The sequence below is a fragment of the Marmota flaviventris genome, chromosome 5 (assembly GCF_047511675.1).
Source record: "Marmota flaviventris isolate mMarFla1 chromosome 5, mMarFla1.hap1, whole genome shotgun sequence".
Lineage (NCBI taxonomy): Eukaryota > Metazoa > Chordata > Mammalia > Rodentia > Sciuridae > Marmota > Marmota flaviventris.
The window spans coordinates 1,151,009-1,221,603 of NC_092502.1; the positions used below are offsets into that span (position 1 = coordinate 1,151,009).

A 70,595-nucleotide genomic window follows, 5' to 3' on the forward strand; every position below is an offset into this window, starting at 1 on the left:
CATTTGCAGTCTTTTGTTTTGAAAAGCACCAGGCGCTGCATTGAGACCAAAGGAAGGAAGCTCCTCGCTGCCCCTCCCCAGATTCCCAAAGACTCTCTTCCCAAGCCCAGCCACTTTCCATCCCAACCCTCCCCAATGCTGACTGTTCTCCGGTACTTGGTTTCTGAGCACCTGTTTTGAGCCTCTGAGACCCTGCGCCCTGGGTGCTCCACCACCACGAGAGACACTTTGGGTTGGGTGGGTGATGTGACCACGTAATATAGTGTGGGGATTTGGGGTCCCACCATCCAGAACCAATGCACTGAGACTTAAGCCATCCCAAGAGACAGAGTCCACAAACACTTGACAGCGCTTCTCTCTGTGTCCCCATGGCACCTGACACCTGTTAGGACTGCCAATTAAATGCACCACCCTTGGAAAACAAGGAACTCATAATGAATAATTGTCTTTGCCCCAACCGTCTAGCTGAAAGCATTCCGACCTCTATTTGTCTTTCTGTCACACGGGGTGGTGTTCAGCTTTCTGTTACTCCAACACACACCTGGGATCATCAGCCTATGAAAAAGTGGATCTGGTTCTGCTCATGGTTTTGGATATTTCAGCCCATGCTTGGGGGTGGAACTGCTCTGGGCTGTGGTGTCCACCATGGTGGGAGCACATGGAGCAAAGCCGTTGATCTCATCACCTGGCAGCCAAAGCAAGAGACAAAGGAGAGGATGGCACTGCCCATGCCCTTGTTCTGGGACCACCTAGTCCTGGTTTATGATGACTGGCTCCAGGTGCCATGAGACCAAAGGAAGAGAGGCAGAGAGATCTCAGCTTGCACAGGGTAGGACTTACTCAGGGGCTTACTGACACAAAATGGGTCCTGGGTGGCAGCAAGACCAGTTGGATTCCTGCAATTTGGGTCAGAAAGAGGGGAGTATTAGTGGATTAGGACAAAAGTGACTTCCTCCTGGCTGGACTAGGCCTGGTTTGTTGGGATAATAATGAAGAGCCAGGCACACCCCTAGAGCCAGGGTCCAGTGGCAAAGGCCACATGTGACTAATGGTTTTGTCTCCTTAGGGCTTGCTGGGAAACCAGGCGGGAAACCCAGCTAGGGTTCCCCACGACCCAGGATGGCTGCCTTCGAGCCAGTCTGCTTCCATGCACAGCTTCATGGGCACAGCCCAGTGGTCCAGAGACCTCCCCTCAGCCCCATCTCCCAGGCTGGAGCTCTGCGCTGGGGGCCAAGCCTTCAGCGTCCAAACCTTTGGGGACATTTCAGGTCCAGTCACAGTATTCCACCACGGCCCACAAGGGCCCTCACAACGTGCCATGCATGCACTTCATCCCAGAGAACCAACATCTTAACTGCTGCATGACCCAAAGTCCACGTCCGTCTCCTCCAAGACTCAGCTACCAGCCCTGTAAAAATCAAAATGAGAGTTACTTATTTCTGAGATTCAATAGTGGGACAGCTACAGGGTAAGCATTTCCACTCCAAAAGGCAGAAAGAAGGGAACAAAAAGGAGAGCTCAGATCAAAGCAAGACCAAAACCCAGCAGGGTGAACATTAAATCCTCAGGTCCAAGCCCATCCTTCTGGACACGCTGTGCTCAGACATGAGCTCCCAAGGGCTTGATTCTCGTGATGGTGGCCCGCACGGCCCACTCTTTGGACCGCTGTGCACATTGCCTGCAGATCCCCTGGCCAGCACTTCTCCCTCCCTGGGGTCTCAGTGAAGCTTCACCTCAGAGCCCCGTGCATCATCCTGTCAGGGGCAGCTGGTGGGGAATCCAACCCCCAACACCCTGTCTGGCCCCTGGGCCTTGCTTTGAACCCTTGGTGAAGCCTCCACCATGTCCTGCACCCTGCATCCTGCAGAAGGAGTGTCACATGGAGACACCCACGTGAGCAGTGCTGGGCAGCCCGATCCACAGCTGCAGGACCTCGGAGCTGCTTGTTGGCCAAATGGGGTCGCCTTGGGCTTAGGGCTCCCTGGGCCTCTAGTCTCCACCAGTCCTGAAGCAGGCTTGCATTTTCATTTGTCTGAGCCTGTGATGGCTGCAGCCTGGTTGGTTCCTGGGATGCCCTCAAGGTGCCTTTCCTCTTGTTCTGGTGCTGAGCATGTGCAGCCTCCTGGGCCAAAATTGCACACCCTCTTCTATAAGGGAACTGTAACAGCGATGTGTTCAACAGGGTGGAATCGAGTTCTGGAGTTATGCCATGATGGGATCAGGTGCCTGTCTCTCTCTCTCTCTCTCATCTACCTCTGTATCTCTACTTATTAACTACGTTGTTTCTGTGAATAAAATGCACTTCACATGCCAATCCATCACAGTAACTGCGGAACACTAACTTTGGGGATGGCAATAAGTTGCCCCATGTCCACATTCAGTATGCAGAGCTGAGACCGACCAGCGCTCCAGCTTCACCCATCGGCACCCTCACTGCACTGAGAGGACGAGCCAACCCTGACTGCAGCTGCAAGGTTCGTCATCACCCTTTACAACCCTTTGGGGACAGAGCACACTCCAATGACCCAGCCAGAAGGAAGTCTGACTGTGAAGCGGTTTGAACTTGTTGGAGTTCCCACTCCGTCAGGAATTGTATCATATAACATTTCCTTAGCTTCGTTATTTTGTGTCCCGCCAACTCTTGACCCACGGGATGAGTGGCTTTGAAACAACCCTGTTTGAGTTCGTGTCTTGCACGAGCATTTCCCCCTACCCCAGGGAGCTACTGAGTGGTCATGAGGATGTAGAGAGAAGGAGGAACTCCAGTGTCACCCGGCAACCTTAAACAAGTGTCGTTCACCTAGCCGTTGGTCTGGGGGTGCCAGTGTCCCGGTTGGCAATGAGCTGAGGAACTGCTGACCTCTGGGGGTCACCCAGGAACAACGAGTCACACTCTCTCCCAGTGCGGAGGGCTCTCTTCTTCCTTTGACACCTCTGGGGCTCGTTACTTTATAGAGGAAATACATCATTTAACATAGTTTCTGAGCTAATAAAAATAGCATTGTATTTTTCTAATATTTTCTTTTTATTTTTAAACTAATTTTCTTTTCTGAACTGACACACACACAAAAAAAAAACAATACAAAAATGGTACATGGCAATGGGTACTGTGATCCACCAGTAACACAAACCGGGAAAGCAGAGTGAGCCTCCTGCTCCCGGGCCTCTGTGGCTTCTCTCTGGCTAAGACACGGACAACCCTTCTTCCTTCTTGTTTTGTTATTTTTTCTTTTATTTATGATTATGTTAATTTAGCATCATTTCAAAATAATTTGTAATAATCAACAGATGTTTTCTAAGCCTCGTAGTAACCACAAAGCAAGAATCTATAATACACAAAAAAAGTAAAAATCAAGGAATCAAAACACACTTAAGTAAGAAAACCAAGTTCCAGAAATGGATCCTAAGTCCATGGAGCTTGTGACTCGACTCTGAAAGGATTCAGAGGAACCCTCTAAGGACATTCAGGGAGTTGTACAAATGGGGATGTAAAACTACAAGAGCCTTTAGACCCGAGGCACCCTCCTGCGTGTTCTAGTTGAATGGGAGGCAGCCGTCCGTCCGTGTACCTGTGTGATTGCTGTCTGGGGAAAAAGCCTCATTCACATCTTTTCTTTTCAGTTTCCTTGGCTGAACTCAGCATGTGGAAAGTTGACCAAATCCTGTGAGATGAGTCAGTGGCTTATGCTCAGACTCCACTCTCCTTTATCATGGAGATGATGGGAGGAAAGGTCACCAGCACCTGCCACTTGCAACTCCTCAGGCTCAACCCCAAAACGCACTCCCCTAGTGTGAAGAGTTGGGGAGCCCAGTGCCACATTTCTTCAGGGACCAGAGGGCAGGTCTGGGGAAGGACCTACAGCACAGACATAACCTCCTGGGGCTCCCCGCTCCCATTTCGAGCTCACACTGGCCTTCATGGCCAGCGCCTCCCGCCCAGGTTTCTCCTGCTCCTCTCACTTCTGAACCTTTATTCCAGCCGAGCCACATCTTGTTTAGTTCCAGAAGATGCTCACAGGTTTCTGCACATCACTGTGGCTAAGCCAACTGTCGAGGGACAAGAACTCCCACACGCAGGGCCAGTGTGGTCTTCCTCATCTCACCTCTGAGACTATAAATGGCCCTCCTCCTTGACCTCGGTCCTGTCCTGCAGTGGTCAGCACAATGCAGGACACTCCCCGCACATTCTTGCTTGTCTCGCTGAACCGTTGGTTTACTTTGAGGGAGGTTTAAACGTGAGCATTCTTTCCTGCCGTGGACGGCCTAATGCCTGCTTCAGTAAAATGAAATGAAAAGGCAACATTGAGCTCACAAATTTTCCAAGGGTCAAGATCCAAGATTCTTCGTTTCTAGAACAAGAATGGTCCAGGCCACGGGCATTCAGAGTGAACCCATGTGAAACGAAAGTCAGTGGTTAGTGGAGATGTTTGGATCACTTTGATGATGCTTTTCCCTGAAAGATAAACCTTGAAATTATGTAAGCTGTGTTTTGTGATGGAAATGTAGCCATCCAGCAGCAATGGGTGCCCTCTTCATACCTCTGTGGACGCCAGAGAAGAGCACACAACTGCGTATTTCTTAGGAGGCAGACGCCAGTCTCACTTGACAGCTAGAAACTTGACGCTCATCAGATCTGAGCACAGCCAGAGCCGGCCCTGCTGCCCGCTGTCTGTCACCTGGAAGGAGGTCCTGGTCCCTGTGCAGTGTCACCCCTCTCCCATCTCTTCCCTGCCTTCAGCAGGTGAGCTGCTGGGGCAGTGAAGGACTGGCCGCAGGACAGCTCACCAACACCTCCACACACCCATACACACCACTTTTACCCTGCAGCCATCTCAGCGGCATCCTGGTAAGCACATGGGCCCCACATCCCTCTGCAACTGTGGGAAGGCACATACAGAAGCTATGTCTTCACCAAGGGGCTGGCTGCTCTAGACATCCCCAACATGCCCCTGCTCACCTCAGTCTGGAAAAGCACAGATTTACAGTGAGCCTCATAAGTGCTTCACAAATAATGCACTTCACAGAAAGTCCCCGGAGCCTAGGGCACCGAGGGTCCACGCAGCACTACTACTGAGTGGCGGCCAAGTTGGGAATATGCATGAATTCCAGGGAATTTAGAGAGAAAATGACACAAAAGTGTTCTGTTTTCAGATGATAAATGTGTTTTATATCACAAAAGATGCTCTTCACAGTGTTGCATGTACACCTTTTTGACAATCATGTACAACTTACTCCCAGGACCTTCTCTAGGACCCTCTTCAGTGCCCCTTTAACCTCCTCATTCCTCAGAGTGTAAATCAGAGGGTTGAGCACGGGCGTCACCACCGTGTAGAACAGGGAGACAAACTTGCCCTGGTCCTTGGATCGGCTCCGGGCCGGCTGCAGGTACATGAAGATGATGGTCCCGTAGAAGATGGTGACCACCAGCAGGTGGGAGGAGCAGGTCCCGAAGGCCTTCCTCCTGCCAGCAGCCGACCTGATCCTCAGCACGGCCTGGGCAATGTGGCCGTAGGACACCAGGATGAGCGACAGGGGCAGCACCAGGAACAGGACGCTGGCCACAAAGAGCTCAGCCTCGTTGAAGGAGGTGTCCACACAGGCCAGCTTGATGAGCACGGGGACCTCACAGAAGAAGTGGTCCACGTGGCGATGCCCACAGAAGGGCAGCCGCAGGGTGAGGGTGGACTGTACCAGGGTGGTGGCCACTCCGCTGAGCCACGCGGCAGCCGCCAGGGAGTGACAGAGGCGGGGGTGCATCAAGACAGTGTAATGGAGGGGACGGCAGACGGCAACATAGCGATCGTAGGACATGACAGCCAGGAGGACACACTCGGTGGACCCCAGCGCGAGGGAGACGCAGAGCTGAGCCACGCAGCCGCCGTAGGAGATGGTTTTGAAGGGATCCCACAAGTTGACCAGGAGCTGGGGCACGACACTGCTGCTGAAGCTGAGGTCCAGGAGGGACAGGTGGGAGAGGAAGAAGTACATGGGCGTGTGCAGCCGGGGCTCCAGGCGGGACACCAGGATGATGGCAGAGTTCCCCAAGGCGGTGAGCAGGTACAAGGCCAAGATGGTCACAAACAGAACCCTCTGCAGCCGAGGGTGGTCCGAGAACCCCACCAGGATGAAGCCTGCCGGGCCGCTCTCGTTGACACCCCTCTGCATCCACATCCCCACGGGTGCTCCCAAGGCCGAGGCGCACCTGGGAAAGACGGCAGGCCCCACCAGGTCCCCGTGGCCTGCCACCTCCCAGGAGGGCACTCATGGGCGGCTCCCTCGCAGCGGGCAGCAGGCGGCCGGGCTCTGTGTCCTGGTGTCTGCCTCTGATGGTGTGGGGTCGACCTCTCCAGGTCTTGCCATCCAAAGCAGAGCAGAGGGCAACTCGAAGGTTTTACAAGTCTGGAATAAACTAGATCACCTTTCCAATTTATCTAAGCCTACTCCTGTCCGTCACTGTCTTCCTGGTTACAGAAAGGTAGAGACTGAGATATTCCAATTAAAGAGAGAACCTCAGGTCTTACTTTAGCACTTTTCAATTAAGGGGAATAAAGTCTGTTTTTCGTCATGCTTAAGTCTGGACACTAGTTATACAGGTTTACATGGGTGAGAAATGCTGGGTTTGATTTCACTAAGTAAAAGCCAGCTCCTGAGACTTGGGTGACCTGGCAAAGACACCGTCTGGGGTGGTGGAAGCCATCAGGAAGCTCTCTCCTGGCCTCACACCACTCCTGCCTCCTGCTTCCCTCAGTCCTTGCTTCTTGGTGGTGTGTTCTCACATTTTGTGGCCTCCCTTTAGAGACCAAGGGAGGGACCAGGTGCCTCTGGCCCCCCACACTAGTTTTCCTGAGGACATGTCATCTCTGTGATCTTGACTCCCTTCTTTGGGGACCTTCGTACTGTAGGCGCTATCTCAGGGCACAGGAGCAGAACGATATTCCTATCACCAGAAGCAGCTGGGATGAGGACGCTACTGACCACGGCCAGTCCTTCCTGCAGGCCACAGCTACCAGAAGGACTCCTCTTAGCAGAGAAGTTGGAGTTCAGTGGTGGAGCACTGCCCAGCATGCACCAGGCTTCTGTCCCCAGTGCGGCAAAATCAGAAACAGAGAAAAGAATTCTTTACTGGTATATACACCTGAACCTTTGTTCTTATGAAATCTTTGGCAAAGGAGAGTTTTGGTTTTTAATGCTTTTTTTAAATTTTATCTTGTTGCCTTCAACAAGGGGCATGTGGCTCTTCAGAATTGTTTGTGAGATTCACAGAGCCAGGCGGGCCACACACAACAAAAGTGCCCAGCAGAGGGATGACTGAAAAGTCACCCCCACCCTGCGGTGTGTGTCTCTGGGCTTCCCAAGCAAGGACACTGAGGTGTGGTCAACTGGTGTGCGGGTCACGTGACTCTCAAGGGAAGAGGGCACAAAGGCCCCGCCCCTGGTAGAAGAGGCCCTGCTGCTCCAGTCACACCTCAGAGACACTGTGACTGTGCCACCCGACTGAGCTGCGCTAACCCTGTGCACATCAGCAGGGCTCCCCAGCATGATAGCTGGGCAACGTGGCAACCCCGGGCATCAGGCCACACGACCCCCTTCTAGCTGCTGCACCACAATCTCACCATCACAACGTAGAAATGCCCGTGGCCTCCTTATTGTCTGATCCTGCTCCCACACCTCCCCACCCGAGGAAGTGCACGCACTGCATCGGCTGTAGTGAGAGGGGTGTTGGGCCCTAATAAAAGTCCACTCATGGGCAGCACCGGAGTGCGGACCGTGTTTTCTCTAGCTTGTGTTCATAAAACCAGATCACTAAAAACAAAGTTCCATACCCAAATTTGAAGAGAGTATTAAAATATATAATTCAAAAGAAACCTATCCAACAGCCAGAGTATTCACAGTTTGGGACTCCTGCTAAACAAAGTAAGATAATTAAGAAAAATTAATTGGAAAACTATCAGAAAAGAATACTTGGATAAAAACATCTAAAATTAAAAATTTACAAGAGCCCACATAAATTATGGTTTGTGAAATCCCTAATTAAATATGGGGAGGGTATCTAATAGCACATTAGAAATGATAACACAGAATTAGCAATTGCAGTAGTAATTTTGAGGATGTTTCAGGAACATTTTTAGGCTCCTGCCTCAGACCGAGGCTGGCATACAAGACCAACAGCGTACTGGTAACACTCTGTGCTTTGGTTGCAAAGCTAAGAAACCTGGGCTGCAACACGTCATCATTACATTCCTTATAGTAAACTTCATGGCCCGGGTATAAACCAGACCCGTAGGCCAGAAGACCCAGAGACCAGCCACTTAGACCCCATGAGATGTGGAAAGTGACAACCCCAACATAGTAAGGCCTGGGGAAAGGCAGGGAAAGGAAGCCACTCGCTGGGGGCATCGATCCTCTCCAGTACATCTCCCAGGGACAAGATGAGCCCTGGGGAGGACAGAGCCTTCCAGGCCTAGACCACAGTCTCTAGGAAGAAGCCCAAGTATCGACCCTTCCGCACGTAAGTCCTTCTCAGTGACAGTACAGTGAGTCCCCAGGGGAAAGAGATAATACTGGCCTTTGATGCCAGACCCTCCATCTGGGCCACTGACCACTGACTCCAGACCCTCCATGAGACACGCTCTGGCATTAATTAAGTCACCTATACAAGCCCAGTCCCCTTTCTCTAATCAGTGGCTCATTTTCCACCAGGAGAGTGGGTCCATCAGGACCATGAATAAAGAACCATAAATAAAGTGGGTCCATTAGAACCGTTTCTGAATAAAGGCTTTTGGCTGATGTGTGAAGTTTTTGTTCATCCAGGTCTTTTTTTGCGCTAACAGATACCGTCAACCTATCCTTGACAAAGTGCCCAAACATGCCCTGGAGAAAAGACAGCCCCTGTGCCCACTGGTGCTGGGGATCTGGTTACCCACGTGTAGAAGGATGGGACTCGACCTCACCTCCCATCCTGCACTTTGATCCTGAAAATGGATCGAAGACCTGGGAATCAGACCAGAAGCTAGAAACTCCTAGGAGAAAATGTAGGGTCAGCACTCAGCTTTGAGGCAACGGCTTTGTCAGTAGGACCCCCAAGCTCGGGAACTTGGGATGGCCTTGGGTTACAAAGCCTCTTCCCAGCAGACCATTATGAGTGAAGAGAGAGCACACAGGGGAAAGTCTTGGCTAGCTGTTCTCCTGACAAAGGATGGATCTCTAGGATATACAAAGAGCTTAAAGTAGAAAGTTTTAATAAAATTAAATTTTAAAATTCAAAAGAAACACTTTGGGAGTCAAAGTTCGGTGTCCCTAACATACAGAGAGGTCTTGGAAAGGACTGCCTCACCTGGCTGAGCCCGGTGAATCCTGCAGTCAACTGCCCCTCCTCCAGTGCAGGCAGTCTCGGCCAAGGTCCAACAGGTTCCCCACCAGCCTCCACGGAGGCCACCTCCCTGAACTTCTGCCTCTCCTTCTGCTCAACCTGCTCTCCTTGGACCTCACACACGCAGCCTGGGCCAGACACCACTGGGCATAGACCTTCTAAACTGGCAGCTGGAGGGAACTTTTGCCCTGGAGGAGTTCACAGAGTCTGGGCAGCCCACAGAGGGGATCTTCCAGAACTCTTCTAGAAGATGCAGTTCTCTGAATCCCATGGCTGATTATTTCCCACCCTCAGAAATGAGATGGTGATGACAAGGTGGGGGTGGGGTCTGTCCTGAAACCCTGCCAGCATCACTGTCCTGCCTGACTGGAGCACACCACGGACAGCCCTCACTTGAAGGGCTGGATGAACCAGCTCCTCACACCACCCCTGCTCCTGGCCCCTCCAGCTGCTCAGACGGGCCCTTCCTGACACTCAGGCTGCAATGACATGCCCATCGTCCCTCTCAGCTGTCACCACCAGAGAGGCCATGTGAGTCAACACCAGACACGAGCTCCCATACCCTACCTGGTTCACGAGGCTGGTCTTGTTCCTGCCGAGCACCCTGCACATCACTGCGGCTGCAGGGTGGGTGCTGGGTGCAGCCCACATGGAGCTCGCAGATTCTCTTGAGATGCCAACCCTGCCCTGAGCCATTCACCCATCACTCTTCTCTGCTTGACTCTTTTCACTTCCAGAATCCAACAACAGAACCCAAATATGAAGGCTTCTTCAAAGAAAAGAAATCCTGAACACAACTGTCTCTTCCAAGCCAAAGAGAGAGAACTCTAGGCCAAAGGCTAACTAACTAGTTTTGCCTTTAACCAGAAAGCTCTTCAACTGAACTCAATGCCTTTTCCCTCAGAGGGCAATTCTGGGCTGCAGCATGAGGGGGCATGGGATGGGGAAATGTCAGGAGGGGGCAAAGCAAGCCTTTTAATTGCCTTGAAGGTGATCAGCACGGGGAGGGGGGGCGGGGGGTGACACCGTCATTCCTGAGGAAGAGCATTGGGAAACAGTTCGCTGCTTGCATCTGCTAAATCACACCTGGCCGCTGTGGCTGGCCCTGGCTGCCAACCTCTGGCTCAGGAGCTACCACTCTGGCAGTGTCTCCAGCCACCTGCAAGGAGTGGGTATAAACAGACCTTCCCAGGTGGTGCCCGGGTCATGGGAACTGCTGGAGAGGACAGAGGGGGAAGCAGACCAGGTGTTCCCAGAAGGCAGCAGCGAGCGTGCTCTCCAAGGAGCCAGGCTCCAGTGCTGGCCCCTGGAGACCATGTGGGGACTGAGGCCTTCTCCCAAGAGTCCGGGAGTCGGACCCCCAGGTGGAGCATGGCCCCTAGTTAGGAGTAAGAGGTGTTGCTCTGGCTAGAAGCTGCTTCTCAGGCTGACTCTCTGCAGTAGCTCAGAGAGGGGACCCTGCTGAGCTGCAGGAAGAGGCTTGTTCCAAGAAAGAGGAAGAGTGGTGGGGGGGGACATCAGGAGAAATTGAGCAGCAGAGTGGCTGCGTCAGGGAGGCACAGCTCACCTGGGATGGAGAAGGAGCGCCTGTTAACACAGCAGGGGTCCCTGGAAGGCTTAGACAATCACTGTCTTTCTTCTACAGAAACTCAAACAAAGCTGGGCATGGCAGTGCCCAAGAGAAGAGAGGGCTGGGGATGAAGTCCGTGGTACGGCAGTGCCAAGTGTGCGCAAGGCACACCAACACAGTCCAAACCAGAGACTCCAGGTCACCGTTCTGGAAAAATACCCTCAGTCACTGTCTCTGCCATCACTTAGGGGTCTGTGTGAGACATCAGCAAACTGGGCGTGTTCCAAGGATCGCACACAGCCGTGGAACACCACGACGGGGTCCTCGGGGAGATGGCCACTCGGGCAAAGCCCCCAGAAAGCGGCCCATGGCTGCAGTCGGCTATGACTGAGGTCGGTCGGGCACAGCAACGTGGGGGGCTGTGGCACTGCGCACCCTCCAGGGCCAACTGCCCCTGCACAGGGCTGGGCTGAGAATCCACACCCCTGCCCCTAGTCCTCCATCCACTCTGATGACACTTCAGCTGGCTCAGAGCTAATGTTTCCTGGAACACCACGTGCTGCCCATTAGCACCTAGGATTATTGTAGTGTCAGGGAAAATGTGAATTTAACTTAAAGCTTTTAAATAGCTATGGATTTTTGCTTTATGATATTCAGAACAGGGGCACCTACTTTCCCTTGAATAACCACTGACCTGACCCCCTCATCAGAGAGGTCCAAGATCTCCGTCCTGCCTAGTTAGCCCACGGTCCTCACTGTCTCACTGTGGCCACCAGTCCAGAGCACGGATCCCACTTTGCTTGAAGGGGGGAGGTTCAGGTGCCCTCGTCAGCACAGCAGAAGGTGCCCCACCTGTCCTGCTACCCAGGTGGACCCCTCCTGTCCCTTGCACTAGCTGGACAGGAAGTGTGCCTCTGCTTCGAAGGTGCATGGGGACTATTTCAAGGCCATCACAGATGTCAGGCCCTTGAAAACTCAGCCACAGATTCCTTCATTTTTATACACTTGTTAATGTATAATTGTTTAATGTGTAAATTAGAAAATAATGAACACTCTTTCCTTCTCCTTCAGGGTGAAGAGTTACTGCTCAGATAACGTTCCTTTGTCGACACGTCAATTTAATAACAAAAATCCAAGTGAAAGAAAAATGTAGCTATTTATCTTGTAGTCTGGTTGACATGGATTTAATTTTACAAATAACTTGCTAATGATGAGAATTTTCTCTAATATTTTTTTTCTATTGTTTTGATACTGTCACATAGTGAAAAATATACCACAAATTGAGTTGGACCATTAGCGTAAAAACTCTGTGAAGCCATAGGTTGTTTTCTTTTTAAATTTATGCCCTCAGAGCCTCAATAACTGTTGAATAAATGAATCAAATTCTTAAAAGAAATGGCAGTTCCAAGATGTATGAAGACATGCACACACAATGTAATGTGGAACAGAGAGTGTAAGAGGTGACCATGTCACTAACTCATGGCATCCTGAGGGCAGAGGCCCCTTCCTGTGAGAGGAAGGAAGGACCGAGGCTTGGGGACAGCTCTTCACTCTCTAATACTGAGAAAAGAGGGCAAAGCACCCCCACGGGGCTTGAAGTTAGTCAACAGGTGCTGAATGCCAGATCACCTTTGATGCCCGGGGCCAAGCAGTCGAATGCAGTGTGGTTGAGCAGGAGGACACAGGTGGAAAGGTCTGCACTGAAATGGACATCCAGGAGGCACCTGTACCGAGATTACATGGGAAACAGGGACTAAGTCACAGCACAGTGGGTGTCTCAAAACAGGGACGAGAGGAATTAAAAAGTTTGATGTCCAGTAGAGGAAAGGACAGTAGTGGAGAGGGGCTCGGAGCTCCCAGCACTCGTGCGAGGACCCACACAAGCAGGCTCGGAGCTCAATGGGACTCACTCAGGGACCCGCTAGGGGGCCTCAGAGCTCATAGGACTCATGGGGTGGGGGATGCACCTAAGAGAACTCAGGGACCCTTGGCCACCTGAGGGTCCAGCAATCCATGGTCAGTCAGATATAGTCACTGAGCTTTAGAGTTTGTACTTTCTGTTCTGAGCAACTGACCCAAATTCTTCAGTATCTGAGAGAGACCCATCACAGGTCTCTCTCTCTCTAGCACGTGGCTAAGACAGTTACACAGAAGAAGCTCTCACGCAGCACAGTGCTTGGAGCACAGTCGCGTTCTCATCTGGTTGCCTAACATCGGCAACGCCGTGATGAGGACACAGATCTGCAATGTGGGCCTCTCTCAGTCTGTCCTGCTCTGAAATTCAAAGTAGCCTCGCTTTCTACCAAAGCCCAGGGTTGGGTCATCGCCATTTCCAAGTCATCCTCTAGGGGAGCAACCGCGTCAACTAAGTGTCACCTGGCAGTCACCAGGTCCCCTCAATCATAAGGTCTTCCCCAGAGTTTCCTCAGTGCCATCTTCACCTCCTGGTTCCTCAGAGTGTAAATCAGAGGGTTGAGCACGGGCGTCACCACCGTGTAGAACAGGGAGACAAACTTGCCCTGGTCCTTGGATCGGCTCCGGGCCGGCTGCAGGTACATGAAGATGATGGTCCCGTAGAAGATGGTGACCACCAGCAGGTGGGAGGAACAGGTCCCGAAGGCCTTCCTCCTGCCAGCAGCCGACCTGATCCTCAGCACGGCCTGGGCAATGTGGCCGTAGGACACCAGGATGAGCGACAGGGGCAGCACCAGGAACAGGACGCTGGCCACAAAGAGCTCAGCCTCGTTGAAGGAGGTGTCCACACAGGCCAGCTTGATGAGCACGGGGACCTCACAGAAGAAGTGGTCCACGTGGCGATGCCCACAGAAGGGCAGCCGCAGGGTGAGGGTGGACTGTACCAGGGTGGTGGCCACTCCGCTGAGCCACGCTGTGGCCACCAGGGAGTGACAGAGGCGGGGGTGCATGAGAAGAGTGTAGTGTAGCGGGCGGCAGACGGCAACATAGCGATCGTAGGACATGACGGCCAGGAGGACACATTCAGTGGACCCCAGTGCGAGGGAGACGCAGAGCTGAGCCACGCAGCCGCCATAGGAGATGGACTTGTCTGAGCCCCCCAGGTGGACTAGGAGCTGAGGAAGGATACCAGTGGTGAAGCAGAGGTCCAGGAAGGACAGGTGGGAGAGGAAGAAGTACATGGACGTGTGGAGCTTGGGGTCCAGGAAGGACACCAGGATGATGGCGGAGTTGCCAAGAAGAGTCATGAGGTAAAGGAGCAGGACGACCCCAAAGAGGGCCCGCTCCAACTGAGGCTGGTCTGAGAACCCCAGCAGAAGGAACCCAGAGAGGAGGCTGTCGTTGGCACCCCCCATTATCTCGCTCCACCCACTCACGTCAGGCAGAGCCTCGGATCCTGTGCCAAGTCCTTGAAAATTAAAAGTTACGTTCTGGGAACTAAGACTTTGGACACATATAGCCGGCAGAGAACACCAGAGTGGGAGACTCTTATTAGGCCCCGAAGGTGGAACCTGGTCTGAGACCCACAGGTGTCCCACGTAGCTCGAGGATCACATGAAAGTCAGCATCACTTGAGATCGAGTTTGCCCCAGTTTTTTAACAACATGGATTTTTTAGTGTAAACATATTAGAATTTTATAGGAACTGTGGGAACTGCAAGCACTCTAGAAATATGGTTATTCCCAAGGTACCAAAGGCACAGAAGAGCCGGCAGGTGCCCAGGAGATCCCCAAGCACGGTGGGAATGCAGCGGGGACGCTCAGGATGAATCCAGGTGTGGTCACATGCTGCTCCCGAGGAGTCCGGAAGGAGGGCAGCCCAGCCTGAGAATGGAAATGGAGAGGGCACATGGTCAGAGCCAGAGGGGGAAGGAGCCAAATGTGGGGAGAAGCTACTGCACATGCCGCCTATGCTACAGAACACAGCACGTCCAGGGTGAACTAAATCAGTTCTTCCAGGACCACAGACATCAGTACACATTATCTGGATAGCATAGCCCTTGTTGAGGGGTTTTAGCTCAGTTCAAATTTCCCTTCTTAAGATAAATGTTTGCACAATGTAAGAGAATTTAAAACTTCAAGTACCCTGACCCAGAATCGATGTGTGGGGCTCATGGGACAGTGGACAATGTCGATGTCACACACTTGGAAGGGAGTGAGTGCAGTATGACCAGAAGGGAGGGAACTCGGCAGAGGCTGACTCATGAAGGCTCGCCTGCCGGCAGTGCACTTGACCAACTAACAGAAGAAACCAAGAGACTGAACAGTTAAAAACAGCCTCTGTCTTTTTAATCTCAACCAGGGATGCTGAGGACCGCGCTGACCATGTCTGAAAACTCCAAGAAGAGAGTCCACATGGTTGACGCTCTTCTTGTAATAGGGACCTGGCTCCTGTCTCCTGGCACCCACCTTAACGCCAGCCACTGGCTGCGCATGCCTGGCTGAGCGCCCTGTGAACACGTGAAGCACAGGGAACCTGGATGACAGGCAGTTCAACAGCACCCCGGGCGGGGGGTGGGGGGGGAGCCTACTGACTGTGGCCACTGCCCTTCGCAGGCGCCGAGGCCCGGACATCTGCAGACTCCTGGACAACCTGATCTTGCTCTTCTCCAGATGCAGCTGAGGGGTGACTCCCCGAGACCTGTGTCCTCCCTGAAGTTGCTCACTCACACCATCCTGCTCAGGATGAAAGACTGGCTGACTGTGTCTTTCCCTGAATGAGCAGGTTTGCTATCTCAGCTCAGGTTTTCAAAGTTTCTCTTTCATGCTATTTATTAGAATGGGCCTGCACCTGGTGTCCTCCCACCAGGATGCCACTGAAGTCACCTCCTCATCCCTTACTGCCTACAAGGACGTCTCGAGAGCATGGTGGACAATCTGGTAAGAGAACAGGCTCCAGGTACAACCCGCTTTCTGCATTTTAGTTGTGTTCCTGAACATGTCACTGCATGAGGTGCCCTGGCTGGCTCAGCTGGGACCTGGAGAGGAGCAGAGCTGTCGCATGGGGACGAGGTGCATGATACCAGCCCTGTGGAGGGACAAATGTGTGCCAGTGAACAGTGATCGCTGTGCCTGTGGGCACTACTGCCAGCTCACACGGCCTTCGCAGGCTCACAGGCACCTTACTGTCCCCCGGAGCCTCACCTGCTCCCCAAACCTTCAGTGTGGCTCCATTGCCCCTCCCACCACGGCTGCATGGTGTCCCCTCACTGAACCCACCTAGGCATCTCCATAAGTCCTCTAAGACTTGACCCAAAAGACAGGAAATCTTTAGAGAGATGTCACATTTCCAACCAGTTCTACGATATTTTATATTCATGCATTGCTAGTATCAGAGTGCCACGAATCTAATGACTTATTTATCTTTATGCTATTAACGTCTACCACATTCTCCAAAAGCATTTGCTAAGTCAAAGTGCTTGTGGAGCACCGCGCTGTTTCACTGGGCAGATGTGGTGACCACGCTGTAACACATGCAGCGAGCAGCTGGACAGATGTGCAAAACGTGCACCCCGAGAGCTCCCTGAGCACCACGTGGAAGCCCTGCTGTTTCACAGAAGGAATGCGTGCCCCTCCTAAAATAGGCAAGGCAGGCTTAAAGGCTTATGCACAAAGGCACTTCTTGGACTGCTAGCCAACCACGTTGAACACAGTGCTACTGCAGAGGACAGACATGACAGTGACCTCTGTCTTAAGCATAAAGACAACTAAGTGTGTGTCTGCACACACTCCAACGAGAACAGAAAGGACATCTCAGCACTCACCTCATGGTTCCCATCCCATAGACGTGAATAGAGAGCTCTTTAGTCCCATGTGCTGCTCCAACCACAAACGCCTGGAAGACAGGTTTCCCTATGTTCAACAGCACACTCTGAAGTCGGATGAAGACAGACAGATTGGATGAAACACTGGCGTTTGTCTCTCACTAGACATTATTTCAGCTAATTCATCCATCAACCTCTGCTGGAGGCACGCCGTGGTCATCCCTCAAGCTGGACATAATGGGTGTCTTAATGAGTTGGCCACTGACGCTCTGTTCATCACGAGTGGTGTGGGGTACTGAGCCAGAGCTCCATACATGCCAGGGAAGCACTCTACCAGCAGAGCCCAGCCCAGCCAGGAATAGGAAATAGAAAGCTGTGTGTGTTGCTGTCAAGAATCTTGTCAGAGTAAAGTAAAATTTTTAAAAACCCTTGTCAGTTGCCTGCTCATGTTGCATGGATGGGGAGAGAGCAGCAGCACTAACCCTAGCCCAGGGACCCACAAGGTGAATAGTGAGGTATAAAGAACCTGCCCTCAGGGTGTCACAGGCCCACTCATCTAGCTTGTGAAAAGACATCAGGTCCTTGGAAGTCAGTATCTATAGATAAGCCCTGCACGGTGGCACACGCCTATTATCCCAGCCACTGGGGAGGTGAGGAAGGAGGATCACAAGTTTGAACCAGCCTTAGCAACTTAACAAGGCCCTGGGCAAGTTAATGAGAGTCTGTCTCACAGTAAAAAATAAAAAAGGGCTGGGAATGTGACATACTGGCAAAGCATCCCTGGGTGAAATCCCCAGGACCAAAAACATAAAAGCAGGTAAATGAAGACAGCATTCTCTGTTTTCTGTGCATCCAAGGTTTGCTGGCAAGAGGAGTAAAAGGTTTGCTATCGATGTCAGAGCATCTGAACACCAAGCCAGCAGAGCCAGGAGCTGCCAGGGACCTGAGGGGACACTCACGGAGGACTCCCTGGGCGCCAAGCTGCCCTGGAGGACACGACTTACACACCTGTCTGTCTCCACAGGGAGATCCTGCGGTCACAGAGGAGGAGGCCTCAGGGTGGAGGCTGCCCGCCCAGGGAGGCTCTGAGGCAGAGTGGAGTTGGGGCCCAGGGCTGGCATTCCAAAGTGCTCCTCGCCACACAGGCCTCCTGGCTCCTGGTGAAGGGAAGAAGTGGGCGCTCGGTAGCCGGGGGACGCACTTCTCATCCTCTCATGTCACCCTTGTGCTCTCATGTCACATGCTGCTCTGCTTCCCCTAAGCCATCTGTCCCACTTTGAGCTGTAGCTCTGCGCTCCCAAGGCTGCATTGTTCCCAGGGTGCCCCGATATCTATCTGAACAGGGGCTTTGCTCATGGTTCAGGGGGTACTCAGCGTCGCCGGGCACCGCAGCAAGTCCTGCTTCAGGGGGGAGCTTCTGGACCCTCTGCCTTGGAGGAAGAAGGGGAGGGAGGCTGAGTGAGAAGGCACAGACAGGCCAGCCACAGGCTCCAATAAGGAGGACTGCAGTGGCACTGAGAAAGGGCATGAGGGATAAAATGCCACCATGGGAAGAGCAGCAGACCCTCCCTGCCCCTCTGGGGTCCGGGGATGTGGCCTCCTGCGGGGTTGAGAAAGCCTGCTCCAGGCTGTTTCCCAGGAGTGCAGCGCGGAGGGCAGGGTGGGCGCAGGACCCAGGTAGGAAGCACTCCTCTCCCTCGCGAGACAGACCCTGGGTGTGGAGCTGAGCAGGTGCAATCCTTGAGCTCTCTGGCTATACATCTACGTGTTGCCATGGAAACACCTCCTAACTCACCCTGAAACTGCTGACACGTACATGAATTGTACCTAATACGCAAAAACATGAAAGTCGTACGTGCTGTTTTGATGCATGGACACTCTGTGTGTTTAAGTCTGATTAAACGTAACTACCTCCTCAAACATCCATCACTTATTTATGGCGAGCATTCTAAACCCTTCCTCCTGGGTTTTTAAGTGTCCGCTGCATGTTTGCTCTCTGGGCACCTGTGGCAGTAGCTCACCAGAACTCACCCCCATCTCCCTGCAACCTGGTGGGTGTTGACCAGCCTGCCCCACCCTCCCTGCCCCTACTGCCCCCAGTAGCCACCACCCTGACCTCACAACTTACCTATTATCATTGAATGTACGGCTCACGTGGGAAGCTGCTCCTTACCATAAAGGAGTCCTGTGGTCAGAAAGCCGGGGACATAATGAGGCAGGTTCCAGCCGACTCCCTCACCTCCACCAGCCCTGAGCAGGAAGGCACCCGGGAAACACAGCCCAGATGTCTCCTTCCAGACTCTGCAGTGGCTTCTCAATCTTGAAGTCATTCTGTCCATGAAAAATGCAGCCCTGATGGGCCCTGCGCCTGAGGCTCATCTGTGGCAAGTAGGGGGTTGTTCCTCTCCTGGTCCCAGAGCAGCCCTGCCTCACTAGGGAGCTGGCACCCTAACTAAGGCATGGAGGCTCCACTCCAGAGAGCTTGGTGGCCCCTGAGTGCCCTGCCCCACCAGGAAACACTCCCTAAGCATAGGACAGCCAGAGAGCCGTGGCAGTGGTCCCTGAGCTCCTGGTGTCCTCCTGGGCAGCCCTCTCCAGCCCCAAGAGCTCCCCCAGCAGCGCCCCAACCCAGGGCCTCACTGAGCCTGGCCAGCCTCGTGGCCAGCCTCACGGCTTCCCCAGCAGACCCAGCCAGTTCAGGTCGCCTGCCGCGGGGGAACCTGGCCGTGCTCCAGGACTCATCCCTCCTGCCACCTGGGCTATGCTGAACGGGGGTTTTGGGCATTCACTTCTGCTGCTCTACATTCCCCTGGTACCAGGACAAACCTCCTGCTCTTCCTGTGCCAGACAGTCTTCTCACCCTCCTGTGTTCACACCTCGTTCCTAAGAGTTTTGCCCAGCTGTCCATCTGAAGCAAATCCCTCTGACCATGCCTTTTATTTTAATTTCTAGCACATCTTCAGACCCGATGTCTCTCCAAATCGTGTGCATTAGAAACAGGCAGTACCTCTCCTGACCAGACCAAGGAGGCTCACACCAGTTCCTGGGTGCCCAGGAAACGGCAGATACGGGAGGAGACCCTGTGAAATGAAGGGGAGAATGAAGGAGAGAGCCAAGTGAGGTCCACAGAAATGCACTGGAGTCAAATGAATGCAGCAACAAGAAACAGGGAAAAGCCCAGGCCAACAGGAAACGGCCTTAAAGTAAAGACTCACATTCTCAAATGGACAGTCAGCAACCATGCATGCATAAAATAGACCAAGCACACCCTCAGGATGGAAAGAGCTATTCTAAAAAGCTCTACCTAGGCAAAAAGGGTAAATGAAAGGTTCAATACAAGGGTCTACAGACTAGTGGAATAACTGCCCTAAGAGGAGAAGAAATTCATAAAAATGGGAAAGATAAGCTAATTTAAAATCAGTGAATGTGGCCAAGAACATATAACCCACAGGTGTTCCAACAGGCAACTCATTTCATGCTCCTCTTGCAGAGCAAATTTCTCTGTTGTTACGGGGGCAGCCAGGTCAGCACAAGGCTCAACGAACTCAACCCAATAAAAGTTTCTTCCTCACCCCATCCAGACTGAGCCTGTTAGGTAGTAGCTATCCATGAGGCAGGAAATGCAAGCAAGGTCACAAGTGTCCTTTAAATCACTTTAGGGTCTTCTTTAAACTACTTCCAAAGTAGATGAGAAAGCAAAGGGTGGTAGTTCACAGAAGGTAGAAACAGGGGAGCTAATTGGAAATCACATCAAGAGAAAAGGATTAATGGGACTAACTCTTAACAAGGCCACTGAGGTTGATGGGAAGCTAGGAATTATGGCTGCAAGCATCTCCAGCTATCTGGGATTGAAGATTCCTTTAGAGGTGCAGGCACACTTGTTAGAGTCTGTAAACAAGTCAAAATAACACCTGGCATTTTGCCAGGGGAATGTTAGAGTTCGTAAACAAGTCTGGATGGTGCCTGGCAAAATGCCAGAGGGAGTGGTTTGAGAAGTAACAAAAGCGAGCCATTAAGTGTGGAGATTCCTTATTGGTTGACTGCTGTATCTAGTTTATGCTAATTAGATAAGCTGTGTGGAATGTATAAATACTGCTCCTGTCCTGCAATAAACGGCTCCTACTCCTGCTGTATCAACGTACACAAGTTGTTCGTCACCCCCCCGGTTATTTTGCCCAGCCAGCCGGGCTGCGGCACACACTAAGGTAACTCTGACCAGCTGCTGACCCTAGTGCCCACCTTATCATGGGATTGACTTGTAGGTGAAGCCCCCCTCCCCTAAATAGGATGGCCATCAAGTTCCAGAGAGGTACCAAGTAAGGTCAAAAACCACCTCCCGACGTGAAGAAGTTGAACTCCTGATTGGCAACGAGTGCAGAAGGGGGTCCTCAGCTCTCCTAGTAAACATAACAGTAGTAAAATTGGGGACAGCATCGTCTCCCTTGATGTCCTCTGCCTGGAGATCTCTCTCTCTCTCTCTCTCTCTCTCTCTCTCTCTCTCTCCTCCCCAGGCTTTCTCCAGCCTCAATTTGCTTGTACTTCACTTTCACTTCTAATAACGCTCTCTCGCATGACTTTTGGTGTCTGACGTTAAAGTTTATTTCATCAAACACAAGAACCTGTTTTCCTGCGATGCCCCGTGAGCAGGGGCAGAGGAACCCCTAAGTTAGTTTTCCCGCAGGATGGGCTTCAGCCAGAGCATTGAGCATTCAGGCAGGGGCACCCCTGAGCATGGACGGACTTGAGGGTGCCAGAGCTTGATCATAGGGGGACACGTGGCTGTGAGGGAGGCCAGGGAAGACCACACGGAATCCAGCTTGTTGCTGTGTGTTGCCTCTCCATGCTGCGCAGACCAAGCAAGCACCTCTGTGGACGTCCCAGGAAGCCAGCTGTCCCCAGCTTCTTCACCTCAACCTGCTTGGCGAATGTCGCCTGGCGGGAGCAGGAGAGCAGGTTCCACTCTGCCTCTGCAGCAGGCTGACAGGAGCAGCCTTCGCAATGCTCCAATCGACCCATTCTGACCCACCTGGGATGGTGACCACATGCTAAGAAGAACCCGGAGCGAGACTGGGAGCTACAGTCACTGTCCCTGCGCTTCAGCCATCACATGAAGATCTTTAGCATCCCAAGGTCTATGATTTACCCACCCACTTTCACAGTCTAAATCAATGACCACCATTTCTTGAGGGGACCAGAGAAATAACCCCCACCGGGCCTCTGTTCACTGCTGCGTCCAGCATGCTCTGCACTCTCCACCACAGGGGACAGAGTGACAGCTGTGAACTCCCCACAGTCAGTCAGTCAGCACTCATACTTATTTTTCTTGAATGACAGACCACTTAATTGAAAAGCATGTATTTATTATAAATGAGACATGAACAGTGGTTGCCTTCCCCTCAGAGGAACGCTTTGTAGGAGGCTTAAGGACTGGCTGTCACTGAGAGAAACTGGGTGACACTGGTCCAAGGGCTGAGCCCTCACCTGGGGCAGGCGAGCAGGCACAGGAGACACCCACTGTGTGAGCCTCTACAAAGTACAGACCTTCTTTTCCTCTAAAATAAGGAGAGAGTGGGGAAGTCACCAAGAGAAATAAGGAGGGTGCCCGGGTTGAAGGTCACTGGCGCATGGGATCCCAAGGGAGCAGTTAGAACCCAGTTCAGGGGCTCCGTCAGCCAGGACCCCAGGGAAAGAGAGCTTGCAAGTCAGGCGTGACGCTCTGGTCTTATTATTTAGCCAGACACTACTGGTATTTTTCAGCATGCAGATTGGACTCCAGATGGGACCTGGCATGGCTGTGCTGGGAAGGAACCCTGCATGCGCTCTGAACCTCAGGGAAACATCCTAAAGCAGTCCTCCTCAGGTCCCCTCCTGATTGTTCCAATAACCCTCTCCAGTATGGAAAATGTCTTACCCGAGGGCTGATGTAGGTCCAGACACTTGGTTTACGCTCAATAAAATAATGTGCTCGGAGGGGCCTGAAGCAGAGCAGCTGGCTGGAGAGGGGCCGCCCAGCTGGAGGCCTAAACCCTGACCACCTGCAGAGTTGCTCCCTAGGCAGGCCCACTGCCTCCCAGAGACAGCTCTCCTCCAAGGCTTGTCGCTGTCAAAGTGTAGTTCATGGACGTAGAGACAGGTTTGAGGATAGAAAGATCTACCAAGAGCATTTCTACAGCTGTCCATCACTCACCTGTGCTGTCTAGGAGCACTGACTATGCAAGAGTTGAGGATGCAGAGGCTGGGGAGAGAGGGTGCGCTGGACAGGGACAGGGGGAAGGTGGTTAAGCTGCAGCTGGAGAAACTAGGAGTCCAGGGTGACTGTAGATGTCAGTAGAACACTGGGCATCTCAAAAAGCTGGAAGAAAGGACTTCAAAAGGTTTTACCACAAAGAATCCGCAGGTGTTTGGGGAGACAGACAGGTAAGCTGGTCTAAACAAGGCATACATGTAGGAAGCATCGACCCCCTCGGCATGTGCAATGCTTATGTTTTACCTATCAGCTAAAACAAAGTTAATTTAAAAAGAGAGACCAAGGGAGAGCCAGGGTTTACTGGTACTGAGGGCTGGTTGGAGGCCTCACAGCAGGGAGGTGGGCAGGAGCTTAAGGCCCTTTGTTAAGGAAAGTTTGGGGGACTTCAGAAGAACAGAGGAAACAGTAAAGGGGTGGTGACACTTGCTGGAGTAGGTGTGGGGGTCTCCCTGCTTCCTGGCCACGACCCCCCCCCCAGGTATTTAGGGGGGTCTTATCTGGATCTCCCCCTAGGAGCAGCCTGCCCTGGGGATGGAGTTGATGGCCCCTCCTTTCCCAGAATTTGCTGCTTCTCTTCAGTCAAAGAACTCTGAGAAGGCTTCTTTCTTCAGCTTAAAAGAATCTCCATACCAAACTCTGGGGTTCTACATGGTTCCCCACACGTCCAAAAGGAAGATGATATTCAACTGAACTAAGGCAAATTAAACTTCACCACACACTGAGATGGGTAAGGGAAAAATAATCTCCACCAGTATTACATGTAACTTTTAGCCAAAAATCAAATGAGAAGATGCAGGGGATGTGCCTGCAATTCACCTCCGGGTGAGAGGACTATCCTTTAGAAGGTCTAGAGTTCCTGGGCACACTCATACAATGTCCTTGGAGAGGCTGCTCAGCCTCCAGTCACCAGTGCTCTGATGTGCTGTCTCCTTGGACTTGGCTTGCTCTGATCCCTGACAGTACTTATCTGCCAGCAGATGAATCTACACAATGACGGGCTCCATCCAAGCCTTGGGCGAGCACCTGCTTCTTATCCTCCAAATCCATGGACATGTGCATTCCCCTCCCACCCCCCAATCTGGAGCTCCTTTAGAGTTAGTTTCACCTTTAATTTCAAATCTGTGGCATTTTGATCATACAGCTGTCATAAATAAATCCCTCGTGTTTTTACAAGTGCTAGTATTTTTAGAGGCAATGGCCCTGTGGTAGAGCGCTTGCCTAGCTTGCCAAAAGGAAAGGAGGGCCAGCATTTTTAATGTTATTATTTGTTTTCGGTTAGCAACTTTAATCAACAATTAAATGGCATAGAATGTGTACAATTCTAGAATCTAGAATGTGTACAATTCTATATTAATGGACTTAAAATCCAGATAAGGTTGAGGTGAGCCCCAGGGCAGCAATGAAACTAGAATCCTCAGCCACACATCTGCTCCAGCTGAAGGCAAGCTGGCACCGGCTCTGGGCAAAGAGGGTCCAGGGGAAGAGCTGTGGCCTCTGCAGCACTGCTGCCACTAGATGGCTATGGGGACAGGGGTCCAGAGGGAGGATCCAGAGTGACTCAGGAGCTGGTGGGAGAAGAAGTCAATCAGCAGGAGGTCTCCAGAGGACTTTCTTATTTTTACTTATTCACTCACTTCTTGCAGTACTGGTTTAGGCAAGAGCTCTGTCACTGAGCTACAACCCAGCACCCTCCCCCCATTAGAACAAACAGCACAGCACCTTTTTGTGTTGATTGACAAAGGTGTGGGAGAAGGCCTGGAGTAGTTTCCCTGAGGCACAAGAGAGGTGTTGAGGGTGGTGGGGAAGGCAGGTGGCAGGGAAACATCCTAAAGCAGGCAGGAACAGGGTGAGCTGCAGGTGCTGGTGGGCTGCAGGTGAAGTGGTGGGCATGCCTGCGGGTCCTCCTGACAACCAGAATGTTCCTTAAAAATGCATGATGTGGTCAGGTATGGTGACACACACCTGTAATCCCAGTGGTGCCAGAGGCTGAGGCAGGAGGATCACTGGTTCAAAGCCAGCCTCTGCAATGGGCAGGGCACTAAGCAACTCAGTGAGACCCTGTCTCTAAATAAAATACAAAATAGTCCACCATGCGGCCTGCGCAATGGTTTCATTAATGAGGTTCTTGGCATAAAGTTAGTTAGAAGAGATCGAAATAAAACACACAGACTCAGTTACCTTATTTCTATTGCCAGGTCCGAGACGGCTCCCCTCTCTGGCTCCGACCTCTAACTGCCCAGCAGGGCAGCAAGGATTACTCAGGGCTAGGAGGAGAGAGAGAGAGTGAACACGCCAGGGAGTAGCCTTTTATTGGGGAACAAGAAATTCAGGGGATAATTCCATCCAATGAAGGTTGAGGGGGGACTGCACTCCAAGGTCAGGGTCAGTGATTGGGCCCCCGGGGTCAGTGGTCAGTCACACCCCCACACGGACGGGTTCTCTCATCAGGAAAGGGCCGGGAAAATTCCGACACAGCCAGAAGCCTCAGACCCTTAACGGGAGCCGCCCAGTCACGTGTCAGGATGGCTTCCCACAAAATAGGGCTGGGGATGTGCTCAGTGGTCTTGAATGACCCTGAGTTCAATCCCTACTACCCCCCACAAAAGGGAGACCAGTAATGAAGGGGACCCTGGGGAAGGGGGAGGGAGGAGAGATGGGAAAGGAGACGAAATTGACTCAGTTGTGCCTGGTGCATGTGTGACTACATCACAGTGAGTTTCCCTTTTGTGGATAATACAGTGCACCAATTAAAAATAAATTGACAGAAGGAAGACCGACAGAGGGAGGGGAAGAAAGGAGGTAGTGCGGGGACTGAAATGGAGCACATTATGTCATGCACTTGTGAATTCATCAAAAGGAACCCCACAAGTAGGTAAAAATTAAAAAGCTATATGTTATAAAGTAATTAACAATAATTGCATATCCAATGTCTAACATTCTTTCATCAAATCATGGATAGTGTGGGAAAAGAAAATTAAACAGCACTAACCATTTTACTTTTCAAAATATGATTTTTAATTTCTAAATGATGATAATTCTGAACTATTTATTTTAGTTACAATTTTTTTAAAATTCTGAACTGATGGCAAGTCCACATTACTTCTCAAATACTGGATACTTAAAAGGTTAAATAAAATGGTTTATGAAGGAAAAGACAGAAGAAATACAAACAAAGACACCTTAAATTTAAAAAGTTAAAATAAAGTTAAAAAATAAGATGAAGAATGTCAGGGTAGGCGCACAATGGGTGCTTATGAACCTGAGATCAGTAAGTACATCGCCTCTCACAGAATGGATGTTTAATCCACAGAGGAACGTCATGGACGGGCTTGAAAACACCTGCGTTCAAGAAGCAGACATGGGAATGAACTAGAGGGAAAAGAGTAGGAAAGAATTGAACTAGAAAAATTCAACACAATTTCAAGATAAAAACACCAAATTGGCAAAATAGGACAGCTTTTATTGATTTAAAGATCAAATCGACAACCATGTATTGATACACTGAAATTTCAGGTCACTAGCAAGCATCACTTATGTAAATCAAAAAAATGTTAGGATTGATTGCACAAAATTGAAATGTACTCTTAAGAAGAACTGGATTGACATAGTGGATCAGCAGTGCATGTCTCTTCAACATCAGTGTTTTAAGCTGAGTGCCATGGGAGGAGCTGGTGCAGGAAGGGCCTCTGAGTCCCCTTTGCCTGGGGCAGGACACAGCCCCAGCTGTGAGGGTCCTCCTGCCCCAACCAATAATGACACCTTCCCCCTGGAGGTGGTACAGGAGGAATCTATAGAAGGAGATGCCCGACTCTCCCTTATCTGCCAGCTATTTGCCTTCCCACAGCCTGCTGTTCCTGGAGACCTGAAGTCTTCTCCCTTTTCCTTGTCACTTTAACAATTCACTAATCTTATTGAAGGTGCCACGGACACTGGAGGTCTGGGTTGCCTGTCTGAGGATTACTGATCCCCTGATCTCTTCCGTGGATTGTAAAACTCAGTGTAATGAACTCCATTTGTTTCCCTCATGTGAATCTGTCTGTTGTAATGGGGTTTTGCAGCAGGGGAGAGAGACTGGGCTCAAATCCAGATATAAATTGGACTGGAGAATTTAGAGAAGAGGAGCAGGATGGTCAGTGTGGAGCGTTTCTAGGAAGAAACACCAAGATACACCGACTAAGTCAGTTCCACAGGATTCTTGCTGAAGGCAGGCTAGGGCAGTGGCCAGGCCTCCCCCAGGGGTAGAGGATGATGAACCTGATGCAAACAGTGCCTTGCCCTGAGGGTGTCCCTGGTCACCTACAGCAGGTTACTTGCTAAACTTGGACAACACAGAGACTGTAATGGAAGCTGAGTGTCAGTCCCTTTGGGAAAGAGTTCAAAGGGGCTGAGTACAATTTGGCCAGCAAGAAAGTCCTGATCAAGGAGAGGTGCAGCCTGAGCTTGGCACTAGTTCTACAAATCAATCTTGAGTTTCTTGGAGCAGAATATGCAAATATGAAAAAAGTTGTAATCTTTCTTGTGGAAATTTAGAGTTAACACAATTGACAAAAAAATGGGAAGGAAGAGTATTTTGGCTGGCTGCAATGCTTACTTGTCACAAATACATTTAATGGAAATATTTATATTTTGTAAAATAAAAAGTATATAAATTTTCCCCAAATTCCAAGCACAGTCTGCTTTTAAAACCACAGAATTCCCTAGGAGAACTGCTTTGGGTTACCCCTAAGAATGCCCCTCTGGCCCACCTGCTTTAGGGCCAGCTAGAGGATGGCAGGGTCCCCTAGAAGTTCTGGGATGAAAGGACTCTCCAGCCCCACCCCACCACTGACCTTCTGGGAGGAGAGGAGTCCTGAGATGGAGTTGAACCCAAGTGGCCAGTAACTCAATCAGCTACAGGGTGAAGCTCTGGGAAACCCAGGCAGCGCAAAGATTCCCTTCAAACCTCGACTCTTGTGATTAAGTCAATCTCAGACCCGGCACTCAGAGTAGCAGGCATGAGTTCATTACAAGGGATGGGAAAAGGAACTGTCAGGGGGGAGAGAGAGAGGGTCCTCTCAGACAGAAGAGGGACAGTGTGCCTCTGCTTCCCTCCAGTTTTGTTGGAGGATTCCCAGGGAACTTTCCAGAGAATCCAGAAAACTCCCGACTTTTGACTGACAGCAGGATGACATCAGACTTTCAAGTCCCCACTGCCATGACTACTCTAGGTCACCTTGGCCCATGCTGACTGGTTCTGTGTAAGGGTCACAAAAGTCTCCCCCTTCAGGGTGACTGTGTTGTTCTTATCAGCATTTCAAGGCCTGCATTTCCCCTGCAGATAACAGGAATGTGACATATCCTGTCCACTTAGGCCAGACAGAACTGCAGGGAAATTGTTTTTTGAAAGTAAAAGTATTCAGGGGTCAGCACAGTAGGCCCATTTTGTAGAATTATTCCCTTAACCTCATGTTTCCGCCAGTCACATCTGTCTGCCCCTTAACAATGTATTTTAAGAAAATTATAAAACTATAAGTTAGGGGATTTTCCAGCATTATCTACCAAACAGTAATAGAGAACACATCAGTCTGAGGATCCTGAGAACACCAGGCCATCATAAACCATCTGTGGTCACCAGACTGATGTCCTTCCCACACAACTCATCCAGGTTCCTTTGAAGAAGAATCCTGGGACCCACTCTCCAGATGGGCCAAATTTCCCCCTTGAATGTGTATCCACTTTCCCAAATAAGTCTGTCTCTGACTAACACGTGCTGAAATCCTTCTGAATCAGATGGATGGAGAGCCTCCCTGGTCCTGAGCTGAGGTCTCCTCTGCAGGAACATTTTTTGGTGACAATATAACCACAAACAGTGAGCAATCATCTGTTTAACAGTCTACAGTGGATCTAATGCAGAGAAGAGAATATTAAAACAGATGGTTACATTTCAATGTAATCTGAGAATATAATTTCATGACACTACACTGTGAACAGAATTGATCTGAGATTCATCAGAATTCTAATTGGAAAAGCTCAAACCACAAAGCCTAACACAAGATCACAGGAGAACATGCTCATAACTTGGGAGCCTAAAATGGTCAGTTAGGACACAGAAAGCAAAATATTAAAATGATTCATAATTCTAACCTCATCAAAATTATAAACCCTGCTTGTCAAAAGGTCCACTAACAGATGAACAGGTAAGACTTAGCATGACCAAGGACTTAGCACACGACTTCCTGGGCTTCCCTGTCCCCAACTCTGAGGTCACCCTCCTTCCAGTCCCCAGCTGCCCACCAAGCCCTACCACAGCCCCTCAATCTCACCTTCAACGCCAGGCTTATTATACACTAGGAATAAGGACAGAGACATACAGGGAGTAAATAACTTTGTCAGTTTGCATAAAGTGGTCTGATTTTTACTAGACCAACAGGATGGCGGTGCTGGAGTTACTCGATTTCCATTAAGTTCTTTCAGACAACGACATCACCACCAAGAAGCACAAAACTAGTCAAAATCTGCATGCAACAAGTAGGACAGGCAGAGCTTGGTTGGAGTCCTGCGTGAGTGCTCATGGGGTGGGAAGGGGGGACCCTGTGGCTATGGGAGACACTGTGGGCTCTGGCCTGCAGCTTCTCAGGAAGGGCGGTCATCAGAGGCTCACTCCTGAGGTTCACCGGGAATGCAGGCGTTAAAACCAGCCTTGTGTCGCAGTGAGCTGCGAGCAAAGCCATAAATAAGCACAGGGACTTTCGGTGAAGTTTTTGTTTGTTTTCATTTTTTACTAATCTTTGAAAAGAATCCTCATCTTTACGGTTGGACTGACGAGCAACCACGTCCGAATCCTTTGTCCTTTCTTTCTGGGACACTTGCGTCCCTCCTCTGAGAAAGACCGGAGAAGACAAAAGCAGGGTCAGTCAGTGTCAGGTCGGCAGAGTCCGCCCTCGGTCTAGGGTCTGAGGGTTTATTAAGCAGACGACAGGTCCAAATGAGCAGGTACAAGTGGAGGTGCCGCGCCAGCAAATGGAGAAATGACAGGACCTGAGCTGCGAGGACCTGCGCGGCGCACCGCGGTGCTGGAGGTACCACCCTCGGCGACCTCCGGCTTGGCAGGCAGAGTGTGCACGCTCCGCGCCGCTGCGACCAGGTGACCCCACCCAAGTCACAGGGGCGCCGCCCACAAGCCGCCGGGGCAGCGCAGAGACCCGCAGCGGACCTGGCCCCGCGGGCCTCGCTGGGGGCGGCAGCGGGCTCTAGCACGGAAGCACGAGCTCGTAGTCGTGCTCCAGGGTGCTGGCCATGGGGCTGGCAGTGGAGGTCCTCAGCAGCGCGTACTCCGTTTCCTGGGAGCCCCTGGACCGCCCCGGGCGCCGCGAGGCGCGGTCGACGTTCTCGTAGCCGTCGTCGTTGGAGCTCAGCGAGGGCCAGCGCAGGGGCGGATGGCTGATGACGGTGTAGCACACCTCCTCTGAGCCGGGTTCCTGCACCGGGAAACCACAGGCCTGGGTCACGCACGCACTGTCGCCCCAGGGTTCTCACCCCGGGACCCCCAGGCCCGCTTCCAGGGGCATCGGGGACCTGCCCTAGCAGGCACCGTGCCCCAAGGCACTGCCGGGTCTGCGCCTGCCCCTCTCCAGTGATGGAGGAGGGAAGGACATTACCCTCGCGGTCACACATTGAGATGCCATGAGCAGATCATTAACCCGAGGTTTTTTTATAAGAGAAAATTCTAATTATAAAATTAGAATTTCAACATATTTTCAATTGCATGGATAGTAAAGAAAAGAAAAAAAAATCAGACGTTAATATATACAAATCAAACCAATGAGATCCTTGTGATGTAGTTTTAAAAGGAAAAACTTTGTCCACATTATTGGTTTCTATCATGTTCACAAGCATGAATGCTAATTCCTGGGTACAGAGATAGGCAGAGATGTGGACGCTACACGGAAAACGGTCTATGGTGTCCAGATCGTAAGTGCAAGTCTCTCTGATTCCACCTGTTTTAAGAGCTTTGAAAATTAAAACATTAAGTCTCAGAGAATATTGGACTATAACAATAACTTTCTAATCTTCTAAATCAGTTAAAATTTTTAAGTTTTTATTTCCTTCCATTTGTCCATTAAAATTACCAATTAAATGATTTAAAATTGAAAAGATTTATCTAAGTCCACTCAGAAATTGCAAGTACTTGAATAAGATCATCTGTATTTTAACATTTATCAGAAAAATGAAATGAAACTTAATTTGGGGTTCATCCTGATGATTTTTAATTACCTGATTAGAAGTGGATAGAAATTCTTTACCTAGAGGATAAAAAAAACAAAAGGAAAAGAATGTGAGACTTTTGGGCCACCACCACAGTAGCAGAAGTGAAGGTAGAGCTGGTGGAGAAACTGCAGAGCCTGGTGCCCACACTTCTGACTCCCCTGCAAGCCCAGGCTTCCCCTGAAAGGCAAGATGGAGAGGCAGGCCATCCTGCATTCTATGCAACTGGCGCACACCAAGTCTGCTGACTGAGATGAACACTGGTAATATAAAGTCCACAAACACCAAGGCAATGAAGTACAGAGCATAAAGAAGAAGCCATGAGGCTGTCAATGTAAGACATAAACTCTATAAGAGTACCACAGGACAAGCATGATTCTTAAAGAGGAAAAGTCATGTAAGAGATAGATAGATACACAATAGCAAGAATAACTATTCCAAATTAAATACAAATATACCCTTCAGGTTGATTCTGTCTGTGAACCTGAAGTAATTTGTATACAAGGAAATTGAATTCAACTTGTAGTAACTTGGCATCCACTACTACCCATTTTTTTTAAATACACAAGCTCCAACTAGGGAATTCAACAAATACTGAATAAAGCAACCATCCCAATTCTTAAGAATAAAAGTGACTGATTCTGAAACCTACGATCTAATACACTTGACAGCTAATCTTACCAATTACTGGGCATACGAAGCAAATTGAATAGACTCTGTTGAACAAAATAAGCTAAGAATTTCTTTTTAAATTTTTTTGTTTTAATTTTTTATATATGACAACAGAATGCATTATAATTCATATTATACATATACAGTACAAGTTTTCATATATCTGGTTGTACATAAAGTAGAGTCACGTCCTTTGTGTCTTCTTACAGGTACTTAGGGTAATGATGATCATCGCATTCCACCGTCTTTCCTACCCCTATGTCCCCTCCCCTCCCCTTTTCCCCTTTGCCCTATCTAGAGTTCATTTAATTCTCCCATCCCCCACCCTTTGCAGCATATTATGAATCAGCATCCTTAAATCAGAGAAATCATTCAGCATTTGTTTTTTGGGGATTGACTAATTTCTCTTAGTTGCAAATGCCATTTACCTGCAAATGCCATGATTTTATTATCTTTTAAAGCTGAGTAATATTCCATTGTGTATCTATACCACATTTTCTTTGTCCATTCATCTAGTGAAGGCCGTCTAGGTTGGTTCCACAGTTTAGCTATTGTGAATTGTGCTGCTGTAAACATCGATGTGGCTGTGTCCCTATAGTATGCTGTTTTTAAGTCCTTTGGGTATAGATCGAGGAGTGGGATAGCTGGGTCAAATGGTGGCTCCATTCCCAGTTTTCCAAGGATTCTCCATACTGATAAGCTAAGAATTTCTAATAGCTAACTGTTCTTCACAAATAAAAAGTCATGTCCAATGCATTGATTTCAAATCAATTTGAACGTTACCTACATACGTTCATTTAATCATGTGCCCTTATCAATGTAGCCATATGTGATTGTTTAGCTAGATAAGTATGTTTCAGTTCCCTCCTGTTTTATGATCATAGGCTGAGGAATTTACATAGCCTATGTGCAGTTCTAGAGACAAGTCTGAACAGCATGAAGAAATCATACTATTGGGTGAAGTGTTGCTGTTGGTGCTGAAATTCTTACAATATTGAGGAACAATTGTATAACTTTCATATTCAAAGGCCACAAAGTTGGTCTTGAAGGAGTTAAGGATGTACCATCTCAAAATATGCAAAAATGATAAATTGGTTATTTTAAGCTAAATTCACTAGGAGTGATACCTGTGGAAAGGGCTGTTTGGCCTGACTTTCCCTCTGCAGCAAGCCTGACAGATTCTTTTGAAGAGCGTATCATCCTTGTGCTAAGGTGGGACAAGAGCCAAAATGACCAGAGCCTGGTAATGGGGCCACACTGAAGGTGAATAACATGCTCACAGAGGCCCTGTTCCATTCACCCTCCATCCATGCATCCAGGTAACATCCCTAGAATGTGCTACCACAGTCCAGAGCTCCATCTGTCTTGTTGCTCCTCCACAAATGCATTGCTATTTGTCTAAAAAGCACAAAACCATCTTGCTTTGGTTATTCTTCAACTCCACTTTTTGGTGAAGGTCTCTACGTGTAAAATTTGTGAAACTTCTATGCTAGTCTCTTGTGTCGACTTCATATTAATTTGATTCCTAGATCCAGCCTAAGAGCCCACATAAAAACCCAGGAGGGCTGCAGGTGTAGCTTAGTGGTGGGGGCACTTGCCTAGCATACATCTGGCCCTGGGTTTCATCCCCAGACCCGGGAGAGACAGAGAAGCCTCAGGAGTGGAGGGAGGGATCTGGCCCCCGACATCCCACTTGCCCAGAAAACAGGCTGACTGGGCTGCCCCACCGCCTAAGGGTTCCCTAGGAGATGCATCCAGAGCTTCCCTGTCCGTGGGTTGTGGCCTCTCCAACTCTGAAGGCCAGCAACACAAGACATCAAGGGTTGGGCCAGTTTCACCCTGCTGCCTCACTTTGCCATCTTTCCTTCCCTGTCCTCCCACCGTTTCAGGGCCCATAGTCACAGGCGCTGCCAACCAGAACCTGGATATAGAGAGTGTGCAGGAGAGTGAGCATTTCAAAGTGAACGTATGAATGTAGTTGCTGAAATGGCAAAGAAGGTCTTCCTCTCTCCAAGTCCAGGAAATACACACTAATAAGTATTGCATTGCTTCTTGAAACGCAAACTGAACTTGATTTAAATAAATCCAATTATCCAGGTATGCCTTGAAAGATCTTTTCTGCAGTTCAACACAAATGCAGCCAAGCTGCAGAAGCTGGTGTGAAGGATGCTTTAAAGGAAGAAACTCCCAAAGATTTGAGAGTCTGGGCTGAGTTCTATCACCTGGTTTGGGTTAGAGGTTCAGCAGGTACCCTTAACATTTAAAAATGGGACATAAGCAGCTTACAGTTCAGAGTGCTTGGGGCAGCAGGCCTACCTGAATCGGAGAGCTCACAGCCTAAACGATTGTTCCCATGGGGCATTATAGAAAGAGTGGAGAGTATGGCCTATTTGTGATCCATGTTCTTCCAGAGCATGGAGACATAGGACATGGTATTATCATGGCTTTCAATTTGTGACTCAAGGCCTGAGTGAAGGGCCAAGGAAACTGCTTTGAAGGTCTGCTTTGCACCTTAACCCTTCCTTAGGGTAGTGGGACAAATACAGTCGTTCCTGGATCTGTTTCATATGGGTTGAAAAGGCCCAACAACATACCCTGTGAATTTCTCCAGGACTGGACATCGCAGGGAAGATAGCCACCAGTGCCCAGTTGGGAGCAGCATCACCCTGCCTCTCCTGCAGCAGGATGACCTCCCTGCAGTAATCAGGAAGGTGACTATACAAAGATGTGAGATTAATGACTTCGGTTGCCTCCCCTGTTAACTTCCCTTGTGTTGACCTGTGCAAAGATGGTTGGGTCTAAGTTTTCACAAACACTAGATGGAAACCTCAGTGTAGATGAAGCCTCTTTCCTGGACCCAGCAAGATATGCAAACGTCTAATATGCACTTGCTCTCAAATGCAGGGAGCCAGCCCCGCTTCCCTGGTGTGCACCACAGGCTCCATCAGTTTCCATCTTTTGGTCAAAATCTGACTTCCAGGAAGGCTGCCCTTTCCATCTCCACATCCTGATGGTCCACAGCCCTGAGGACAGAAGCGACAGATCCAGGAAGAGAGGAATCAGGCTCCTTAGCTGACTTCAAGCCCTGATGCCCAAGGAGAACAGGGACCTGCCCTCCTGGAAGGTTCTTCGGGCTTCGTCCCCTGAATTACTTCAGGATGGACACATCAAATCAAGCCTGTCTGCTCTCTTTACAAAAGCAGTGCACTATCTGGTGAGCCCTTTAGTAAGCCATGCACCAGCTGAAGTTAGGTCCAGAGTGAGAGGTACTACCTTAGTAAAATGCAAAATGTGGTTCCATTAAAAATATCAATACAATGTGTGGACTTGGGGGCTGGGCTGTGGCTCAGCGGTAGGGCACTCGCCTAGCATGTGTGAGCCCCTGGGTTCAATTCTCAGCACCACATAAAAATAAATAAATAAAATAAAGGTATTGTGTCCAACTACAACTAAAAAATAAATATTTAAAATAAAATGTGTGAACTTGGTGCCAAGGTGTATTTTAGCAGTAGATGCTTTGCCTAGCGTGTGAGGCCCAGGGTTCAATTCCCAGGACCACACACTGGGGTGTGTGCAGGGGGGGGTGAATAAAATAACTGAAAGATGGACCACTAAGGAACACCACAATTTCAGATTGGACCCAAGACAGTGCAGTGGGGGAGGGTCCCAAGGTAGTGTGACCTCAGAGGGAAGCGGCTTCAGGAGAGAGGTGTTGAGCCACAGCAGAGGGGCAAGAGACAGGGCAATCAGGATCCAGACTGAGGTCAGCAGCTGGACTGGGCAGAGGTGTGACATGAAACATGGGTACAAATGGCTTTTGCACCATGGTCCTTACGACCACACTCGCACTTGCACTTGAAATCACTGTCAGGTGACACTTCCCATGCGTTGACCATGGGGACTCCTGCTTGGGGTGGCAATGGTATCTGGTGGCCCAGTGCCCCAGGCGTAGGGAGTGGGAAGAGCAAAGCTCCCCTTGGCCAGAGGCAAGACGCAGGAGGAGTCCTGCAGGTGAGGAGGGGAGAGCTTGTCCCCAGTGCAGGCTCCAGCTGCAAGTGAGTGAGCTCTGGGCCCCAGCAGTGCTTGTGGCTGACACTGCGGGAGACCAGGCTGGCGTGTTCCTTCTCCTCCCCGCTGGCTTGACGTGGCGTCATCACAATGTGCACATACATCAAACCATCACCCACAATTTTTATTTGCCAGTTATACCTCAAAAAAAAAATGAGTGAATAGAAGAAAACTAGAGTTTTCTTTACGACATAGCTGTCCTCAGGGACTGAGTGCTGTTATTCTTAATTGCTTGTTTTGAATAATTACATAATTACTACCCTCAATGGTGTGGCAGGTGGAGTAAAGAAAAAAGAAAAATATACTTCTCATCACCAGTTGACACTATTTAAAAACAAATATATAAACATTATTCAAGCTGGCACTATTTTAAAACGATAACATATACATTAAAATCCATAGGTTTTTGGCTAATCACCTCCCAAGTAAGTTTATGAAGTGTTGCTCAAAGTAAATCAAGTACAAATATTACTGTGATTCGAAGAATAGTGAGATCTGGTTTTGAAAAGGCAAGACTTTGAACAGCTGCCTCCAACACCAAGGGACCATCCATACCCTGGATGTTTAGGTTTACCTCCCTGCTATCAAAGACCTTAGAAAGCAATGACTTACCATTCTTATCTTGACCTTGAGTCTCTCCTTCAACCATGGCCACTTCCTGCCTGCAAGGAAAGAGATAGTGAGGAGCTCCCAGGTCTCCTCTGATCCTCCAATGCCCTTCACGGGGGCAGTGCAGTTAGGAGCCTGTCTCCCCAGCCCTCGGAAAAGTGGGGGATTCCAGGAAAGGGCAGGAGCCAGAGAGTGCCCCAGCTGGGAGTCCCAGGACTTACCATCACCACACCACACATTGCCACACACAGGGAGAACACACATAAGCAGGGGCAATGAGGACAACTCCAGGGAGACTGGCCATTTACCTCTCTGCTCTTCATTATGGGGCTGCAAATCCTACAGGTGCTGAGAGGGCCCACAAGTTCTCACAGACTTACAGCGGCACACATTAGAAAGTGTGGGCCGGCAGTGAGAGAAGTGGAGGTTGTCCTCACGGGGACACCGAGAGAAGGCCTAGGGACGATGGGCTGCCAACACATCACCTTTATTCCCTTTCCACCCAGCCCCTAAATCTAAAGGGAAGTATGGAGGCAGCCGAGGCACCACCTGTGCTGATCTGCACCTCAGAAGCAGCCAGTGCTCACAGAAGAGAGGTGCAGAGATGGGGGGGGCAAAGGAAGAAGTGCTCCAGAGCAGCCGGCCAAAGGAGGCCGATCCCAGCGCACACCCCTCCACACCCTCAGACACACACACACACACACACACACATACACACACACACTCGAGCCTGGAGTTGGAGAATGGCCTGATACTCACACAGCTGTGAATATAAAAATATGATCCGAGAATCACCAAAAAAGAAAGTGTATTGCCGGGTGCAGTGGCGCACACCTGCAATCCCAGCAGCTCGGGAGGCTGAGGCAGGAGGATTGCAAGTTCAAAGCCAGCCTCAGCAATGGTGAGTCACTAAGCAACTCAGTGAGTTGTCTCTAAATAAAGTACAAAATAGGGCTGGGGATGGGGCTAGTGGTCAAGTGCCCCTGAGTTCAATCCCCGGTACCAAGAAAGAAAAGAAAAAGTGTACTGTCAAACATGTTATTCCTCTGAGAATATATAACCTGTGAGTTTTTTTTTAAGAAAAAGGAAATGAACATGACTGTGCAGCCACATTTGAAGTCTGCAACATGCAAACCTCTGGGAAAGGTGGCAAAGAAGCTGGGAATGGTAGAGCTCAGTTTGCTGCTCTCCAAGTTCTGAGGGTCTGGCCACAAATCCCAAACCCACCCAAATGCAGGTGAGCATGGTCGGCACCTAGCGTTGGCTTCCACTGTCACTTAAATCCAGCAGGGCAATCCCTGTCTAGGGGTCAGTTCCAGACAGTGGCAGTAATTCCAAATTCCCAGGAATGTGCTTGGATTTTCTTCGCTTGTGCTTTGAACTAAATTGCGTTCCCCTCAAGTTTCATATGAGGGCTGAACCCTTTGTCCACAGGCCTCAGAACGCTGTGGGCCTTTGCAGAGTAAAAATTCTGCGCAAACAGGATCCTGTGAAGGGTCTCTCTTCCAATTTGCCTGGTATCCCTATTAGAAGCAGACCCTGGGACACAGGAAGATGACACAGATGGCAACCACCCAAAAGCCAAGGACAGTGAGCTGTGATTTAGCCTTAATGACACCTTGATCTCAGTCTTCAGGCCTCCAGGACTATGGGGAGGTTGTTTATGCCACCCCACTTTTCTGTGGCCTGTGCCACCTGGTCTGTGGCACTTTCTGTGACAGCCCCAGTGAACCAACTCAGACTGATCTGTGACACTGGGGCAGAGACACCCAGAGGAACTAGCTGAAGGCAGTGGCCAGCCATTTCCTCCTCCACCACCTCCCTGCACCCTACCAACAGTCCTCCGGAGGATGACTCCGCAGACCACCTTGGTCATCTCAAATAAGGATCCAGACAGGCCAGATGGAAAGCCACAGGCTCCTGCAGCTGCTCTGAACCCTTCACACCAAGGTGCCTGGACTCCATGTGAAGCAGAGCAAAAGAAACCATGAAACTAACTGAAATGAAAAGACAGTGCATCATTTGTGTCAGTCAGTAACGAGGAGTAGGGAGGACGAGGGCAGGGAGTGTCTGAAATATGTAATGAGCTAAGTCTCTGTAGCAGGTACACTTCAAAATTATAATCTGAAACAAAAGGTGCAGAATATATTTTCAAAATCCCTGAGGCCAGCAGACCCGCCACCAGCCAGCACATTTTTTGCCACATGAGCTCCTGATAGACACCCGGGAAAGGACAGGCCTGGGTCTGAGCTGTGCTTCTCACGGCCCCGACTTCCGGTGGTAGTGCAGGACCACGTTACACGAGGACCTAGAGAGTGTAGGTGACTCGACTCCCAGCTGACACAAGTGGCCAGGAGGACTAAGAAAACCCATGCAGCAGCAGAAGCACAGGCCACACGGGCCGGGCGCAAAGAAGAAAGGTGTGTTGGAGACGGTAAGAGTGGTGTTTGGGATCCAGAGCTCCTCATATCCAAGAAGAAGTGAAAGGCAATGTAGCCCAACACTGAACGCTGGGAACATAGCCTGCAAACTCCTGAGATGAGAGGAGGCTGGTGTGCCCTAGAAGTGGCCTCACTGAGACATCACCACTCGCCTGTTCCAAGCACAGACTGATGGCTTCTAGTGTACTCAGAGTAGTGCGGCCAACCCACAGTGGTTCCCGCACGTCTCCTTCACTCAAAAGGGAAACTCCCTGATCTGGCAGCCACTGCCCACGCGTCCAGCCTTCAGACCCGGACGCCATGTCCCTCCTGCCCCTGCTCCTCTCTCTGGGCACTGTTGGTCTCCCTCCTGCCTCACTGCAATCCCAGGTCCTGCCACCTGCTTCCAGCCACTCCCTGCCCAGCCTCACTAGCCTCACTCTGCTCCACCTCTTGAGACCACCTTTTTACACATGAATGAGACCTTGTGGCACAGACAGAATATTATTTAAGTTTATATTCTTTCATCTTTCCATTCCTTAACAGGAAAGACTGAAAAGAAACAGAAAATTGGGGGTTCAAAATAATTAGAATAGCAACAATTTAGGGAAAAAATAAAAGACTCCAGTAAAGATAAAACAGTGATGTATGACTTCCTGCAAAGAGCGAAACAGAAATTACAAAAGTGGTGACCGAGGGCAAGTGGGAGGGGAGAAGAAAGGGAGGTAACTGTATCTCAATTGTGGTGGTGACAGGACTGTGTATGTTTTTCTGAACTTATTAAACTATATACATAAAAGGTGAATATTATCGAATTATAGCTCCACAAATGAAAATTAAAGTCAAAGGCATTGAAAGATCTCATACAGTCCTTATTGGAAGTATGACTGAAGTTATGAATTAATTTAATGATATTCTGGTAAAAAATAATAGCCAAAATTTACACAGAAAGACGTAGATAGCTTACACTCCTCTCAGGAGCACGAATTTGCAAATTTAACCAGGAAGAATACTGTCTCTGGCCCAGCAGGTGGATAACAGGCCGCAGATGTGATGGATAGAGAGAGTAACAGGGCTCCCGGTCTGCCTCAGCACAGCGCAAGCAGAATTCCTGGACTCTGGCTCCTGACCTCAACAGTGTGAGGAAGGCTAAAGAGGCCTGCCATGTCTTATTTAGGTATCCTCTGATTGTAATCAAGAATGCTGCATCAGCTGAGGTGAAGGCTTCACTTATTTAGCAAGAAAAAGGAGAAGATAAAATCTACTGCACACCTGACTCCAGCCCTGACTGACTGCAGGGCTGGCAGAAGGTGGCCTCAGGTACTGACTGACTGACTGCAGGTGTGTTTGGGAGCTGGCCTTTGTGCATGACCATGTCTCAGAGTCAGGTCTGGCTCTATTGATTATGAAACAAAAGTCTTCTTTAAATTCCTTATTGATGCCTATATTAAATGGCTGAAGGAGAAGCCCTGGTTCAGACTCTGCACAGACGGCATTACTGCTGCCTGAGACCAGAGGCTTGCATGTGTCACAGGACAGGCTCCACCACCCTGTTGTTTCTGCGGATTCACATACCAATGGAACCCTGGGCAGAGAAAGTCACAGTGAGAGGCGGTGAGAGGGCCCAAGCTGCCAACCTCAGCTGCCCTCCAGCAAGCAGCCTGCCCCGCCCTCATGAGGAGGAGGAAGTATCTGCCCCAGAGAGACAGACCAAGACCCAGGATGATATGATGAGGAAGGAAGCTGACGGCAGAGATACAGAAGCCTGTGGTCATCAAGTCCATCAGGTGTTTCTGAGCCCGGGAGCCAGGGCCAGATATCGCAGGCCAGCGAGCTGTTTGTGCACTCTTGTCTTCCTTTTTCCACTGAGGATGGGACAACTGGTACATCCAGGCAGTGGGACACATAGGGCTGGTGCCTGTAAAAGCAAGTGGTCTGCAAAGGGAGATGAAGCACAAGAAGCAAAGTAAGTCCAGAGTTCCAACTGAGACCTGGGCCAGGAGAGGGAAATGGGCTGTGGAAGTGCCAGAAGCTGTGGGTGCAGAGGCACAGCCACTCCCCCACGCACCCCAGCCGGCAAGGTCCTTCAGAGGAGGCATGAGACTGAGCACCTCCAGGAGGCGCTCCTGTCCATCAGCCCCCCACCCTCCCCCGAGCAGGAGGAGTAGCTTTAAAGAGAAACGATGGGGCATGTGGCAGCTGCAGTACAACAGGCTTTAGATGCCAGGCCAAGAACATGCTACAATTGTGAACAAACAGGACATTTTAAAAGGAATTGCCCCATAGGAGGAGGGTTTAACAAAACTAGGTATCAAAGGAGTAGAATACCGGGTATTTGCCCACGATGCCGTAGAGGGAGACATTGGGCTAATGAATGCCATTCTCAAACCACCATAGAGGGTACTCCATTACCAAAAAATGATCAAGGACCAGGTGTTTATCCACGATATCATGCAGAAAGGCATCAGGCTCCGTTGCCAAAAAATGGACAGTGGGGAGGTTGAGAGGCTTGTGGGAAGCCGGTGGTGGCAGTTGGGCTCTGAGGGATTTTCCTGAGGATCTGTTTTGTTTGGCGTGTGTGGTTCTAAAAATAAAGTTCGTTTCTTTTGACAAGTGGCTCCTGAATTGTGCCCAGCCAGACTGCGGCAGGGCACCAGTGCCTGAGGGGAGGCTCAGCCGGATGGCTGAAGAACACAAAATGGAGGCAGGAGTCCCGAAGGCTGTGGACAGGGCAGAGGCTGAGGAATGAGTCTAGAGAGGTGGACAGGAGCCAGTCCTACGCAGCTGGGGGTCCTGGTGAGGAGTGTGGGCTTCACTCTGGATGCAATGGAAGCCAATGGTCTTAAGCAAGGAAAGGGTGTTACTAGACATATTTTCCAAAGGTTCTCCTGGCTACTCCATGAGAAATAGGCTGAAAGAAGCCCAATGCAAACAGTCAACGGGGAATAAGCACCCTTTACTCCAGCTAACAACCCCGCATGTGTGTGTGTGTGTGTGTGTGTTGCTGGGGACTGAACCCAGGCACACTCTACCTCTGAACCACATCCCTTTTTATACTTTATTGTGAGACAGGACCTCACTAAGTTGCCCAGGCTGGCCTGGAACTTTTGACCGTCCTGCCTCAGCTTCCTGGTCCCTGGGACTACAGGCATGCATCACGTGGCCAGGACTCCTCTCTTTCCTCGAATAGCCAGTAAGAAGCAAGACTTGCACTAGCTCCACCTCTCTGGCTGACAGGCGTCACCTAACCTGCTCCCAGGGCAGAGGTGATCTCAAGGCTCGGCAGCTCCGTGGCTCTGAGGGGTCCCGTGGACAGAGACTCTGGGAGTGAACCCAGGAAAAATGCCTGACAGTTCTGCTCACCGTTTCCTTTTCACTCCTCGGTTTTCCTTCCTGTTCTTCTTTGGATTCTTTCCCAGGCAGCTGGATGGAGACACATAGGAGGAAAAAGAAGACCATTACCCTCTCCAGATGCTTTACTCCCTTCTCCAACTTACTTAACTGTGGAAATCTTCTCCTTTGGCCAAACACCTCTCTCTCTCTCTCTGCATTGACAGGGAGTCACAAAAGCAGAACATGGTTCAGAAATGAACCAAAGCCGTAGCTCAAATGGGACAATGTCCATAGTCCGACATTTTAGATAGGCTCCAGGGTTGGGGTTTATCATGACCAGGCCAGCAAATTTCCCAAGTCTCCACAGGGCTCAGGTGAATCACCTGGCAAGGTATGGAGACCCTAGCATAGGGAAGGTGCGGCTTCTCCCATAGCCCAGACAGAGCCAGCAGCTGGTCCTCAGCCCTGCAGGGCAAGGCCCATGGGTCCTGGCCCCTGAGTGGGAGCGAACTTCTAAGTCATCTGAAGAGTGAAGCTGAGGTGAGACAAATCCTGTGACTTGCATGGTTAACGCGAAGGTTAGTGATGGGCCAAAGCCTGTGACTTGGCTACTCAAACTTTCTACTCTACCACCATCCAAGCAGCATTTCTTTGAATGCTTTTTCCCCTAAGTCTCCCTGATTTACAGTCTACTCTATTAGTCATTGCACCCAGATTTGACCATGACTGTGAGCACTGTGCATCTCTCCCTCAGAACCCACCCTGTACGAAGGCCAGGGCCCTCCGGGTCACGCCCCAGCCCCGGTCCTCGCCTCCACCTCTGTGCAGGTTCCTGCTTTCCGGCTACGTTGACCTTTCCTCCACATTGACCAACCCTGTCCTCCAAAGCCCTCCCTGCCTTCTCCAGCTTTCCCAACCATCACAACCTTTTTTTTTTTTTTTTTTTTTGCCAAAGTTCTCTGTCCTTCAACACTGGCCAACATCCGCTGATACAGAGCACATTTCAGAAACCAACCACGGAGACCCAGTGCCGAGCAGCTTGAGGAAACGCCCGCCACCCCTGACTGTTACTGGCGCACCTTCCAGAAGTGTTTTGGAAATTGACGTGCAGGGCACCTGAGCAGACAGCAGGATTTGCAGCATGCAGAGGAAGTCAGGGTCTCGCTTCCAGCAGGAGTGTTCTGATGTGGCGCTGGCATGGTATTCACAACCATGCACTGATGGTTGTCCCGCTGGGCAGACCATGAGGCAGGAGGTGCCTACCCTCAGTGACCTAGTTCTCCCATGGTTACTAGGGTCCAGTGACTTACCTACCAAAGAATATTTGTAGTTTAAAATCAAAAAGCAGGATCTGACAGTTCTTGGCACTGGAGCGACCTAACTGGAATGTCAGATCAATATGCTAATGAATACGAATTCTCATCACACACAGCGTAAATTTTTATTAAGAGGAACTCAGATAATGTAAAAATTGTTTGGATTAATTAATCGGCTAATACTTTATCATTTAAAAAAATAGATATTAAACTTTAAAATGTATCTTGGCCAAAGTTTTGGGATTATGGGAACTTTTTCAGACACTCTGCTTTTTTTATGCTTTTCTTGATTTTTCAAGTTTTCCGTGCTAACTTATGACTTCATAGAGCCATAAAGGAAGTCTCAGTGGGCAGCTCCCACATCAGCCACTGGCGCCCGCTTCTCCAACTATTTTGAAGTGAAAGTAAAGACCAAGAGTAAAACTGTAACTCAAGGTGCGTGTCTGGGTATGAGCAACATGCTGCACACCCCCTCGGTAAGGACCTCGAGGGACTTCCTGGAGCTCAAAGTGCCGGGAACCAAAGCCAAGGCAAAATGTGAGGGCGGGTTTCTAAATGACTCAGAAGGAAGACCTGGGGGCCAACCAGGAGGAAGTGAGAGTTCATTTCAACAAGCTGGAAAGGGATGGGGAGCAAGTTGTGGGTAGAAATAAACATGGTGGAGAGCCAGCTATTAGACAGGAAGGCTGTCGAGAAGGTGCTACAGCCCTGGCAAGACCAGCCACGGGAAAGGGAAAGGACCTAAGGAATTCAATAAGCAGAAAATTCAGAGCAAATGCTGCAGCCTGAGGATAACCACGAAACATTATCATAATAAACACGGCTTGGAACAAACACCAAGAAAACCAATTGCAGGAGGTGGTGCATAAGTGTACTCAGGAGCTCTCAAGGATCCAGCCCACGAGGCAAATGCAGCCTCTGTTGCACTTCAGACAGTAAAAAATGTCAACTGCTGTCAGACCCTTTCATGAGATTAGTATGATCTCATTCCAAAAGGAGGCAAGGAGAAGAAAAATAATCACAGCTCAATTTGCTCATGAAAATGGATGCAGTAATCCTTGCTAAAGCAAGAGTCCGCCAAATCTAAAGATGCAAAAATAATATACATCACAACCAAGTGGGCTGTGCACCAGAAATTCAAGGATAGGTCACCATCACCAACAAAAAATCAATTAACATTAAAAAAATTATTTAACAGAAAAATTGTGAAGTTATCTCATAGTTTAAAAAAATCCATTTGATAATATTTAGCCCCCATTAGCCACAAATGTTCTCATCATGCTTGTTCTAACATGAAATGCTCTTGTTTTGATAAAGGCCATGGGCCACAAGTACACAGCAAACTCCGTGGAAACACCTTCAGGAGAGTTACTAAGGTCGGGACAGGACAAGCATGCTTATGAATACTGAAGCGAAATGACATTTAAAAAGAAAAGGACCGAGTGCTGTGGGCAGTAGAGCTGGGGGAGGTCCTTATCTGCACAGAGGGTGCATCACCAGGCAGGAGCCCAGGTGCTGACCATCAGCAGTGGAGACGAGGTACTCAGTGAGGCTGGTGGGCAGTCGTCTCACAGAATCCAGCAGCACCCCAACAAGGGCGGCCAGAAACGGTGACCTCAGACTCACTGCCATCACGTATGGCATCTAGAACTCAACCTAAAAACAACTCAAGAAAGGAACGAAACCTGAAACTTGGACAGCACACAAGAGGGTCGGCGCAAGTACTTGGCTGGAGGAGACTGTCTGCATAGGTGTCACACTTAGCCACCAAATTCAGCTGAATGTTTAGTGTTGCCCCATCACAGTTCAAACTGGCACTTTTGGTAGGGCTCACGGGTCCAGTTTTAACCGACATGCTGAGGAGCAGCGAGAAGGCACACGTGAACTGGATACCGTTGGGCAGAGTCAATACTACCCTGCCCTCCTGGCATAAGGACCGCCAAGCTGTGAGGGACTCTCACAGCTGCTGCCAGGTCTCTGGTGGCAAAACAGGTGCTGTCCAAAGGACCAGGAGGCTTTGGCTTCTCCTCTGACAAACAGAACCATCTTTGTGTCAAGTTCTAGTGCCCACTCTGCAGCCTGGCAGAGGGCACTGGGGAAGCTTGAATGTGAAACTACTCACAAAGCTTCCTGGTATCCAAGCTTCCCGAGTCAGTTCTCAGACCCTCATCCCAGCCACCCCACGGTTCTGTGTAGAGCTCTCCCCACTGGAGAACCCTCCAAATGGTTCCTATTTCCCACAGTGACTATGACTAACAGTGACACTGGAGCAGGTACTGAGCATGCAACAGTTACACTAAGAAGACAGTGTGCTGCTCATGAAAGCCTGCAGCAAAAAGAAATTGCACAGACATGGAGAATGCTGCCTAAGGAAACAGATCCAAGTACAGGCACTCGGTGCATGGTCTACAAAAAGAATTAAATTCAATTGGAAAAGAATGGATCTTCTAAAGACAAACTTGCAAAATCTGTCTTACATTTTGGAGAAAAGAAAGCTAAAACCCCACTTTATGCCATATAGTAGATATGGAGATTCAAGGTCTAATGGGGAAGGCAAAGCATAGAGTCAGTGGGAGAAAACTCAGAATAATGACTCTGTGACCCAGTAGGGAGCAGAGCTGGGATGCAGCTCAGTGGTAGAGTGCTCAGGGCGTACTGTGTGCAAGACCCTGGGTTCCCTCCCCACACCAGAAAACAAACATGAGGGGCAGGACTTTATCATAAATCCCAAAAGAATAATCTAGAGGTTCCCAAGAGAAGCAGAAGCCTACACCCCCAGGAGCACTGGAACTGAGTGTTTATGGAGGCCCTTCATGACAGTCCAAACTGAAGCAACCGAAATGCCATCAGTGGAGGATGCACACACATGCTCGTGTACACTTGCACATAAACAGACTCTGGTACATTCAATTAAAAAAAAAAAAAGAGTAAGCTGTTGGTGCCTGTGGTGTGGCCAAGTCTCTCTGATGATGTCGGAGAAAGAAAGCAAGCACAGAAGAGGTGACATCGTGTGCGTCCACTCACAAGGAGCCACACCCAGCAACAGAAACCACAGCAGCATTTGGAGGTGACTGACCGGGGGAACACCAGGAACTCCATGGGTTGACAGAAATCATAGACATTGTAACTGTGGGTGCGAGCACTCGTAAAAGTCAGCAAGTGTTACAATGAACGCGCCATTTCACTATGTGCAAACCTTGCCTCAGTTCAGAAATCCACTCAAGGAAATGTATTTTAACAGACAAAAAAAAAAATAGAAACTATGAGATAAAAATTGATGGATTCACTACTCAGTATTCAAGGTTTCTGATCAACAACATGAAGTGAAGTGAAGCCATGCCTGGTAGGCACAGATGCTGGCAGTGGCCGATACACAGGGGTGTCTAAGGTACTCACAGAGCATGCGCCAATCACAAATGATGCAAGAAACCCCGTGGAGCACGGCATGTATAGCAAAGCACCTGTACCATCCTTCCTTCATTAAGAAGATGGGGCAGAGAAGAGCCCTACTCCCTGGGAACCACCTGAAACTGACTCTGGCTCCTTTAGCCCTGAGAGGGCGTGGAGGACCTCCCTGTGAGCAACTATGGAGATCCAACCCTTACTTCCAATGCTGGGGATTGAACCCAGGACCTTGCTCATGCTGGGCACACACTCCACTACTGAGCCATGCCCTCAAAAAGCCGAGTTCTAATCCATGTTGTCTGAGGAATTTGGGCTGAGTCTGAACCGCCCCGGGCAGGATGGATTTTCTGTGACTGGAACTTTCTTTCAGCTCTCATCTTTGTTCCACTAACAGGCACCGGTGGTGCAGATTAATGGGTTCACGTGATATTCCCACTCATCATGCAGTGTGCATTAATCACATCTGACCTCTCTTCTTCACGCTTCCCTCCCACGCTGGACTGTCCTGTTTGAAGAGCTAGATGGTGCAGAGGCAGAGTGAAGGGATAGGTAAGGGGAGGCAGTGCAGAATGATGTCATGTGCATATGTGCATATAGGACAGGGAACGTCACCTTTATGCATAGATAAAGAGCCAATCGTAAATTAATATATGAACAAAAGGAACTCTACTGGAGGAAGGAGAATGGGGGAGGGGAGGAGGAAGAGAGAAAGCGGGGAATCGTGAACTGAAATCGAATTCCATGCATGTGTCAGCTGGATGAACCAGTTTACTATGTACAACTATAAAACTCTAATAAAAAAATGGAAAAAAAGAAAAGCTGGTTCACATAGACATCATAAGATATCCAAGATGATTAAGAACAATAACCTAGCAATCTACAATTCAGATTTTTGCCTGGATTAAGAAACTTCTCTGCTCTTTCTAGTTGATTAGGCAAGGTGTGCATACACATCTCACTCGCTGCACAGACGGGTCGAGAGGCAGAGAATCCTGCATTCTAGATCTGACATGTGCACCAGTTAGAGGTCTGCCAAAGAAGACCCTCCGCCTTCTGCTTAGCGTTTGTCCCATAGATGAGCAACAAGCTTAAGGCTGCACTGCACCCATTATTCCCCTTTGGGAACCAGAGGCCGGCTTCCAGAAGGCGTGGGGGAGGCACAGCCCACCCTCCCAGGACAGGAGCCCTACAGTCCCACATGAATTCCCTTCCCCATCTAGGTTATCAGAGAGGTCCCATGGCTCGTGTCAAGGGCCGGAAACCATTTCTTAGAACTGTGAAACTAAACCCTCTTCTGACGCATATCACCAGGGGAAGGAAGCCACCCTCCAGCCATCTACTGTGTGATTCCAACTGCAGAATGTTCCGGAAGAGATAAAACTATGGAGCCAATGAAAGATCAGTGGTTTCCTGGTGGGAAGGGAGGAGGAGTGAAGAGGTAGAGCACAGTGATGTGCCCTGCAGGGTGCTGTGTGCATGGTACGCATTCGCCCAGACCCACAGAACATACATCACTGACCGTGGGCCCTAGTGAAAACTGTGGACTTTGAGTGACAATGAGGTGCCCTGGTCAACACTGTTACGTGTGCCACTCTGACGGGTGCTGACGACGGGGGAGGCTGTGCATGGGTGGGGCAGGAGGGCAGTTTCACAGGACGTCTCTGCACCTTCCACTCAATTTTTCTGTGAATCTCAAATTTCTCTTAAAAATAAAGTCTGTTAAAACAAGTATTGGACTTCTATGGTCTGAAGGTGTCCCCAAACTTCACCTGTGGGAACTCAGTCCCCAGTGCAACAGTGCTGGGGCACCTTCCAGAGGTGACTGGGTCCTGAGGCCTCTTCCCTGTGCATTGCTGGGGCAAGGACTGGTCACCAGGGAGTGGGCTCTTGAAGCAGGAGGAGTGGCCTCTTCCTTCTCTCTCCCGCCTGCTCACTCGACCTTCCTCCATGAGTGGACACAGCCAGAGGCAGGCCCTGACCTTGGACTGCCCAGCCTCCAGAGCTGTAAGAGATAGATCTATACTCTTTATAAGTCACACAGTCTCAGAGATTCTCTTACAGCAACGGCAAAGCCGGGTGAGACAGGGAGGCAGCAATGCCTCCTCTACAGGGCCACTGAGGATTTGGTCCACCTACTCAATGCTGGGCACCCACTGGGACTTGCAATGTGGCCTCTATTTGCTGTCCATGCCACTGGACTGGAGTGACAGAGCAAGGGCTGGAGAGGGGTGGGCAGTCTTGAGTTCTATGGTTGGATGAGTGGGTGGGGTGCTATTGGGTCCCAATAAAGAGAAGTATGCTACTAATTAGAAAAAAGGAGATCCCACCGATAGGGTGGGTGTTTCCTGTGACCTGCTTCCTCCATCCAGCAGCTGTGTGAGACTCTGTGGCGGATGCAGGAGGAGCTGGGATCCCAGGAAGCCCGCCCAGAATGCCCTGCTGCTCCTCCTGCCTCGACTCCTCCAGTTTCAGACATATAGGACCCCCCCACCCCATGGCTTTGCTGATGGACAGGCGCCTGGGAGAGGCCGGGGCAGCCTTGATTTAGCTGAGGAGCATAAGCACATCCTCCCCTCCACGATTGGGATCTGAATGACCATCGAACACCAGGACAGCCCCTGGGGACTGCATTTACTTTCCCTGCATTCTTTTTATTTCCGTTGATCCTGGTGAGTTTCAGCTCTTTGCCATCTAACGTCTGGTGGGAGTCAGTGTCTTCCCTCAGCCTCTCCCTGTTGCTGCACCTCATCATGAGGATGGACACTCTCCCTAACCTGTGGGCCACATTGCATCTCTTTCCAGCTCACACATGTCCACCATCTCACCACTTCCCAAGGGCCTCTGAAGGCCCTTCATCCCCAGTTGGTGAGCCTCATTTTTAACTTCTCCCCCATGGGGGTCCACCCTTCCAAATATCCTCCAACGATGGACAACCAGTTTTCACTTCCTGCAGAGCTCTACCCTCCAAACGCTTGCCCGGTCCCCAGGTTGTCCCTGTGTTTGGACAGTCTCTGCATTGCTAAGCCTGCCATGACAGCACCCCCACAGGCAGATGCTCAACACTCCTTCCTGCCATCCTCCCTCAGAAGCACCTCCCTCCCATTCTCCTGTTTCTGCATCTGCCTGACCTGACAAGAGTGGCCACCGTGGTCATGACAGATGGCATCTAAATCACACACTGCTTCAACTCCTCTCAGAAGAGCTGACCTGGACAAGCTTCACTCCTCCCAGTTCCACTTCTCAGCTACAGGATCTCCATTGTCTGACTTACAGCAGCGTGAGCATGCACGGTGCTTTCCTCAGGACCTGTGCACTGGGCTTCACAGCCATCTGCCCTGCTCCCGTTCTCCCAAGGGCGAGCCTGCCGTGCCACACGGGCAACACCCTGGGCACATGCTGAGTTAAACTTTGAGCTGGGTCCTGTTGTCCCTCCACCTACACAAGCTCAGTATCACCCTGGATAGTGATGATCCTGCTCTACCACGGCCCTTTGGTCTTTTTAAGAAAGAGGAAGTTACTGAAAGGCCTGGTGGAAAACCAAGAGACAGCTGTGCCCTTTACCATGGCCAGGAGAGATGGCATGGACACTCTTCTGCCTGGCTGGATGACCAGGACACCACAATGTGGACAAAATGACCTGAAGGATCAAGTGTTTTTAGGCAGTGAGAGAAGTTCAAAGACGGAGGGGAAAGAATTCAGAAGAAGCAGCTGTAGGATGGGCAGTAGTCACGGGGGAACCCCGGCGGCCTCCACCCTCCCTGTCCCACCACGCACCAGCTTAGCCCTGGTCCAGGGGCTCCCCACTGGGCTCTGTGTCTGGAGGCTAAGCCCACAGTATCTCTGCCCTTCCTGCTCTGATGGTTTGAGAGTCCGTGTCAAAACCCGGGTCAACACTTGTCAGTAATGGCCCTGGGCGGTGAAACCTGCGGAGGGGGTCTGGTCATGGGGACATGGCCCTTGTGGCGGGCTGCCTGTAGGGCGAGATCTCCGGCTCCTCCTGACCACGCTGCAGCACCGACTCGGCACCACACTCAGACTTCCCAGAACCAAGAGGAATAAGTCCTTTTCCTTGTACCCCGCAGCAGGAAATGGACTGCAAGACTGGTCAATCACATTACCTAGGGCCATGAAATCCCCGCCCCCCCCAGCCACCTTCCAAGCCCTGCTGCTCTATATTCTACTGAAAGTGTCCCCACAGTCAGAACTGCAGCGCTAGCACAGATGTCGCTTCTCCTGCTGGAGCACTCTGTGAGGCCAGGATCTTGGCCTCCCTGGTGCCTCTAGCACAATTGCATGAGGCTCCGCCTGAGCCAAACAGTCCTGGGGCTGTTCAAGGACAAGCTCCTTAAGACCAAAGGGGCTGAAGGAGGGAGCTTAGGGAGACAAAGCCGTCTTCACACCTGCATAGCCACCAGCTGTTCCCCTTCACACCTGTGCCCCTTCACACCTGTTCCCCTTCACACCTGTGCCCTTTCACACCTGTGCCTCTGCACAGTCACCATGCTGTTCTGTTAGAGTCTGTAAACAAGTCTGCCTGTGGATGACTGTCCGCCAGGTAGGAGGCACCAAGGGAGGGGCTGCAGCAAAGCTAGTGATGGAAGCCGCACCCAAAGGAGAAGGAGCAGTGTGTACAGAATCTGAGAGCAGAGCCAGGGTGTAGCCGCCCGAGAGCTTAGCTAGGGGAGGCAGGCAGCCTGGAGCACAGGAACCGTGCAGAGGGGGATCCCGAAGGGCTTGGGGAGAGGGGACCACAGAGAGGATGCCACAAGGCCAATCCTTTCAGAAACATGTAAGGAGGACTGGGCCTGGTGTCCATGTCTGTTCCACCACCTCAAGACGTCGAAGCGAGAGGGCTCAAAACCCACCGAGCAGAACCACTACTTGAAAGTATGCACCTGCGTGCTCTGCCTCCCCCTTCTCAGGCCCCTGGCCATGCATTTTCTTGCCAACCCCAGAGGCTGCTGGATTGGAGGTCAATCCTAGACCCCAGGTAAGGAAAAAAGAAGGAATGGAGAGACTCAAGTGGCAGTGGTCTAGACCTGCCTGAAAAGATACAGATTCAGACTGTTAAGTTTCAATTTCAGATGAACATGAATTGTGTTTCATGTCAGTACCACCCACAAAAAAAAAATGCCCAGGATATCACACGAGGTGCACTACCACAACAGCGAAACCTGCCTGATATTCTGAAATTCGGATTCAACCCATCATCCGCTATCTTCATGGTCTGCACCTAGCACTATCTGCACCTAGCACCCTACCATGGCTCCATAGCTGGAGTGGCCATTTGCCCTTCAAGGACACTGCCCTCAGAGCAGACCTCTGTGGCACAGCCTGGCCCACTTGCCCTGCCTCCTCCTCCCTCTCCTTCCCTCAGGAAGGGCAGCGTCCCAGCCAGGACTCACCTGAGCTCTCTCAGGAGACAATTTCCCATCCTCCCACAGGGCTCTGCTTCTCAGCTCCAGCTTCACTCCACGGGGCAATCTTGACCAGAGCAACGCCCTGCAAAACGCGCAAGGTCCTCGTGGCATCTGACCACTCGCTTGAGCTCCTGCCAAGTGCTGGCTGCCGGGGGAACGGGCAGGAGTGAGCAAGCAGAGATGGCCCTGAGGGGAGGGGAAAAGAACCGTGTGCACATGCAAGAGAGTTCATGCACACGCACAATTACAAGGTATGGGCAAACCAGGGTGCACAGCAGCGAATCTAAGACTCGGCTCTTTGCTTCAAAGAAATTCCAGGCTCAAGACCAGACAGGGTAGGTGTCTGCCTGTTCCTCAAAAGCCTGAGAGCTCAAGACTCCCAAATGCCTTTCCTTCCCAGCACATAAAAAGAAAATATCTTCTTAGGCAAAGGGAAAAAATAAAATTTATTTTTGTGGCTCTGGCCATGAAAATCAAATCACATGTCGGAGCCCCTTTCTCCAAATCTGACACTTCCAACGACAAGATGGGAAGAGAAAGGAGTGTGTATATGGGGCACACTGAGACCTTCTGCAGTAGGTGGAGGAGCAGCAGCTCTCCTTCCAGCTGTCACCTCCAGGGCTGATGTGGCAGGAGGAAGGATGCAGAGCCTGACTGGCCTCCCTCCATCTGGCCTGTGCTTCCTGCCGGGCCGCCCACTGGAGCCACAGTGCAAGCTGGTTCTGATGATAACGCCAAGGCACCACCATCAAGGGCAGGAGATAAGCCAACAGCTGACTGAGCCTTTGCTCTCAGGGGAGAGAAGCCCCTCTAGCAGCCTCCAGCCTGGGAGGTGCTCCGCAGGTAGCAACTCCTGCAGGATTGAGCCAAGGCGAAATCCATTTGCGGGATTCAGAAGCTGCAGCTGGTCCACTTCAACTCTTTCCCCCAGGGGGAGACTAGAGCTGAGGAGTTTCAACTGTTAGCCAGCAGCAGAACGCAAGGATCTGAAGGACTGCATCTCGTTTATCAGTTTCACGCTGTTCCTTTTGTTGTTGTTGTTGATCGCAAATGTGAGAAGATTAGGCAGAAGCCGGGGTGCTGCACACCTGGGCTCAGGTCATGGTTCACCTGAGTCATACCTGAAAACCAGCACACCAAGCTCCACTGCCGACTTTCTCACATGTGCCAGTCATCCAAGGACCCTGTCAGGGTGCAGATTCTGATTCTGTCTGATGGGTCAGCATCCTGCCTTTGTGACAGGTGCCCAGGGGATGCCTGCAGGTCCTGCAATCGCAAGGCACCTGGCCAGGTGTGCTGCTGGGTGGTCCTTGAGCAGCAGCAGCAGCACTGAGACCACGCCTCAGGTTGGCTGGGTCAGAAACCTGCTGGGCAGTGCTCCAGCTGCCTGCTAGAGTGCGGGACCTCAGGCAGCCCTCTTTCTCACACATGACTCCTCAGTCCCCAAGGCTCCGCTAAGCAGGACAGGCCTGCTGCAGCACAGAAGGCCTGGGAGTCATGCAGCATCTCACACTAGCTGGAACCCAGCTGGGGAAGGACGGTACTCAGCTCCATTACCACCGACTGAACAGTCAGCCTCCCACCTGCCTCGCCTGCTCCCTGGCATGGCCACCTCCATCCTTCAGGACGCTTTGCCAACCTCAATCCTTTGCAGGCCTCAATCCTCTGCATTTCTGCTTGGTCTCTGCCCGGGATCCTGTCCACTGGCAATTGAGGGCTCACCTACCTGGAAAGACAGAATCACCTCCATCTGCTCTGACAGCACTACCACGTCACTCTGGGTCTCAGTGCCAGATGTCCAGTGAGATATGCTTCTTGCTTACTAAATTACTATGTGCTTGGTGTGGGAAAATCTAGAAACTATAAGAGAAAAGAAAACCTCCAGAATCCTACTACCCCAAAATAAGCCCACAGACCACTACTTCCTAGGCCATTTTTTGTTGTCAAGACATAATATTCGTATCATTTTATGGGTAGAGTATGATAATTCAATATGTGTTGTTGAGACATAATATTTGTATCCTTTTATGAGTTTGAGTATGAAAATTCAATCTTTGTAATCACTGTAGTGATTTAATCAGAGTGATTGGCATGTCCATCTCCTCACATGTTCCTCACCTGCCTGTTAGACCTTCCAGCAACCACCCCATCTCCAAGTACATCCACAGCCATCTGAGAGCGCCTGAGTACTCTAATGACCACCTCCACAGCCCTCTCAGCATCCGAGTACTCTGATGAGCACCTCCATAGCCCTCTGAGCACCTGAGTACTCTGATGAGCACCTCCATAGCCCTCTGAGCATCCAAGTACTCCACAGCCCTCTCTGAGCACCTGAATACTCTGATTGCACCTCTGCAGCCTGCTGTGAGCTCCTGAGTACTCTAATTGTACCTCTGCAGCCCTTTTTCAGCACCTGAGTAATCTGATGAGCACCTCCTCAGCCCTATCTGAGCCCCTGAATACTCTGATGAGCCCTCCACAGCCCTCGTGAGCCACTGAGTACTCTGATGAGCACCTCCACAGCCTTCTCTGAGCTTCTGAGTACTCTGATGAGCACCTCCACAGCCTGCTGTGAGTGCCTAAGTACTTTGATTGCCCCTCTACAGCCCTCTCTGAGCACCTGAGTTCCCTGGTGAGCACCTCTGCCACCTGCTGTAATCACCTGAGTACTCTGACTGCACCTCTGCAGCCTGCTGTGATCATCTGAAAATCCTGAGGAGCACCTCTGCAGCCTGCTATGAGCACCTGAGTACTCTGATTGCCCCTCTGCAGCCTGCTATGAGAGCTTGAGTACTCTGATTGCACCTCTGCAACCCTGTCTGAGCACCTGAGTATTCTGATGAGCACCTCTGTAACCCTGTCTGATCACTTGAGTACTCTGATTGCACCTCTGCAGCCTGCTGTGATCACCTGAGTACCCTGATGAGCACCTCTGCAGCCTTCTCTGATCACCTGAGTACTCTGACTGCCCCTCTGCAGCCTGGTGTGTGTGCTCTGATGAGCACCTCTGTGGCAACTGCACAGACCCAGTTGTTCAAATATTTCCAAAGTGGAGCTCATCTTTGCACATTCTTTTCATACCATCATAGATGTTTTCAAAGACCACTTTCCTCCTGGATTTATTGAGGCATACTTGATATACAAAAGAAGAATATAATTAACATGTACAATTTATTGAGCTGTATTAAACATCCATTTCTGTTACCACAATCAAGATAATACACATAGCCATCACCTCTATAATTTCCTTGTGTGTCTGTGTTCTTCTGCTTTTATTATTGAGCACCTCCACAGAACACGTAACATGAGATCTGCCCTCTTAACAGACTGTTAAGTGAACAATGCCTTATTATTAACCATGAGCACTATGTGTAACAACCCACCTGTGGGATGGGAGCCAACTTTGCAAACCATATATCTGATAAGAGGTCAATTCCAAAATATGTAAAGGTTCATTCAACTCAGTAGCTAACCACATAAACAAGCAAATAAACCCCAAGTTTAAAAATTGGCGAAGGACTTGAGTAGACATTTCTCCAAGAAGTGGCAGGACTGTCCAGCAGGTGTGTGCCAGAAACTCCTGTCACCAGTCACTGGGGAAACACAAATGGGTGGCATTGTGTTAAGTGAACAAGCCAGGCACCCGAGGATTGGTACTGCTTGGTCTACCCGTGTGGAATCTGAAGTTGTTCTCATGGGTGAGACTGCAGTAGTGGTCTGCAGGGGCTGGGAAGGCCAAGGGCAGGGCAGAGAGGGTACAGGGTGGCTGAAACACTAGAAGGAGAAACAAGCTTGGAAGTCTGCTTTTTTCACAAGGAGAGCATGGATAATGACACGTTTTATATATTTCAAAGTAGCTAGAAGAGAGGATTTTGAATTTTCTTACCATAGAGAAATGATAAATGTTGAAAGTGATGAAAATTGACCCAATTTGTTCATACATGTATTGAAATATCACACTGTGTCCTGTAAACATGTATAGTTATTATGTGTCAATTAAAAATAAAATAAAGCATATAAGAGAGAAAAAGTCATAATGCTACATTTTTTAGGATGATTATTATAAAATACATCCTAATGTCATCACTGATAGATGTAAAGCATCCCAATGTACAATCATTTAGCAAAAAAACAAGTAGTTTTTGCAGTAATTTCAGTTTTTCTATTATAATAATGCTGAAATTAATGCTCTTATCAATAAATCTTGATATGATATCATTGACAATGTTTAAGATTTTTAATATTAGTTGGCAAATTTGTCTCCATGAAAAACTAGATATTTGTACTATTAAATCTGCATCAGCAGCTGCAGGCCAGAGGGGGCGCTCTGACCCAGCCACTTGGGCAGGCAGGGCCAGCCAGAGTGACTTCCTCTGGACCTCCCTCCTTGTGTTGGCATTTGCAGGTAACAGAATCAAAATTCCTTACCCAAACCCAAACCTGATGCAATTATTTCATTTTCAAGGCATGTTCAATAAAATGAGGATCAGTCATTAGAAAAGCCAGCATCCCAAGAAATTAGATGTTTATTTTCAAATACCTAAATGTTGCTTGATGAAATTTAAATTCTACTACATTTATAATATGAAAGAAAAAAGTTGGCTCAGGTTTGAGGAATAAGAATGAAGATTGGTTGGTTTTCATCTCATGCTGTTATGCTCAAATTCGGGACCCCCAAAAGACCACCAGAGACCAAGATCGATGTAAGTAGCAAAAAGACGTTTATTGCAAGCTAGCTCATCCTCTGCACGCACACAGCAACTGGTGACGCTGAGAAGCCCCGAGCCCAGGGTTTGCAGCAGTTTTATACACTCTTTGGGGAAGGCAGGGACTTCACATACATCATAGCATCTCTTAGCAAATCATCACACACCTCAGGAAAATCATAAAACAACTCTTAACATTGATTAGCACATTCACTGGTGGGAACAGGTTGGGTAGGGGTGATTGGTTAGTACAAGAGGGGGATTCGTTTGAACTGATTGGTTTAAGTCACGAGGGGTGTACACGCTAAACTACATGGTTTCCCAACATGTTATCAATCACCATAAACTACTGGGAGGGTCATCTGGCATCCCAGGTATTTTCCCTATCTCATGCTGATTGGAGGTTGCTAGGGGGTCCCCACCTAGCCTGACTGAGTCAGGGACACCTGGCGCACGCAGCAAATCTCTCCTGTTATTTGTAGATAAAAAACTCAGCAGGGTGGGTATGTGCCTAGGAGTGCTCTATGGGTCTTTCCAAGGACAAGGGTCATGCCCCCTTCCTTCGACAGGCTTTGCTCTGAGGTAGAGGCTGGTTTCTCAATGCTAAAGCGTATTCTAATGTGCCTGGCAGACACTCGCCTGGACCTGTGGGCACCGTGCATTTGCTGTGCACTAGGAAGGTCCTCTTGTGACAGGTGGCCTACTGAACTGGGGCTGGAGGTGCTGCCTCGCCTGCTTCCCACAGCAGCTGCTCCACTGCCAGGAACCGAGGGGTGCAAAGGCCAGAGCTGGTAGTGCTGGGCACAGGGAGGTTGGACTCCCCCACTGGCATCAGGACTGGCGAGTGAGGCAGGCTGGTTTAACTCACTGCGCAAGACCCGCGGCTTCCTCCTGTCCTTCCCGCGGACTCTGGGCCTTCCCCAGTACCTACCCACCATGAGCAATTCCCACGAACCCCACCTCCACCCGCTCTCCCTCAGCAGTCTGTTGAGTGCAGAGATATGTCCCAGCATTGGTTGATAAGCTCAGCATGTTCTTCTATGCCCCAGGGTTTTGATTTTAATTCTAATTCACCAGGAACTGGGACTTCTAAAGGTTCTGATGTTTACAGCCAAGTAAGATTGGAGGTTAATCTGCAGAAATTGATGGTGTTTACTTAGTCATTTATTTTGGATATGATGCCTATTACTTAAGAGGGGTTTGTAGTAAATATCTGAATTGCATTAAATTACATAGGAATCTTAGTTTTTCAAACGTGTAATCCTTAATGGAGGGAAAATATCAATATAATCCACTGTCATACAACCAAGATGCATCCACTTCTCATTAGCAATCACAGAAGTGCAGAGGGGACTTGGCTCTGCAAGTCAGGAGGCAGGATCCCTTCGCCTCTGGCCTTCAGAAGAGCAGACAAATCTAATGTGGAACTTACATATCATAGCCACTCTGTCTCATCCCACAGAGAAGCGGCATCTTCTTTAAGACAAAGTATGCAAATCTCCCATCTCCTTCTTTGAGCTTTATTTTATTTTTGACTGATATGCAATAATGAAATCATTGATCTCATAGAAGCTGCGACTAGAATATGGTCACCAGAGGTGGGGTGTCCGGGAAGAGGGTGGGGAGGGTTGGTCAGTGAGTCCAGCATTTGTCAGGAGGAATAAGTTCTGGCTTCCTCTTGCACAATAGGGTGACCACAGTTAACAAGAGTGTAATATCTATTTGAAAAAAGCTAGAAAGAGGATCTTGAATGCCCTCACCCAAAAACAAGGTGAATGTTTAAAATGACAGATGTGCTAATCGCTCTGATTTGGTCATTACATGATGAATGCAGGCAACCCTTTATTCCTAATGCTGCATTCTGGAATCCCACAGTCCCGTGGTCCACGTATTCCCCGAGGTCACCAGTGGCTCTGCATCTCACACCACCCCTGAGCAGGCATTGGGGCAGTGATCCACCTGGTAGAGAGGGTCACAGCCTTGGTTCTTGGCCCACGGGTCTCAGAGCCTATTCCATAAGTCACAGGAAAGGAGAGTGACCCGGCAGGGAGCTCAGGCCACCCTACCATGGCCAGCAGGAGAATGACCAAAGCGGGGCTTGGCCTGATGGAGACAGCCTCCTGCCCTGGCCAAGAACCAGGACAGAGAAGGTCTGACAGGACACTGTGCGTGATGCTACAGATGTGATCTGCTTCCCCCTTGTGTGGAAAGGCTCCAAGGCGTGGATCCAGCACTGACCATAGGACAGACTCCCATGCCTCCCTGAGTAAGGCCAGCACTCCTACCGAATGCAGTGACTTCCTCAGGACCTCCCTCACATCCGCTTTCCTCCCTCATTTCCCAGAGCACTGGAGAGCTCTGGTGGGATTCCTTCATCAGGGAGGCTCTGCAGGTGGGGGGAGGCTCTACAGGTGGGGGGAGGCTCTACAGGTGGGGGGAGGCTCTGCAGGTGGGCGGAGGCTCCGCCAGAGGCCGGTCTGCATTTGTGCAAAGGTGTGGGGCACGCAATAGGCTCACACATGTACTTGCCCGCGTCTGAGCATGTGCACAGATGCCCGTGTCTTTACATTGTCATTCACTGACTGCAGAAGTTGGGTCCAGGGACATTCCCTGGAGGTAGCTGGGGTCTAACCAGGGTCAGTGCTAGGCCTGGGCTCCACCACTGAGCCACATCCCAGCCCTAAGCGGAGGTAGGTCTAGTCAGAACTGGCTGCAGAGAGCTCCTCTTTCTGGAGATGCTGGCCCACAGGAGCGGTCCTGGAGAATGATAGTGGCGGGGGATGAGCGTAGGGTCCTCACCTCCTCTCTCGTGACTCACCCCCGGACCTCAGGATGTGACTGCACGGTAGGCCCTGCTCAGTCATGGGGCCTTCCCAAGACATCCCGAGTTTGCCTGCACCGCGGTGGCGCGGCACTCTTGGGTACTGCGGTCTCCCACAGCGCACACCCCGGAAAGTTAGCTTGCCAGATAGAAGGGAGGAACAACAGCGACTGGACAGTAAGGACAGACAGCGCGTAAAAAGTGCGTCTCTCTGGAAACACCGCAGGTGGGAGCGTCGACCCCGCGGGTGGCACAGGGTGGGAGTGTGAGCCCAGAAGGGTGGCCTGCTGCACCGCACAGGGCTATGGCTGCTTCGGGTGAGAGGTTCTTTTCATTGATGGATTTTCCCACTTTTTACACCTCCGTTGACCTCAGGTAACTGCAGCCACAGAAGTAAAACAGTGCATAAGAGGGACTGGGTCTCTAATAAGGTGAGCGATTATAACGAGGCCCTTAAGGGGACCCTCCTCCAGTACAACCAGGTCTTCACTGGAGGAGGTTTGTAAGCAGAAGGGCCTTACATGCCAGAGGAGCAGCCACCTGCCAGTCAAGGGGGAACCCCCCAGGAGCAGCGCCTGGATCCCGACTCCCCTCCAGGTGGCGGCATGCTCATTCTTGCGCAATGACCAGATGTGTGGCGTCTGTCAAGTGTGCCCTGGTGCCCCCCCCCCCCCCCCCCCCCCCCGTCTGTTTCCTTCTCACTGCGCATGCAAACGCACACACTTTACCCGTCGCCCCTCTCCACCCCTCAAGCCTTCCTGCAGGTAGAAGTCCTTGTTCTCACTGGGAATTCCTGCTATGCGGCACCCCAGGGACCACAGCCCTCCGCACTCACCACATGCATTAGCAGCATCTTGTGCTGGGTTCTGCAACTGAGATGCCCAGGCTACAGAGCGGACATCACCAGGCAACTCCACGAGTTCACGTTCTGAAAGAGCAGAGCACGGAAGTAAAACTTGGGGAGGAAGCCATGGAAGCCAGGTGCTGAACTGAAGGATAACATCTACTTTTAAGATGCTGAGATTTGCTGATTTTTGAACATTTAGCTATCGCCTATATAAAGTGGTTTTTCAAGTCTCTTGCCTGCTTTTCTCTTGGTGTCTCTGTCTTTTCCTTTTTTAATTAAAAGTGCTCAGTTATATGTGAGGTCATTATTTTCCCACTCTGTCACTTCTCTTTGTACCTTTTAATGGTATCATTTAATGAATAAAATTATTATATATTAAAAAAGATAAAAATTTCACCCTGTTTTGCAATTTCCTTTTTTCTTTTCAATTCATTTAAAATGCAATCATCCCACTACCAAGTGTTTGTCATTTGGAGTGAGGTTTAGAGGAAACAGAGCAGGAGTTGGGACAGGTGACTGGGCAACCCCAGTCGGGCACAGTGCCCAGGAGTGAGCTTTGAGGGCAGATGTGAAGACAGAGACATGACCAAGCAAGAGTTGGGAAACACACCTCTCTGGCCTGGTCCCCACCAGGACTAATGTGTGTGGAAGTGAGTGCCCAGCAGATGTGAGGAGCAAGCAAAGGCCCTGGGGAATTGTCACAGGAGGGTGAGGAGCTGAAGCCTCAAATCTTGGTTCTTGTGTTCTAGTGAAAGAAAATTTAAATTCAGGCAGGAAAAGCCACTCAAGAGAACTTTGTCATAAGTGAAAGCAAAGAAAGGCTCAGCAAGGAGCACTCTGAGGAGACGTGGTTGTCTCTGAGCAGAGGAGAGCAGTGCTCTGTCCAGACCTGTTGCTGTTTAGGCTTGTCCTTCTGCCATCTCCACTAATCAGATGTTGAACTCCCTTACATGGGGTGTGGGGGTGTTGGCCCTAGTTGGTCCTTTCCAAAACTGTCATAGTCCCCATCCCAACCTGGGGACTTCCTCTGCAAGTCAGTCCTATGTTAATGCAGGCACTGGGCTGCAAGACCAGGCACACTTTACCTACGTGGACTGCACTACTGAAGAAATGTCCCTTTGTTATACACTGGGGAACCCATGGCATAAATCCTACCTGTACAGTGACCCCAGCTGACCTTGTCAGGGGTTGACCTCATTGACCTTTCCTTCTTGATCTACTTAATTGGCTCTCTTTGTTTCTTCCTGTTTATTCCCAGGCTTAGCACACCTATTATTTTTCTATAAATTACTTGATTATTCATTAGCCTTAAAAGCAATTTAAAGAAAACCTGCAACCTGCCACATTATGGGGTCACATTCCACTGACTGCTGCCCAACGGACAGCAGTTTATTTAATCATTTATCAATGATTAAAATAATATTGGTTGGATTCAGAGAGGTCATGGAGGTGGAAGGAGAAGACCCAGCCAGGCCAGGCTTTTCCTGAGTCGGTGGAGGATGGTGAGGTATTTCCAGGTAAGGTGGAGGTGACCCGATTCACCGTTAACACTGTTAATCTGCTGAGGAAGGTAGAGGGTTTAGTTGTGGGAAAGGATCCTAGTCTGGATAACTCAAAGTTAGAGTTAAGAAGATTTATTGATGGATTATGCATGAGAGGGAGGGAGACTTGGAGAAGGACAGAGGTCACAGCTCGTACCACCGTTCCTGGAGCAAATGGAAAGACAGGGTCTCCATCAACTGGGGTGGAGGTGGGGCTGCAGCTGGAGCAGGCCCAGGATTAGCCCCCTGGTGCCATCACAGCACGCCCACAGAGCAGAAATTGACCTTCTCAGGGGCTCCAGGCTGGAGGTCCAGGGTCCCAGTGCAGCTGTGGTCCTGGGTGAGGCCCCTTCATGACTTATGGCCAGCAGCCTGCCTGCGGTGTCCTCACGGGCCTTCCCTCTGTGCACATGGAGCGCGAAGGTGGTCCCTCTTCTTATAAGATGTCAGATCTCTGGGTTAGGGCATCACCCTCATGGTGTCATTTAATAACAGTCTCTCAAAGGCCCTGTCTCTAAACAGAGTCACACTGGGAGAGACCACCCAGCCCACAACACTGTCAGATGCAGATGGCAGCCAGGCGCGTGAGTCTGAAGTGCTGTGTGTCTAGGAACGCCATTGGTATTTGAGCCCATTAGCTAGATAACATCAGTGGGGAGGTGAGGCAGGAAAAAGGAATGCACAGCTGTGTGTGGGCCTGGTTCTACCCCTTGGTGGCCATGAGACCTGAGGTCACTTGCCCACCCACAGCTTCAGTGACCTCATCTGCAATGTGGGGTACTGAGTCGGATTAGCTTGGATAACTCCAGGAAGACTGAAGGAGCACCCAAACTGTGATCATCACTATACAACGACTCATGGGGGTTTGCCAGCAGTAGGCCGCGTCAACCACACAGTCCGCACAGTGACTATGTGCTCTAAGTAACGGACTAGCTCTAGAATCATTCATTCATTGTCATAATGTAAATGATTAAAATTTGATTAAGTTTTTAATCAATGATTAGAATAATATTGGTTGGATGCCATCAGCACACCAGGCATCAAATCCTATGTTAGGTTAGTGGGAAACGGACAATCTTCTAGAACAGTCACAGATACTATCCTCATAGAACTGAGGAGTCACAATCACACATTGCAAATTCTTTCATGAACAGATATGAAAATTGATGACGAGTAGGTTCAAGTGGCCTGGCCAGCTGCCAGAACAGCCTGAGAACAGGGCAGTGTGCAAACCTGACTGATTCTTAGGCTGAACCCTTAGCAGTTGGACCAGCCACGGAGGGTTCCACTACACAAAGCCAAGAGCAGACCGACCATCATGAAGCGTGGGTCCACTTCTGGAAGAATCTAAAATGTCACTCAAGGTGATAGCCTTATACACTACACAAAAGATCACAACAGTCAGATGGAGGTATCAAATGAAATCACAGACCAATGTGACTTACAAATAGAGACACAAAAAAACCCAGCAAAATGCTAACAAGCCAAATCCAGAGCAAGACAAATGCAGTAAGAACCAAAAAAGGATTCTATACTATGAGAGGAGGGGTTTATCTCCCAAATGCAGCAGTGGACGACATGTGAAAGGTCAATGGATAAAGCAAGTGGCATAATTGAAAAAGAGAACTTCCTCAGTGTGTGAAGACCACATGTGAAAACCACAGCTGAGGTCACACTGGACTGACAGACCCAGGTCCCCGCAAGGTCAGGAACGAGGCACGCAGGCCAGCATCCGCCCCTTCCACCTGACATTGCTTGGGAAGTCCTGGTCATGCTAGGAGCACCCAAGAAAACAGAAGCTTCCACCGTAGAGAGGGAAAAGGAAGACCACCCACATCCACAGGTAACACGGCCTCATAGGTAAAAATAAACCAAGTTACAAAAAGGACATAGAGAACAAGTTATGATAGATAAGCAAATTTAACAAAATACCAAAGGCTATTTTTTTGTGTTCTAATTAGTTATAAAGGACAGTAGGATGCACTTTGAGCCATCATGCATAAATGGAGTACAACTTCTCTTCTTCTGGTTGTACCTGATGTCGAATCACACCAGTGGTGAAGTCAGATATGTACATCGGGTAATAATACCTGCTTGATTCTACTATCCTTCCTACCCGCTTTCTTCTCCCCTCCCTTCACTCCCTCTACCTAATCTAAAGTCTATTCTTCCTGGCCTCCCCACCTGAGTGGGAATTAGCATCCACATATCAGAGAAAATATTCAACCTTTGGTTTGGGGGGGATGAGCTTATTTCATTTAGCATGATATTCTCCAGCTCCATTTACCGGTAAATGCCATCATTTCAGCAGATGAATGGATAAAGAAAATTTGCTGTGTGTGTACACACACACACACACACACACACACACACACAATGAAATATCACTTATCCTTAAAGAAGAATGAAATGATGGCATTTGCCAAAAGCTATTTTGAAAATGAAAAATCCAATATTCAATTTGTATGAAACCAATTCTTAAATTCATTTGACCCTAAAGAGCAAAAACAATCTTTAAAAAAAAAAGTTGGAGGATTCACACTTCCTGATTGCAAAACTTACTACAAAGCTGCAGTCACCAAAAGTGTGATGCCATCACAAGGACAGGCCAGCCATCAGTGTGGGCGTGGATGTGGAGATGACCACACAACTGTGTCAACTGACCTCTGACATGGCCTCAGTGGAGAAAGTGTCCTCTCTCAAAAAGTGGCAAGAAGACAACTGGATGTGCACCTGCTGAAGATCGGATCCCTGCCTCACATCACGTATGACATCCAAGACACCCGAGGCCTAGGTGAGAGCCTAAAGTGGAAGACCCTCAGAAGAAAATAGCAGCAAGGCCACAGGACCCTGGTTGTGCAACAGTGTCTTAAACATGACACCAAAGCCACAAGCAACACAAGAAACAGGTGAAGTGCAAAATTTGGGACTGGTGTCCAAAAAGGAAAAGGCTAAGCGAGGGAGAGACGGTACTGTCAAATCAGACACCTCCTAAGGGTCTGGCAGCCACCATACATGAGAACTCTTATGTCTCAACAACAGAAAAACACACCAAGGAAAAAAATGGGCAAAAAGACTTAAATAGACATTTCCCCAAAGAAAATAAGCAAGAGACCAACAAACACATTTCCAAATATACAATATGATTAGTCATTAGGAAAATGAACACGTACACTCAGAAAAATGAGAAGGTACCTGCCATCTGCATGTGATATATCAAAGAACATAAATGCATTCTACTGTCATGAATAACTAATTAAAACAAATAAAAAATTTAAAAAAAACTAAAAGAGATATCGTTCCCATTACAACGGTTATTTAAGAAAAGAGAGAGGGACAGAGGCAGGTAGACAGACGGCTCATTCCTGTAGTCACAGCTACAGGGGGCTCAGCAGAATTATCACAAAGTCAAGGCCAGCTGGGCTTCTTATTGAGATGCTGTCTCAAATGAAGAGGTCTCAGGATGTGGCTGAGTGGTAGAGACTTTTCAACAGGCACGAAGAAAGGAAGGAGGGAAGGAAACAGTCAGTGCTGGTCATGGTGTGGAACACAGGGGACAGACCTCCTTACAGGAGGGTACAATCCCACGCTGTGGAAAGCCAGGAGGGGCACGTAAGGTCATCAAAGAATGCATAAGACCTGCAGTTCCACTCCCAGGTGCCTGAGAAGAAAGGCAAACAACACCTGCAGGTGAATGTGCACAGTGTGTCTATTCTCTGTAGCCACAAAGGGAGGCCACCCTCACAGTCACCACGCGGTGGACACAAACACCATCCTCAGATGAACAAGCCAAGGAGGCAGGGCAGATGACAGGAATCCCCTGCAAGGAGAACGGGTTACTGGCACACGCAGCACACGCCACCCTGAACACTTCCTCCAAGTGGAAGAAGTAGCACAGTAGGGCCGCGTATTTCATGATTCTGTTAACATGGGATCCACATGAGGCAAATCCATACAAACAGAAAGAAGATCCCTAGTTGCGAGGGGCTGGGGGCTTGGCAGAGGCAGGGGAGGCACCAACAGGTAGAGGTTTTCTGTTTGCAGTAATAAAAGGGTCTGGAACGACATAGCACTGAGGGTTGTACACTATTTTGAACTGACCTACTGCTACACTTTAAAATGTCTTCATCTCAGGTGTATATTATTACAATACAATAACTAGCATGGAAAATTCTATCTCATAAGCAGGGGTAGACAAATAATAAAATGACTAATAAAGAAAAAAAGTCTACTACAGCCTCTGCCAAAATCAGTGTAAGAGACAACTATGTCAGACTCCCCCCAACACCCCTCACGTCCCCGCGTGCAGACTCATTCCTGGCTCTGCAAGCAATGCTCCAGTGCGGGCAGACAAAAACAAACCCCAGTGTTCACAAAAGAAGCACACCTGTGCCCTCACTGCAGAGAGTGTAACTGTCCACAGGGAACAGTCCCCGAGTGTCTCTCCTGCCCTCCACTCCCTGGTGCACCCCTGCAGCCTCCTCTCCTCTTGAAAGCTCCAGGGATGAGCAGGGGGCTCAGGACGTGCAGGGCTGTGCATCAGTTTGTCCCTGGGGTCCCCTGTGTTTCCCCTCTGGAGCATGGCGGGCCGTCCTCCCTCCATGGGCTATTCTCTTCTCAGCAAAGCTGGGTTGTGTTTTCAGTTCCAAGGCAACTGATCTAAGACTTAAGAAGGTGTCCTTGGACGTGCGCTGGGCAGAGCCGGGCACGCTGCCCCACTGAGCTGGCTTCCCAGAGCTGGGATGGTGAGGTGCCAGGGCTGATCTGCCCCCTCCCGATCCCACATGCTCTGAATGCATGGGCATTACCAGTTCCCAAGGTTGTCCCCCTTCCTCCATGTCCCCTGCAAGAAGCAGAAGGTGGCTGCTGGCTCACCCTCTTGAGTGACCTTGGGTTTGCTCCTCTCTTGTGGGGGACAAGGGGACTGGGTCCCAGGCTTCCTGGTAAGTCCAGTGCAGGCTGAGGGGCACGGATCACTGAAATGCTCTGCCCTCCTCCTCCGTGGCCGGGGTGTTTAGCTGTCGTCCACACGCTGGGGGCACATGGGGCTGCATGGTGAGCTCAGGTCAATGTGGACTCGTGGCTCTTCTCAGGGTCACTGGGCCACCACTCTCTGATGACATGGCATGGAGGAGGGAAGCTGGTGAGGTGCAGAGTGAGGGTGCTGACTGTGTCACTGGGGACTGGAGCTGAACATGGCAGCAGGGTTCACTGTGACAGGATCATACCCGTGTGGGACAGAACTGGCTGCCTTCAGTGCCAGTGCCCCTCGCTCCCTCACCTTCCCCCTGCCCTGCTGGTCTTCCTCCACTGACTCAGGGTTTCTGACTGGGCTGTGTGTGCCTCAGCTGGGTCCCTGGCTGTGCTCAGGGCGCACAGAGCATCCCTGGGCCAACTCCAGGCTGCAGCTGCTCCCCTCCCCCCAGCCCCTTCCTTGCTCCTCCAGCTCCCTGTTTCCATGGGTGGCCCCTCCCCTTCTTTCTTCCTTCTTCCACACAGGAGAGAACACGGGGACCTCCACTCTGCGCCTGGCTTATTTCTGCAGGAGGACATCTCCAGTGCTGAGGTGAGAGTGTGGGTGTCACCTTGGGAGGGGCCACCTCTTCCTCTGCTGGGGCTGTGGCCTTTGGGCTAGCTCCAGGGTCACCAGGAGCTCAGGCTGTGGATGCCTCTGGACATTGCTGGAAACAGCCCAGAGCATCAGGAGGGTTGCTGGGCCTCCAAGAGTCGGCCAGACTGTCCCATCACAGGCACCCGTTGGCGTCCATCTCTTGGTGACATTTCTGCATTTGCCTAGTGTCAGCTATGAGTCAGCATCGTTTCTCTCTGTCCACAGGGGGGACACTTCCTCCCACAAGTGACAGGGCAGGTGTCAAACCAGCCTTCTGCTTTTCAGGTCAGCTGTGGGGCCTCCTTGCTAGGACCCATCACTGGGACTCCTGCATGACGCAGTGGCAGAAAACTAGCCAGGCTCCCCCATCCCCATGTCCCAGGTATGAAGCCAGCCATGCTCTGAGGGCCTCAGCTGCCTGTGACATGCAGGAGGTGGGTATGCATTCCTCAAGACGTCCTCTCCAGGGTCCAGCACACTGCTGGCCGGCTGTCTGCAGAGCAGACCCTGTCTCGGCACGACTCCTCTCTGACAGTCTCCCAGGGGAAATGCCTGGTGCTCTCTGAATCCCATTTCTACCTGTGCCAAGGAGTCCCTGTGTGTACTTTAACTGATTGGTGCACACTCTCTGTATGTGTTTAGGAGGCTCCTGGGAGCTGGGATTCGGGTGCTCTCTGGGTGGATATGGCCTTAGGGTCACTAGCGCAGCATCACCGTGGCCTCTGCTGCTTCCTCAGGGAGTCCCTTCACACTGCTCTCTTCTGGGAGGGACACAGGGCACTGTGGTCAACTGAACTCACATGCTGGGACAGAACCTGACCCTCCTGCCAAACACCAGTGGTGCCGTGGATGGCCCTCTACCCGGTCCTCCCGGCAGGCTGCTCTCCAGCCCTGGTGACATGTCCCTGCTCTCCCCTCCCAGGTCTACCTGCAGGTATTGCATAGCCCTGAGTTTCCAGGTAAAGCACTCAGTGAACATGCTGTTCCTGCCCCCCTGACCATGCCCAGACACAGGGCTGGTGAGTGCCACTCTGCATCCTGGAACTGCAGGTAGTGACCTTCAGAGCAAGCTGTTACCAAGGTGAACAGGTGCTCAGACGTGACTGGTTGGTTCCCTCTCTGCGGAGCATGTTCTGGGCCTCTCCGCAAGCCCCTGGCAGTCCCAAGACACCTTTCCTGCCAACCCCAGTGAGGTTCTGCTAGCAGCCCCTCAACTCCAGGTCTGCATTGCCCTGACTACAGGCCATCTGACCACCCATTAGGGCACATCCACAAAGACACATGAAGTGACTCTGCATCAGACCCTGGCAGACTCTGGGGACCCAGAAGCAAACAGACCAAAGGACTGAGCCCACAGGGAACTGGTAGTCTATGAGTGAGACAGGGTCCATTGTACTGGCAGAGCAGCTGGCCGAGGGTGGTAGCCACCAAGGCTGAGGGCAGGCGAGGAGAGGTGGAGAGGGCAGTGAGGAGGGCCTGCATTACAGGCCACCGCCACGATGGAGTGGGTGAGAGTCCGGGAGGCTGGCTGCTACAGAGCATGGAGCAGGGGCCATCTCTGCACCAAGGCCCTGGGGTGGGCACAGGTCCTGTGGTCCTAGCACATCTTAGTGTCCTGCTTGGTTTTGAGGGAAAACTTAGAAAGGAAGCACGGAGACAAGTTAGGGTATCAAATCAAACCTCAGGTGGAAAATGGCCACAGGATGGCCAGGTGGCGGGACCCTAGGTGGCAAGGAGGGGTGAGTCTGGAGATGTCATGGACAAAGCTGGTTGTGTGATTGGCAGGACTCTGATTTGACTCCTGCCCTGCAGTTCGTCACATGGAACACCACCCTCTGCCCAGTGCTGCATCCCCATGTCACTGCACACTCAGGTACAGGCCAGATGCTGCTGGCACAAGTGACTTTCCACTGGACCAGGTGCTAATGTCATACATGAACCTCCACATCTCCCTGGGCCGTGCCTGTCCAGGCCTCTCACTCGGACACTCTGCCTCAGGAAGACCACGCAAGGCCATCCAGGAGCATTCTGAGAGCTCGGGGAGCAAGCTCATGGTCCATGGCTCCTAAGTGGTGAGATGGCTTCCTGCATCATGTCCTGTGCCCCCAGCATGGGTGGCCTTTTGGCCCCACCCTCTGGGCATCAGAGGCTGGAAATGACCAATGGAAGTTCTCCTGCCATGTTTGTGCTCCTGGGCTTCTCTGCTCGCCCCTCACTGGAGCCCATCCTCTTCATGGTGGTCTTGGTGTGCTATGTCGTGTCTATCCTGGGCAATGCCACCATCATCCTGGTCACCCATGTGGACGTGCACCTCCACACGCCCATGTACTTCTTTCTTGCCAACCTGTCCTTCCTGGACATCAGCTTCACCACAAGCATTGTCCCACAACTGTTGGTCAACCTCTGGGGACCACAGAAAACCATAAGCTATGGCGGGTGCGTGGTGCAGTTCTATGTGTCCCACTGGCTGGGGGCCACCGAGTGTGTCCTCCTGGCCGTCATGTCCTATGACCGCTATGCTGCCATCTGTAAGCCCCTCCACTACACTGTCATCATGCACCCACAGCTTTGCCTTGGCCTGGCCTTTGCCTCCTGGTTTGGGGGCCTGACCACCAGCATGGTCGGCTCCACGCTCACCATGCTCCTGCCTCTTTGTGG

The 70,595-nt window shown here is 50.3% G+C and overlaps 4 protein-coding genes across 5 annotated transcripts in view; 1 reads left to right on the plus strand and 3 right to left on the minus strand.

Moving 5' to 3' along the window:
• Nucleotides 1-5,217: 5,217 nt before the first annotated feature.
• LOC114080827 (olfactory receptor 2G2-like) lies at nucleotides 5,218-6,171 on the minus strand. Its single transcript, XM_027922447.2, has one exon. The coding sequence runs from the start codon at nucleotides 6,169-6,171 to the stop codon at nucleotides 5,218-5,220; it is 954 nt and encodes a 317-aa protein (XP_027778248.2).
• A 7,165-nt stretch (nucleotides 6,172-13,336) lies between these two features.
• LOC114080821 (olfactory receptor 2G6-like) lies at nucleotides 13,337-14,269 on the minus strand. Its single transcript, XM_027922438.2, has one exon. It carries the CDS (start codon nucleotides 14,267-14,269, stop codon nucleotides 13,337-13,339), a length of 933 nt encoding a protein of 310 aa, XP_027778239.1.
• A 12,094-nt stretch (nucleotides 14,270-26,363) lies between these two features.
• On the minus strand, nucleotides 26,364-52,672 carry Gcsaml (germinal center associated signaling and motility like). 2 transcript variants are annotated; one of them, XM_027922448.2, is made up of 5 exons: nucleotides 52,397-52,653; nucleotides 42,301-42,360; nucleotides 36,521-36,570; nucleotides 31,178-31,206; nucleotides 26,364-30,381 (listed from the first exon to the last, which is right to left on the minus strand). In XM_027922448.2, the coding sequence occupies exons 1-5, from the start codon at nucleotides 52,423-52,425 to the stop codon at nucleotides 30,154-30,156; spliced, it is 396 nt and encodes a 131-aa protein (XP_027778249.1). In that variant the 5' UTR covers nucleotides 52,426-52,653; the 3' UTR covers nucleotides 26,364-30,153. The 2 variants fall into 2 exon arrangements, with proteins under 2 accessions (XP_027778249.1, XP_027778250.1); XM_027922449.2 differs by lacking the exon at nucleotides 42,301-42,360 and having other exon boundaries at nucleotides 52,397-52,672.
• Nucleotides 52,673-70,092: 17,420 nt separating this feature from the next.
• The window catches only part of Or2c3 (olfactory receptor family 2 subfamily C member 3), a 933-nt gene continuing 430 nt past the window's right edge, over nucleotides 70,093-70,595 (plus strand). Inside the window, exon 1 of the mRNA XM_027922410.1 lies at nucleotides 70,093-70,595. This exon is cut by the window's right edge and continues 430 nt beyond it. Coding sequence (XP_027778211.1) covers nucleotides 70,093-70,595 — 503 coding nt within the window.

What these genes read in the sequence shown, in the direction of transcription:
- LOC114080827 (XM_027922447.2), bottom strand. Translation starts at nt 6,171, where the DNA reads ATGTGGATGCAGAGGGGTGTCAACGAGAGCGGCCCGGCAGGCTTCATC.
- LOC114080821 (XM_027922438.2), bottom strand. Translation starts at nt 14,269, where the DNA reads ATGGGGGGTGCCAACGACAGCCTCCTCTCTGGGTTCCTTCTGCTGGGG.
- Gcsaml (XM_027922448.2), bottom strand. Translation starts at nt 52,425, where the DNA reads ATGGGAAATTGTCTCCTGAGAGAGCTCAG. An exon ending in TGTCTCCTGAGAGAGCTCAG is followed by an intron (nt 42,361 to 52,396) that starts GTGAGTCCTGGC and finishes GTCTCCATCCAG; the next exon opens with CTGCCTGGGAAAGAATCCAA. An exon ending in CGAGGAGTGAAAAGGAAACG is followed by an intron (nt 36,571 to 42,300) that starts GTGAGCAGAACT and finishes CTTTCCTTGCAG; the next exon opens with GCAGGAAGTGGCCATGGTTG.